This window comes from Dufourea novaeangliae, unplaced genomic scaffold (genome assembly GCF_001272555.1).
Source record: "Dufourea novaeangliae isolate 0120121106 unplaced genomic scaffold, ASM127255v1 scaffold109, whole genome shotgun sequence".
Classification (NCBI taxonomy): Eukaryota; Metazoa; Arthropoda; class Insecta; order Hymenoptera; family Halictidae; genus Dufourea; species Dufourea novaeangliae.
The window spans coordinates 1-60,504 of NW_015373997.1; the positions used below are offsets into that span (position 1 = coordinate 1).

The following is a 60,504-nucleotide window of genomic DNA, read 5'->3' on the forward strand; positions in this document are numbered from 1 at the left end:
ATGTGGCTGCTATTTTTTACTTATTTAGCGCCCTATTGTGGCTGCTATTTTTTACTTGTTTAGAGCCCTATTGTGGCTGCTATTTTTTACCTATTTAGCGCCCTATTGTGGCTTCTATTTTTTACTTGTTTAGCGCCCTATTGTGGTTGCTATTTTTTTTACTTGTGTAGCGCCCTATTGTGGCTACTATTTTTTACTTGTTTAGCGCCCTATTGTGACTGCTATTTTTTACTTGTTTAGCGCCCTATTGTGGCTGCTATTTTTTACTTGTTCAGCGCCCTATTGTGGCTGCTATTTTTTTTACTTGTGTAGCGCCCTATTGTGGCTGCTATTTTTTACTTGTTTAGCGCCCTATTGTGGCTGCTATTTTTTACTTGTTTAGCGCCCTATTGTGGCTGCTATTTTTTACTTGTTTAGCGCCCTATTGTGGCTGCTATTTTTTACTTGTTTACTTGTTCTGTATATAATCTTTTCGCAGCACCACAGACGAGGCATAACTGATAAGAAAAACCATGCTCGAAGATTCGTATTTTGTAGAGGAAATGTTAAGGAATGTGGCTATATTTCTGTTCAAATTTTCAACTTGTCGAGGGATACGTTGGAGCGAGGGGCGTTCCTAGTGATCAATTAACGGACACTCAATTATTGGGCTTCTACTGTAATTCACGAATTCACCGTTCTCATAACGTAGAGGGCAGCAAAAAATCTCTGACTGTTTGCACGATCGGTATTTTAGAACATGAGACACAAAGTCCCATAAGATGATAAGTCTATTTTCTATCTCGTCTGTGGTAGGAGATCCTTCTCTCACGTCATTTTTTCCCCTAGCAGCAGCTGAGTTTTCATGACCTGATAACTTTTCGTAATTGAAGCTTGCCTCAATGAACAACAGTTAGTGTGGATTTTTCTGTTCTAGCGACAAATAAATATTAAGCGTATGCAGGTGCGTAAAGATCGTTGTAGTACCATCTTACAATAGGAACAGGATACTAATTGGATAATGGCTTCAGCATTGTTCCGTAGATGGTGCCACAGGTATTAGGGTGGTACCATCATCTTATAGTGAAACTGCGGTACTAATTAATTAGCTGTTTGCAAATTTTACCGCAGATGGCCCCAGTAAAATATTTGACGGCATTTATCATTGCGTGTTAAAAATTTCATTATTATCTAATTAAAGTCATAATGAAAGCAGTGGACTTACATAACAATGGTGAAAGTACATTATGCACCATCGCATATCACGACAGAGTGCAAACGGCCTACACGTTCTAAGATGCAAGAACAGGTGTAAAATCAAGGAAAACGAATATATGAAGATAAAGATTAAAAGTACATCTTTATAAATAGCTAGTATGCTTCAAAATTGTATTTAGTACTTTGTTTAGAAAAAAATTGTGAGGTTTGTTTAATTTTTGAACCGAATTACAGAGTAACCTTCTTAAAAGTGATCTTTTTGTTCTGGTTACACTAAAAGTTGCAACTATATGAAGTATAAAGCTAAAACTACTTTACCTCGTAATTTTAGTTTTTTGTAACTGACAAATATACGAACTATGTACGTATACATATGTATACTTCGTACACAGAACAATGCCAAACCTAGATACACACAAGAAATCGATCATTTAAATGATTTTCATTTGCGTGTGCCTTTAAGCCTATAATTTGCACGTATACGTGGTTTCCAAGGGGAAGGTCCTTGGCCTTAGAGGCGCGAGGGCGTCGAACATTCGTGAATGAATTTCCCTTCGGCAATGACGTCACTGGTTGCCATCAGCCCACCGGGTTCGTCCGTGAGAAAAGCCGCGATCTATCAAGAAGCGCTTGCGCCTTTCGGAGCGAGCCCTGTGCGGCGCTTTCGGGCTTTCCAGAGGAGACTCGGTGGAGGCTCCGGTGCCTTTTCGATCACAGCTCGAGTTTCACTCCGGCGAGACGAGATGCGACCGTGGCACCCGTTCGCGGACCACTTCTTCAGGAAAGTAAAGCGACCATGAGACCGTGAGAACGTTCAAGGAAAGTGAACGTCGCAACAATACGCGGCCGAATCTATCCCGATATATCCTAGTGCGTGGCGGATGTATCGTGATCGAAATTACGAGTAACGTGCGACGGTATTTAAGGGGATACAAAGAGGGTGTCGAACAAGAAAAAGAAGATTCTCGGAGGTTTGGGTTGTGCTTCGATCTGGTGGCTGTTCATGTGGGCGCATTTGACGTGCACGAGGGTACGCTTTCCCTTCGATTGATCGATAACCGTGAATTAGGTCGTCCACGAGTCGCGCCCCGAACAGTGGAAACATACGCATAGAAACCGTCGAGGGCGAAGAGATTCAATTGACTGGTTTGTTCGAGACGGGCACACCGGCCGACGTTGTGCGACGATCATACATGCGTTTGAGCGACGTCGTCGTATATGATGAAATTACAGCTGCTTGTAATCGAAACGGATTACTGCTGGAGAAAAGCGTTGCTTAGGTAAGCTAGCAACATTTTCACCAAGCCGCTTATGCCTTTTACCACTTGTCTGCGATGTTAAGCTTGTTTGCCGATATTCCGTTTAGATGTTAATCCCTTTCGATAGGGTCGGATCAATCCCGAGGTAATCGTGTCATGTTCTTATTTCAGTGGTTTGTGACGCAAATCGTAGACAACAGATAAAAGCACCCAAGTCGCTGAACTATTCGATTACTGGCAACGTATCTGTTAACCCTCATTCTATAGACAAATAGTTTATATATTAATTTATACGTTTACTGTATAGTTATTATTGTTGCTATAAATGTTAGAACGCTTCTGTAGATCAATGATAATAGTTTCTTTAGGAGAAGTACTGAATTTTAAAACGGAGTTTTATATGTAAGAATTTATGTGTTTCAATAGATTCCTTTGAAACGCTTGAATATACCGCCAGAAATACATACATATATACATGCCGATAAAGTTGTCGCTTAACGACCGTCGGTAATACAATTCGTTTAAATGCGACGATCGCCGCTGCGCGCGTATTGCTTCGTCGAATCGGATGGTCTGTGCGAGAAGAAAACGCGGCGATGATTCAGAACGCGTCGGGTTTCTCGGCCTGTCTCTCACGGTTTTCTCGTCTGCGGTCCTCCGGCTGACGCCATCTTCGGTCGTCTTTTTTTGTTTAAGTGTCAACTTTCTGGAACAATATACGCAGGAATACAGTATACAGTGGATCGTGGGGAAAACGTTATGTGTGCGGGTAGTACGCGCGATGGACGAACACTGAACGAACGTCGGGATTGAAATGACAAAGTGAAAACGCGATATGAGTTTGCGTCGTAGATCTAGCCTGCATCCCTGAAAGATTGCGAGCCAAGAAAAAAAGAAGTCGTTAGCCGTCCGAGTGTCCATGTAAAAGTCATTCAGTAGAACTCTTCCCCCCTTTGAAGTATTGTTGGTTAGTTTATGTGTTGTTTGTTAAATGTGTTTTTTTTTGTTTACTATCTTTGCCTTGTTGCACACTCGTGGAACGCATTGTCCCTGACGGTTTAAAGTCGGGCCCTCCACGTTTTGTTGGTTATGTTTCCGTTACGTTCGTCTGCCGTAAATCGCACGCTTCTCTAGCACGTACCGAGTAGTGAGAGACTTAAAGGTTACAGTAGTGCGTGTATGTAGCGAGTAAAATGCACAAGTTAAGATTGCCTGTCAAGGTCGAATTGCCCAGTGCTTTAACAAGGTATGGTGGATATTTGATCTAAATAGAGGTATCGACATTGTTGATCCTTCTATTCGTCTTTTCTGCCAGCGATATTCTTCCGCTGACCGTTACGCTGCTCGTATCCAGATTGTAAACAATCGTGCAGTGACGATGGAACATAGAGAAAACCAGTTCGTTCCTTTTGCGTGTTACAACTGCATGACACGATTTTGTTTCGAATACGCAGTTTGTTCTATTTTCGTCTCCTGCGGTACGTTAAAATAGATAGAGTAATTGTACGTTTTAAATAGAAATACGGCATTATCGCTGTACGATTGTAACAATCTGTAATTTGACGTCACGTGCTTTTAATGCAGAGCATTGCTATTGTTACACACTCATTTGAATTTATTAACATATGTTTTTAACCCCCGATGCAAAAAGGAGGGGTGTTATAAGTTTGATGACTATTTTGAAAGATTAACGATACGAAAGATAAAGTCACTAGATTTTGAGATGTATATTATGCATGGTTTCCTATATCGCGTATGTTAAAGTTAGTCGTCAAGTATGTTTCTCGGGCGATATAATGTATTCATGTATTAGAGTTAACTGAATTGAAGATCTTAACACCGCATTCCTATTATTCCATCTGTCTTGGCTGATAGAGACAAGTTTGTAATTTTCAATGATATAATCTGATCGCGCCTTTGATGTAATGGTATCGGAGTTAATCTTATCTCTAAGTTAAACCAACTACAGTTTTTATTTCCGTGATGACACGAAATATTTTTTTACGTACAAAAGATGTTTCAGAATTCATTTGCATTATTCATTATTGTCGGTAGAAGCTAATATTGGAGGGAATTGTTTGTACTCTTCACACCCTAAAATTTGTACTGAGTTTTATGGAAAAAAGTCACTTGATCGTGTTATAGATCTTCCTTACGATATTAAGTGACTTTAGTAAGTTATTCTACTGAACGAGCGACAACAATAATCTTGCTAATAATATGCATGAAGCATCAAGCTTTTTGCTCAAGGAAAGAAGAGATAATTTTTAACAAATACATACTGTTGTAAGCATTGATTATCAATAATGACGTGGCAACGTGTGTAGTTACACACAGAATACGCCCGGACGAACAGCTGATGATTTGATTATCTTTCTGAGACGTCTTGTTCGAAAACCGATGATTGGTCGTTGACCGCCATAAAGCTAATTCAGCCAATCGATTTGAATTGTATTATTGACACTATCGTAAATGAAATACGAGAGAAAACAAGCCGAGAAAGAAATGTATAAACAGTGTGTACATTTGCAGCCAGTCCGACAATGAGATTTTGCCAAACTGATATTTCAGACTGGTTTGAAGCCTTTTTGCGTTAAAGTATAAATTACATATAAGCAGATCTTGTTGCCGTTCTATCCTATAGGTCTTCATCTTGGAAAGAATTAAAAGAAAAAACTTTCGAGATTATACATTTTTATGTGTTCATAACAATGGCATCAGCCGAACGAGTTAAAACGTATGTTAGCCGTTCCGAAGCCAAACTAATCAAGTCCAAGCTAAATAACAATTATGTGGCTCATTATGCAACAGATACATACTACACCAACATCTAAAACATTGAAAAAGAATAGGAATGTACCAAAGTTACGAAGTTCTTAAAAAATGAAATTTATTAGCCTGACTTCTGGCCGGCTTATATCTGCAATGCAAAGGTCGTAGAGTTCAAGTCCTTGCGTTACACACATACTTTCTCTTGCGTCATGAATATTTTCTTCCAATGAAACTATTGAGATTCTAAGCTAAAGGAACATCTTAAAAATCCCAAGGTTTGTCCGTGTACAAAAAAGTACCTATGTATGCACCACATTCACACTGTTATTGTAGGAAAGGTTTCGTCCAAAATCTGTGATCGCGCGACCGCGGTGTACCCGCGACAATTCCGTTATTGTGACGACGTTCGGCCTGAGCGAATGCTTGTTCTTCTCTATTAATTGAGCTGCCGTCGTTGAGACGTTCACGCCGCCATTCTTATGGAAAGCAGCTGACCTTGGCAGTCATAAAGCCTAATGCGAGTTGCAGGGCCTTACACGTCTCTGTCTTAACGCTCCTACCCATCCCAGTTACTCGTTTCTCGCGATACGTCGAACCTTTCGAGTTACAGTTTCGCCGCGGGCTTCGTCGGGCTAGGCACCAGGCGCTCTCACGCGGTCCCTCGCGTTTTGAAAACGGAGTCGCATAAAACGCGATCTGCGATTATTGTTTCACGTGAGTTCAAGATCTGACTAGAGTGCATTTATAGCAACGCAGTAAAATAATTTACAATTAATAACAATTTGAACGCGCGGCATATTTTGTGACATGTCGGGGACACAACGTTCAGGGGCGAATTGTGCCTAAACGGTGGCAATGAAAAGAAGTCATGGGAACGTCCATCTTAGCTGACCGAGTTGTAGAAATTTATTACTATCCTGGTGCAAACTGTGTGTAAAAAGTGGAGTGCAACGCGATTGAATACGGTTCACTTACAAATTAACCGAGTTGTTCTCTCAACACTGTCGTTACCTTCATTATTTTGTTGTAAACGCGAGGTTTAAACAAGGACATTGACTATACGCGATGTGTGTCATGTCAAGTAAATCATGCTTCGCTGTCATATTATTCCGTTTTGTTTTTTGCTATTGAAACTTTGACAAAACATCATGGAACTTCGTTCTTCCGGAAGTGAAAATCACACCCCATCCACAGTGGAATCGTGTATCCATATTTGCATGCCTGATTCTTCCGGCATTTCGGAATGCTCATGTACTTTAACTCGATTAAATTCCTAGGGTATACCCGTGTGAATAATAATCGGTTCAAGTTGTGTGGAAAACATCTGTGCCGGTGAATCACAAAGTAAAATAATACACCAAGTCGGTTTACATTCGTTCCTGCTATAAGTAAACGCCGGTACAACCACGTAAAGTTCGTATAGGTACATGATACGGCTTCCGGTAATAAGAGTTCATCGACATGCTCAATGAACCAGGTATTCAGTGTCCCAACATACTCGAAAACATTGATATTCCTGTAAATGCAAAGTCGTACGGTTACAACCCTTTTGCACGGCTAACGATTTTTCTCTAATTCAGCCATTACGGGGTGGGGGCGTGTTCGTCGCGATGGAAATTTGATGGAAAATGATGGGAATTTCACCGAAGCCCCGACATTGTCGTGTGCCGCCCGTTCTACGGAGCCCTAGTGATCGATCGTTTCGCGGTCGTCGTCGTCTGCTGCGAAGGGCGACGAGGTGTATACATATACGACCGAGATCTCCCCCTGAACCACCTGTGTGTGCCATCGAGTACACGCTAGCGAGCTAGCGCGCGCGCAGACATTTCCTCGCTGTTCTCTTGGAGTACACGTGCACCGGAGTGCTGAGAACACAGCGCGGGCTATTCGACTCGACTCCACCAGCCACTCACCTACGTTACGCTTTCGCGGTGGTATTTTTGGCGTCGTACCTCTCACGAGACCTTGCACGGTCGATTCGACCTCCTGCTTGATCAGTGTAAATCAAAATCGTGCCGGGTGGAGATACTCGAGTCTGGATCGCGCGTAAAATGGACCGGTCCTAAAAGCCTCTGGTCCGCGGATCACCAAGTAGTCCCCCCCTCCCCCATTAGTGTTAATCCCAGTGTCGAACATTCCCTTGACCATGTCATCGATATGCACTTCCGGATGCCGAGTATTTAGCGAAACCTTCGAACGTGATGGAGACGCAATTGCGCTACCGTGCATAAGTGTTTGGGTATTTTGTGGCGTCTGATCCGGGGAACCTTTTTCATCAGAATGTCGATATCTAATATGATTAACGTTCGATATTATCGTCATAATCGTAGAACCGAGACATGTTATTCTGTGGTTTGATGTGGTCCTTTTTTCTGTTTTATCTGATACCTACTCATCTTGGAGGAGTATTTTTTAATAGTCATATCCTTATTGCTGTTACTCCGATAGGGTATATTCCGTTCTTATAAAGTTTTAGTATAGTTTCTGGTGTCGTTTTACGCCTACTTCGTAAGCGTTTCGATGTTATGAGCATCAACACCTATGGTTTTCCTCTAATTCGATAGCTGCATATTGCATTAAAGAGTTCGAGATATTTGCTTTGGTGGCAGTTCGCCGTTCTTCTGTTAACGTTATAATTAGACTGCCGCTTTTATGCGTATATAGTAGAGGTAAATGTTTCAGGGACGATGATGTGAAATTTTTAGCAAATCTTTATGGTCTGCGGTCTGTTTATAATAGAAACACGTTTTTATAGTGCCTAGCCATATTCTTCTACACAGAACTATGATGAGATCCATTAATCCAATACAATGCAAGAAACTATTTGCATCCATTTTGTCCCATATGTTTTGGTAGTTAATATAAACTTATTAAGATCATTGGGAAAAGACATGTTTCATTTATCCCAAGACTCGAAACAAAAGCAAATATGACACAAAGACACATGACGTCATTCATCTCGACCATTTTAGAGAATCAGCCTTCATTTAATTTCGATTATTGCTTTTTTATTCATCCCAACCAATGTTAAATATCATTTTTGTCATTCTGTACTGGCTGTATCAGATAGAAATAATAGAGGTAGTTACATCAAAGTCGTTTATTTGCGACATATTTCACGTTTCCTCGAGTTGTAAGTGTCCAAACACTTATAAACGGTAGTGCACACTATTCGGCCAGGTTTTTCGACGGTCGTACCTTTCACGAGACCTTGCACAGCCGATTTGAGCTACTAAAACCTTATACTGTCGGGACATTCACTATCGGAATCCGGATCACGTTCAGGATTGATTTGTTCTCTGTCGTTCATGACGTGGATTTAGAACTCATTGATACACTCTCTGATAACTCTCTGAAAATCAAACGCATTAAGCGGCGCCAGCCAATTCGAGTCAAATCATGGCACCCAAGTGTGATTGAGTAATTACGATTGCGAATTTGAATGCCTCCTCTTCGCCACTTTATTTCCTTTGTTTCCCTCGGATATTGACGATTCTATATTCGTTGTACCGATAACTTGCTCAGGCATTCCCACTGCGTTCACCCGTCAATGGAATTCTCGAGCTCGGCCGAAAATCTTGCGCTCCTCGTTTTCCAAACTTTTCCTCATCATCGACAACAGCTTAACCCTTTAACGACCGTAAGCGTACCCAATACGTTACATATTTTATCTGCCATTTTTGCCACTACTATTTGAAATATTCATTCTTTCCTAGGTTGCTTAGGAAAAGTAATAATTTTTACTTTATTACGGTTAAAATTTTTCGTTATTAACAAATAGTCTATTTATAACTGTTTCATTGAAAAACGGCGATATCTACGCGAGAAGCTTAAGACTCTGGGTTAGGTAACTATAAGAAAGAAAAAGAAAAGTCAGTAGGTTAACTCGTATAAAATAAAAAAAAATTTGCACAATTTTTTCTCGCGATAATTGACATCGTTTCAAGAATTAACAGCGGAATTGAGAGGAAATTATAGTCGATTATAAACGTCTGTCGGCAGCCATATTGGTTCGAACAACTATCTGGTGCAACTTCATCATTTTCGTTCGTTTAAAAATCATCGACTACATTTTACACGCCAATCGTTGTTGTTTTAATTGCAATTCTTTTTTCCCATCGTACCGTTTAATCTCCGTTGTGCATATCGAGGCGCGTTTGCAGGACGACCGCGGTACTGATTTCCGTAATATGGTCGTGCTGCTCTTTACCGGTCGCATACCATAGGTGCACCGTCTCTCTTGCTCCCTCTTTTCTTGACTTCGCGGTCGATTCGGTCTCTCTTTCCGTCTTCCTCCTTTTCCCTTGCCTACTTACCACCGAGCTCTGGCGGGCCCGTAGTATTTACGTTGCGCGCGAACATGATGCCGGTGCAAACTGTTATCTTGCTGGACGTGTAAGTAGACAATATACTGGTGGACAGATTTTACCTTTATGCTTACCCATTTCTCTCTCTCTCTCTCTCTCTCTACTGTCTTGTGTCGCGACCAGTGCATCTGTGCCGGGTTTTTTTAACGTATTCACCGTTTGGCCGCGTTTCAGGTGACTTTCCGTTCGCGCCATAATGGATTATTTCACATCGAAATCTCGGTCACCCGTGAATGATAAAGGTGCGATGGGAAGGGTCAGTGTCGGTCATCGGTGCCCGTCGTAATGAATGAATGACTGTGAATGACGATTACTGACGGTGAATGCCCACTTAAAAAAAATCGCGAATCAACGAACGACGATTCAGCGAACGCAGTGGGTGAAAATACAAAAAAAAAACAGTCAGGTATTGAATGGATCGATTTCAAAGTTTCCTGTTGCCAATTGTTGTAATTGGTCGTTATTTTTGTCTTCGAAAGAGACCGATATTGCTTTTTGTGCTCATCCGGGTCCTCTGTTCTCAAGTACTCACGGTCGAAGAATTTTCTGAGGAAAAGAAGAAATCTATGTCAAATAACTATTGCAATTCTACTAATTGCACATACATTCTTCGTCATTTTCTAATTGGTCACACTTTCTAACCTTTTTTGTTTTGAGTTATAAATGCTCGAAACTACATTAGTTCTGAACTAATTCAATTATATAATAAGTCCAAAAAAGGATAATTACCATTATGTTAATCGAAATTTGAAAAGTTCAGAGGTACATTTAGAGAAGGAGACGGTGCTCCGAAAGTCAGTATATATTTTTTTTTATGGTTACACGAATTCAATTCGGTCAGGATAATAATAAAACGTGATCGGTTGCTTCAGCAGGCTCCAAGATTTACTATAAACTTAGAAACAGGTCCGGTTTTTTTCTCCGAAACTTTGACGCGCTTTTTCACATTTTCGATCCATTCGTGTGGGTCGGTTCATTTTTCTAGGCGCTTTCGCGAGGAGTGTTTACTCAGCGACCGCTTACGTAAGCGAGCAATTATTTTCTGTTTACGGCCGAGCATGTGTGTGCTTCTTGGAGGTTTCCCGTGTTTAAAACAAAAATATATATATACACATACATACATATCGTCATGGACAAACGAGGCAGCGCGGGGAAGTGTTGCAATTTATCGGTGAAGTGTGACCGAGTGCCGGTTCAGTTCACTTTCCGTTGTTCGTGGCAAGGTTTTTTTTCTCCACTGTGAACAGCGAACTTCTTCATTGTTCGTAACAATTAATTCCGTGGGTGGTGCTCAACGTGGAATGTTTACAATGAGGTGCGTTCTTGTTATATCCCGATCGGAAATCGTATTTTACCGGTGTTTGTGTATCACATGCCGCCAAAAGTAAAATTATGCAGACATAATGAAGTATTCCGTTGAGTCAGCACGGAACAACAGTAGCCCGGTTTGATTCGGTGGCTCGAGGTATTTCAACGAAACCTTTCCGACGTATATGCGGGTAATTTTTTATACGGATAAAAAAACATTAGGCCAAACTAGTTGAAGTTCATAAAATATAAAGTAATGAAAAGTAATTCATATTGTGAATTGACGTCTCTTTCTGTAGTCTTTCCAAAGTACAGAAAATCGAATATTAATACGAAAAATATATAGTTTGTCTTTATCAACAAGGTATATAATTTCATAATTTGATTTTGACAGATGTTTTGTAAACCACTAATATGCGTAGTCAGTGCTTTGTTTTATTTCGGAGATGTATGCCATCTTTGAAGACATTACGCCACCAAAATCCTGACATCCTAATCAAATTTCTGATAACTTCGCTATTTCATGCAACTCCGAAAATTGAATTTCGAAGATCCATGTTTAAACTGCTAAATTTTAAGACGAATTAACATGAAATAACTAAATTCTTTTAAATCGACACAGTGATGCGAATTATCGAAATGTTCGACTAATCTCTCAAGGTGTTTTTAATCTCGAGGCCGCGTGTAAACGTAATCGACTGGTACATATTTTTTTCCGCCTTGTTTGCCCCGGTCTTTAATACAATTCCGCGCGTTGGAAATTATTAGCATCGATTTGTTTGTCCCGGTCGGGCGTAATTGGCCGCGTCCTCGGCGACGGCCCTTCCATTTGTCAGAAAGTAATTTCTCCAACAATGCTGCTCACTCGAAACCCACGTCTGTAGAGCGTGAAAGCGAATCGATACCATCGTTTGACGGAACAATTGCGCGGGGAAATAGTTCGGATCATCATTTATGGACGAGGGAACGGACTAATGGGCGGGAAGTCGTTTTGACGTTAAATAGTATGCAAATATTTAGACGTTGCGTTATCACATGCCAGCACGACGAGTGACCCACTTTTTGGGTTGACGAACATATCGAATTTTTTTTTTTTTGCGTCAGAATACATCCATCTCCGTTGAAGTTCCCGCTGACTTTTAAATTTTCTATTGAATATTGTGTACTGTGATTTTCAGACAAAACGAATTTAAACCTGTGAACAACAGAATGATTCGTGATATTTCCTTTTTTCTTAATATTACATTTAAATCATTTATGTATCTAGTTCGATAAAAAAACTGTTTTATTAGCCCAGGAAGATTTAGTTTACACTTACCTAAAAAGAAGATAAAAACTCAGTAGATCATGAGTATCTGAACAGATCATGAGACCATCAGCATCTTTAATAACGAATTTAATTTAACATATCCAATGATCAATTAATTCTTGGATTATCTTGCCCCAATACGTTTTCCATTATTTCTATTAAAAAAAGGTATATATATATATACATCAGATGCACCGTTGTGCCAGTTACAAAGACTTCCTAATCGAATAATGTCCCTCTGCAAACCGTTCAATTTCTTCTCCACGACTTTCTTCTAATTGCAATCAGAACAAAGGCGTGACTTGGCCCAGTTACACGTGGGACCGTTCTGTAAACATGTGGGGGTGCGTGGTCAGCGGCAAACAAGTGTCACGATAGTCGGAACCAGTCTCGTGGATGCGGTCCGCGTGTTTATCGACGATTATCGGTCAGCAATTTACGTTTCGTTGAACCCTGCCATAAAGACCAAGTCCAATTCGATTCCATTGCCTGGCGTGATCACATATATCGCCACGCATAGACAAGCGGTCACGTGATTGCGACCGTTGATAACGATAGGGGACAGTCGGGGTGGCACGCAATATCTTGATATGTCGGGATCGATTACGGCTTTTTATATACATCGAAGATATCGTGACCGATTGGACACGAGTTCACACTTTGGAACTCCGAAAATTGCGATTTTTTTTTAATCTCGCAGGTTTGTAGGGGACCTCGATAAAAGCATCGGGAAATTTTTCGTTTTTATTGATACAATTTGGTTCTTCAGGGTGAAACTATCCCTTGGAGGTTAATGTGTGTTTTCCTATTTTTCTGTATACATATATTGAAGGTTACAGTAGGCACCAAAAAACTCTATAAAACTGTGTAATGAAATTATTAAAAATTTGTGTTTATTTCTTTATTTAATTAAAAACAAATTTTTAATAATTTGATTGCATAGTTTTTTAGAGCATAAGAAGGATTCAATTTTCATTGTAACAGTTTTTTGATATCTACTATAATTTTCAATATACAATAGGAAAATGGGAAAACATTAACCTTCAAGACATTGTTTCACCCTGAAGAACCGAATATCAGCAAAAACGAAACATTTCCTGATGCTTCTATTGAGGTCCCCCACAAACCTCCGGAGTTTTAAAAAAAAATTGGAATTTTCGGGGTAGGTACCAAAGTTCTACCCTTGTTGGTCTTACAATTAGGGCGAGTTCTAACGATTCGTGGCGCGAGATTTGAAAGTTGTCGCCGGCAGCGGTTCGGGAAAAGACCGTTTGCCGTGTCTGGCGATCAAAGACCGGTGCGTCAGTTGTTTTAGGTGGAGCTTATATGAATCAGTTACAAGAAAAGAGGAAATGACTCACGGCACAGCAGGGTTGCTTATCCGTGACGTAAGTGCTGCTCCTGTAACGGCCGTATTTTGCGCGCGCGCGCCAGTATCGTCACGATATGACGTCTTCGACGTCCGTTTCGGAATGTGAGTTGGAGGCGGCTCGTATTCTGCGATCCGTTGTAGAATCATAGGTTTTGGGAAACATATTTGATTCGGACGAAACAGTCCTTGTGAGCTAGATCGATGATTTCTAATGTCTTATGTTCATTAGATCGAATGCCCGAGAATGGCACCAATGATTGGGAATGGCGAATTTTGGACATTGTCGAAAATTTAAATTTGTGTAAAATTCATGTACGAAATCATTTATTCGATTCAATCACGGTTGATTGAGAGGGAATTCTCGATGTGGTATTCTGTATATCGATGAAGTCTATTGCCATCGGAATTTTAATTCTATAGTATTAGAAATTGGCTAGGGTCGCCCTCAAGTCATCTTGAAATGTAGTCTCTTAATAGAAGGTGATCGTGTGAATTGGGATACTTCTCTTGCTCCAATCGACACGTTCGATCTATTGTCGCCAGGATTCTAAATCGTATGCACTTTAACGGTTTATGAAATAGGAATTTCAACATTCAAAGCCTGGAAATAGAAATTATTTAGAATTATGCACAAAACATATTATATTCTTTTATTTATTCCCTTCGAATACTTTCAATCTTGACAAAATTATCATACTAAAACATCTGGATGTTCGATATTCGACGGCAATCGGCCACGATCGGTTGAATCGCATGATTTTCGCGAAAACATGAACAGTCAGACAATTGGCATCAGTCGTTTCGTCAAGGTCACCCTGTACACGACATCGTTTAGTCTGATTTAATAAGATCCGATTAATTCCTCGGGAATGCCTTCACGATGACCTGTATTCAAATCGTCTCCAATCGCAGCTCGAAAAAAGAAAAAATAAAAGTTCCAACAACCAAGCGAACTGTACTAGCTGAGGCGAATGTTTCGGTGCGCGTGCACTCGGCCTCACGATTATTGCACAACTATAAGAATCTCTGACTCCTTCTTGTCTCCAGCAATTGGTTATCCTAGTTTCTCGAGTCGGTCTGATATCACGGGGGTCGTGCGGCCTGATCAATAACGTCTTAGAGGCTATCTGCGTTCTATCTTATCGATTTCCGGAGACGAACAGTGGTCCTTTTTCCCGAAAAGCTGGCCAAAATTCATAACATAATTGGATTTTCATAAAAGTCGGTATTCTCACATTTTTGGGATTGTTGAATTCGAATATCTTGTCAAAATGCAAAATATACAAAATTTTTTGTTTTCGATTTTCATGAAAAATTCAGCATTTCTACGTTTACTATGTCATGTATGAAGTTCAAGTATGTTGTTGAAAATGGTAATCAGCAAAGTAAGAATTATAAATGTTGTTCGAAATAAAAAATTACTCATCCCGTTATATGTATAGGAAAAAGTTGTTCAAAATGTCGAGTGTTACAACATATCCAAAAATTATTGAAATCGGAGGGTAGGCAGCTTTTCTACAGTTTGACCAATTTATTTTGGCCAGCTTTCCGGGAAAAAGGACCACTATTAGCCGGAGGCATCTTGGGCGAATTTCACGATGACACGTCCTCTTGTCAACCCGTGTTTCGTCGATGATCATCCGGCCGATGATAATAAATAACCGTCGGCCACGCGGAGGCGTAAACGTAACCGGTATATTAACTTGACGTAACAACGAACGCTCCGATGATCGTTCAGATAACCGATATTGTCGCTCGTTAATAGCCGACCTATCGAAGCAATTCATGTAATTCGAACGACGCAGAAACGTGTTCCTTTCTGGCGCTTTATACCGTGTTCGTTGTCGTCGGGGTTCGCGATTGTAAATTATTTTACCTAATGAGGTTTCCATGAAAATTTGCGGGTAATTGTAAACTATTCGCTGAAAGAGAGACGTAGTATTTTTTTAATGGAGCCTTACCTCGATAGAAGTAAATCTTTAGATTATATTTTTAGATTATAGAATAAATCTTTAGAAGAACTTCCCCGTTGTCCCTTCATTTTTAAGAGCTTTATGATTTTTCGAATCTATTTCTTTCCTCATTTTTTAGCACGATCAAGTTTGAAATTGAACACTGTATTAAGCCTCGGACAGCGGACTGTGAAATACTCTCGGCACCTTGGACTCTGGGTCAATTGCGACCCAAAGTATTATTATTGTTTTATCTATGTCCGAAAGAATTCTCAACTTTGTCAAAAAGATTTCTTAACTTAATTTTTTATTCCGAACAGTCAATGCTAAGATGATTTTCGAAAATTATTTTGTTCTAAAAAGTAGAAGTGTACGTAAAATGATCTAAGGTAAGAATATACATAAACTGCGACCAAACAGAGTCATTGCACCGTTGCGAAAGAAATATTCGCGGAACTAATTCTCTGCAATTTGCGTTCCTTTGATCGTGCGCGGTTCTCGCACATTTTCCGGATGTTAATGATAAGTTCGATCGCGTTTTAAGAGTTCCTGGTACGAAATTGATGGTTTCGCACGCCTTTCCCCCGTGTATCGCCATCGGTCGTGTTTTTCTCGTTTCAAGACCTACTTTAAACACATGCTCGGAGTGTAAAATTGATGGTGTTGCTGTCTGATATAGCTTGAAAGAAAATATATCACACTTGTAATTTTGCCAATTTTTATCGATCGTGTACGGGACAAAATGTATTTCTTCCGCGGTAATTAATTGTGATTTCGTCGACACAGAATTACCGGAAACATAGCAGTTAATGACAAATTGTTCAAATAACGAGGCATCTTTTTTTAAAGAAAAAAGTCACCAGTTATTCGTACCTACTGAAGAAGGATTCGATTTTCCTATTAGAAAAAACAACCTAGTTTCCAACGTTTTTTGGAAGACATTTGAATTCTCAATTTAAAAAAAATAACGGAAGTAGTTGACCAACAACTGTTAAATCGCAGTGTTCCAATATCATCGCTTGACTTTATCAAAACGAACACTGCACTGTACGTTATACGCTCGGAAATCGTACACCCGATACGTGGAACAACGCGAGCAGCAGCAGCAGTAGCTTTCACCGTGGCATGTCGACTAATTAAAAATCGCTCGCCGTGAAACAATTAGCTTGCGCTTTCGAAAAACCACTCGAAATCTACGAGGGGGACAGAAAGAGCCAGCGGATAAAACGGCGTCGCAACGCCCTTCGATTTGCGGGACGCGCGATTCCATCGATTTCCGATTAAGCTCGTTTATTTCGGTGTGCCTCGTCGCGAGTACATCGCTCGGGCGGATATTAAACGCGAATCGCTCGACAAATATATAATTTCTTCGTGGAATCGAAGAACCCGTGGAATTTTCAGGCCGGATCGCAATAACCACCCGGAACGGAATATCGATATCGGAACTGTTCCGCCGATCCCTGGCGTGGTGGTAAATTATTGACCTCATTGTTTAAGGAAAAGTTCTCACTTATCGGCGGCCACGATGAGAGTTAATTGCTCGAGGACGAAGTTAGGAACCCTTCGGCAAAGTCGAGACCAGTCTGTTTATCGGGCAGAAAGAGCGACGATTATTCGCGATGGGTCGCGATAAATATTCATTCCCCTGCATTGTTACCGTTTTTCTTTCTCGAAACGATTTACTTTCCCATTGTTCGAGTACGTCGCGACGTCACGATGCAACGGCTTCCTGCTGTTTCTTAGACTCTTTGTTGCCACGAACAAAGGTAAAATTTCACTTAATTGGATGCATTGAGTCGTTCGATTGTACGCAGGTTAGTTCATGAGCCGGTTACCACGATGCTTAAATTACCCTGCTCGAGACAATCAGAGCCTAACAGATGATACGATCATCTTGTTGGTGTTATAAATATTGTTGTTCTACCCCTTAACTGGTGAGGTGTGGTCTGAGAAATTCCATGAATATTCTTAGAATATTTTATTTTTATTCGATAGTTACTTAAAGTGATACTTGTTTATTTCGATGTTTTATTACACGGTATTGCAAGGCAACTAGTTGTGCAATGAGTAATAAAATTTGTGTAATAGCAATAAGATTGCCACCTTACCAGTTAAGGGGTAACTGTGGCTTGAAATATACAAAGACATATATGTCACATAGTAAATTATTCAAGACGTAAGTTTAATATTAAGATACACAAAGTATACGATAAAAGAGAGATACAAGTTATCTACAGGAAATGGAGCATCCATTATGAAATAATATCTTATTTGTGGCATTTGTTATTAACGATCTATAATTTAGTTTGTGTTACGATAAACGACACTTGCATTTCGCGATTATGCAGCGTCGCTGTAATATAAATAGTTCATTATCGCGAATGGAATATTAAATTGCTCCAAGCAACAAGGACTGTAATATCGTTGAGCAAACGAATATGTAATTATAAATCTCAATTCATTCAGAATCCACTTTATTCAGCAAGAGCTACTTTGTCATTTTTAATCGTGTAAATTCCAATTTTTATAACGAAATAATACTTCTTTCTGAACGAGTCGACCTTTGGCAAACAATTATTTAATTTCATTAACTGTTTCATTGTATCATTCGATTCCATTACCATATTTAGATGTATTATTCGAATAAAATTCGGCTCCACTCTGGTTTAAATATATTAATAAAAAGAAGAACTTTGTATTCATTTTCCTTCGATACAAGTAGGTATCGATACTATGATGTAATACTAATGTTGATACTTGTTTTCGATACAATAGTGTTGATACCTTGACGGTATCGGTTGATCCTTAGCCTGTACACATTCACATTTATAGTAAACGAATAAAATCACACAGTCGAATCGTTGCTCTGGCGATGAACATGTTGACTTTGGTGCAGCCAGTGCAAGTTCCACGTTGAACGAAGAAGTCAAGCTTACTTCTGAATTCATGGAAACACGTTAGTCACCGTACAATTCAGTCATGGTTTACCACCGATAGCGACTTTATCGTTCCGCGTCCTCCGTCCCTTCGACCAGATAAGCCTTGCTCGATACTATTCGTGCGCTTGGACGCAATTACAGTCGCTCTGAACACCGGTGTGTACAAGTCTCGCGAAAATGCAGGTGACCTGTTGCAAAACCGTTCGAATCACAGCCAGTTCAGAAGATACGGTTTCTTGACCAATTAGGTAATTTTGTCGAATCAGTTATTACCGATGTCGAGGACAACATTCCCACATACAAACCAATGAAGTAAGCATACGCGTGGATTTAGATTTTCGGTGAAAGTACGGAATCATATGACCGTGGCTTTATTATTGATTCGGCAAAAATCGGTCAAAAAACGGTATCTTCTGAACTGGCTGTCACGACAGGTGGAACTGGTGCTCCGATCGTTTCGCGACCGATTCCACGCCGAAGAACCACCGAATCGACTTTTCAACCTGTGTGTTGGTGCTGCCTTATTGGTCTCGATTGAATAATTCGGTGAACGGTCTCCACGTGCTCAAATGGTCTCGAGCGATGGATCCCGATGCGAGTGAGTGCACGATCAGTCGGAGACTGCGTTCAGTTTGGCGTATTTCATACGAAGTGCGACGTTAACGACGGCAGGATAGGCTGATTTTTTGTTCCAAAAGAGGTTTATAATCTAGATGAAGATTTCGTTTATTCGAGGCTTTGTTTTCGAGAAAAATGGAGTTTACAAGATTGTGGTGTACTCGCGAGCTATATATTCAGTATGACTAGATTGAAGCAAATGTGTCGTTTTTTTTATTGTTTCTGTTTATAAGCACTAACGACAGTCAAATGTATAATGTATTAGGTTGTTGCACGTAGAATGGCCATTTTATTATCGGCACTTGATATATTGAACATTATGCGAATTTTATTACACAACGTAAGGTTAAATAGACTTTTATACACGTTTTTCATTGAAATACTAATTTTACGTTCATGTTATATTCATTGCATAGTATATACTGATTTCGAAGATGTATTTACGAAGACATTTTGAGCTGGCATCTGATCGCCAAAACTTGCATGCATCTTTATAAAATTGGTTTAAATGTCTATCTTTAATGCATGAGAGGGAAATGGCCGAATTCGACTGACATTAATTTTTTAATTTAATTACCCTTAGTGTTTGACGTAATTTACTTTATTCATGTGTTAGATAGTACCCTGAAGTGAGTAGAGTGCGCTCTGTAATTTTGCAATAAAAAAAAGAACTATGTAAATAATTTTCATTCATAAAAGTAACGTCAACTATACCTATCAGTAGAATCGGTCATTTCATGTACAACGACATAATATAAACGTACATGTTTAAAGTTGCTTCTTTCGAAAATCAAGCTTTGTACGAATGTGGAGGAATCAGCTTAAATGCATTTTGTACAATCAACGCTGTAGCATCCTGTACAGAGATAGGCTCCGATGAATGAAATCGCTTGCGAAAATAGCCGGTTCTCATGGCACGATGAAAACGAACCGTCGCGATTCAGCAGTTGGCTGCAGCGAGGGTGTATGTGATGTTCTATTAAGTATGTATCGACACTCGAATGGAATTGGAACGAGGAAAGGGCAGGGATCGAGTATATTCCGCGATGTTTGTATAATTTATCGGTTTTGAGGATTCAGGGGTATGTGTACTGGATATTGCAAAACTGATAATGGAGGAGCTTAGATAAGATTAATCTTATTCTATTTGTTTTGACAACTTTTGAGGTACATACTCGAATTTTATCAGTTTCGTGAGTCGATGCTAAGGAGCTAATTCGGTTTGATTAATTTGGGCTGGCTGATGATCAGTCTACAGATGTAAATACAGCCTTTTGTCCTCCACAGGCTTGGTTTTATTCTGTATCTTGTCATGAAGATTAATTTTGAATTTGGAAACCACAAAATTGCCAGTCGATGTGTTAAAGAGTTTAACTTTTTGCAACACGGAGCTTCAAAGAATTGTGTATTTGGGGAAATATGTTGTATTTTATGAATGTAGTACATTCATCAGAGAAAGAATTATGGAATCACCGTTTATTATGGTAGAGACAAGTGTGATAGTTACTTCTTAAAAATGTAATCGTAACGAATTGAAACGAAATGATTACATAAATTTTATTACCACATTGTAATCGCCAACTAGCTATTCGACTGCGTAAACGTTATGCAGTAACCCGAATAAAATTATTAATCGTTAACCATTCTTTTCATAACCGCTATGAATCGTGTGAATCGTGATCGTGCATTTTCCAGGGAATTTCCTTGGATTTCAGTCGAGTTGAAAATCACGCGAATAAAGAATCGAACTGCGTTTCCATCGGAAAGGTTAATTTCTTCGAGGAAAGGTCAAGCAGTTCGCGGAAACCCGCACGAAGCGATCGCGTTGGGCCAATAATTATTTCGTATCAATGGAAAACTTTCTCGATATTCAAGCTACATATTACGGTTCGATCAAGGGAGGAATTATTGCGAGCCGAATTCAGGGAAAATCGACATTTCTGAATAATGAGCGTTTTTATCGGGTATTGAGGTCGAAGAATCGATGCACGAGATTCCCCGAATCGAACTGTAAATATTACGGTGTTCTGATAATAATGCCGTATTGAATTATCCCTGGATTATCATTTCCATTAATCTCTCCCCGAATGGACGCTAGAGCTGTTGTTGCCGTTTTTATTGAATACGTTGAAATAACTGAATTTCTTCTAAATATTGTAAGATCTTTAGAATATTTATCTTCACGAATTTAACGTCTCGAAATGCTGATTTTAAATTTTAAGTAATTCACTCTGTAATAATTATCGTTGTTCAGAGTTAGTCATGCAATTAACACGAACTTTTCAGACCCGAATCGCCAAGGTGAACCGGCTTAATCACCTCGAAAAGTTCGAAATCGTTAGTTACGCTCTGTCAAGCAGATGATAGTTGACCGAGCAGTTTTACATTCCACGTTATCAGGTGTAATTTCATTCAAAATGTACGACGTAGAGACTTCGTAGGCATGTCATCGGATTAGTAAGAGTTCTTGCAAAAACTATTACGTAAACAGATTATTAGCGTACCTGGAAATTATCAGTCACGAATGTTGTCTCTGTCGTTCGAATCCAAGTGTTAAGCCTAAATTTCAAACAGCTGTAAAATGAACAATTTAAAAAAATTTCAAAAATCCTTCGAGATATGTATATATATCAGTAAAGATTATAACATATCCAAATTTGAACAAAATCCGTAAGGGTGCTCCAAAAAGTGTCTGATTTCGCGTGGAACGACCCGTCAGCATTCCAGGGCTTTTCTTATCCAGCCACCGGAAATGCCCAATTTACGACACCCTTAACTTAAGGGCCCTAAATGGTCGACCACTGTCCCTTCGTCAAGTCGACTACAGCTAAACGACCGTCAGAAAACATCTTGAGAAACGTTGAAAATCTCAAGTTTCTCACAGAACCGGTGTAGTTATCTTTTGAATTGATCAACCCTACGACTATCAATCTCACCGTTTCCATATATGTATCTACATATCGTGCCAACATCGAGATAAAATGGCTTCCCGCGATGAAAGGCTTCCACAGACGGTTCGCGGCACGATAACCACGCGACCGGGTATTAGGGTTAAGCCTCGCCCCGCGAAATCGCGCGATCCACGGCCGGCAAATTGCACGCAAAATAGCTCAACGAAATTCCTTCGATCCCTGAGTAAACACAATTTCGTTGATCCGTTTACGCGACGACGTGGCCGCTTTTAACCCGTCATGGCGGACGTCTGGTCTAAGGACACGTCGGACGGGTATACCGGTGGCTGAAGTGCGGCTAAAATTATGCTTAACGCGGGCTTAATGTTCCGACCACCTCTCACGGGAATTATGGAGCAGAAATAGTCTTACGAAATTGTTATTACTATGGCTCGGTTGAGAATCGGAGTGTATATAGGTCGTGAGCGTTCTCGGAAAATTGAATCCAGAACGATTGAATCGGATACGAAAATTTAGTTGAAAGCATAATTCGGTTATTCGGAAGTTAATGAAAGGTTAAGAATATTTATATATGCTATTAACGTAATTCATGAAGGAGAAAGGTGTCTAAAATGATCCCCTTAGGGCGTAATTTATATAAAAAATACAAATGCTCACTATTTAAATAAAAGTAAAGTAGTTTTTGTAAGTTAGTCTATCTATCTTATCATTGGCTTAAATAAATTTAGCTACCTGATCAATTATATTATTATTCATGTAACTATTAGTGACGTGCAGGGAGAACTATTGTAGAACACATTACGATATAGCACCACTAATAGCCACAGGGCAGCCAGGAATCATTTATTATCCCGAGGGATCGTTTTAGACACATTTCCCCTATTGTTTAACAACCACTGAAATTCTTATACCGAACAGACCGTGCTTGGTCCGAGCGATTCTAAACATCGGTAATACACTACATTCGCTTCGAACATTCCTATACAACATTCACCATTACCACAGTCGTAAATTATTACCCCACTCATAAATTGTTACCCAGCGCCCTCGTCATAATACCGTCGCAGTGTCGATCGAGCAGCCTACGGCTCAAAAATGGCCCCACTTTCCATTGCCCAAGGATCAGTAAAAGTCTTCAGATAGAAATGAATTGTGAAAAGGATCTGCAGTAAATTCCTTTGTAAATATCGGATACCAGGGAAAGCTTCTCACTTTCTTTGCCTGTACATAATCTCTCTTGGAGTTTATATACGAGACCCCGCAGAAAGATTCTTTTGTTAGAGAACGTTGTTTTAACACCGCAGAAATTCGACGAGACTCGAATCGATTACGTGACATAATCGCCACATGTATGTATCGCGAATGGGAACACAGTGACATTTTTTCACGGATCGTTCGGCCAACAGGCAAATACCACATCGCTTAGCAACCATCTTTGCGAGCGGCCTTCGCGGATACCAAGAGCTCGTGAAAGCGAACGCTTCGAGGATAACGATATCGAGATCAATCGTGTCTTGCTCGAGGTTTCTTTGCCACGTGTCTTTCTTTCTCTGTAGGCTGTCGTGAAAGACTCGATTCAACCGGGTCAAAAGGTTCGTCGATCCTCGGGGATTATGACGCCAGGGGTCGTAAAGGTCTCGTTTGGTCCGCTTATCGGTGCCCAGAGGTTAAGACTCGGTGCTACTCATAAAACGACTCCATATAAAGGCCGACGTGACTATTGTTTCTTGAAATTCCTCTTCCTCGTGACTGGAAATTTTACAGGGTAAAAGGAGACTGTTGTTACCGGTCTTAGAATTTCCGAAACGGTTTTATTAGGGTTGTGGCGTTTGAATCAGGGGGGGTTTGAAATGATTTTATGGCTGGAAGGTCCAACACGGTGGAATAATGAATTCCAGTCGATGCAGAAAGTACAGTGATACATGGCTCCTATCCTGACAATGTTTGGCCACCACTGTCATATAGCCTCGTTTTCGAGAAAATCAGGTCTGCACACATACCTACAGGAGATCGTGCCTCCAGCAATGAGTGGAAATTCTCCTGAAAATGTTCTCATTGTTCGCGAAACCGATCGCAGGAAACGCACCCGCGCACATTGGTCGATTGCAGTTCCACGTCTTATCGAGTCCTCGTGAAGTATCAGCAGGCTTAGCGTCGAACGGCCGTGGACTATCTGGCGGGAATTTATCGTCCCCGCGGAATTCATACGGGCGGGCGGTAAACGCCTACGAGGAAGCCCGCCCACGCGTAACTTTTCGGTCTAGGCGTTTTGCACGTCTCGGCCGACAGTGGACGAGGTTACACGGCACTTAAACGGGCGTCGAGATAAATCAGCAATTAACCATGATTCACGTTAATTGTCGCGGCTCGAACGTGGCCCGAGTTAATTAAGCCCGGCCGGTGATCAGATAGCTTGGGCCCTAGGGTCTTTGAATAATTTCCGGGCGAGTTCATCGGGACGGACAATAAGAGCCGTGGCTTCGAGTGGGTCTATTATGGAGCACTGTATGAAAAGGGTAAAAGGAAATTGAATTACCGGGAAACCCTTCTTTTTTTTTTGTCCCTTCTTGGTGCGGTCTTGGTGGTCATTCACTTCCTTGGTGGTGATTGTTGAATGCTTTCGTTGAGGAATCTGAAAATACGGAAATATGTTTTTAAGAGAATCGTGTTTTTTTTTTAGTAACAATATGTTAATTGTATACGCGTTGATTAACGACACGGATTACGTAAAATGCAATGAATGATTAATACATTGATTTATTCGTTATTTAAGACTTCGTTAACATAATTAAGAGACTTGCTGTTGAAGCTGCGTCGAATTTAATGCATGCCATTGCATACGTAACGTGGAATCGGAAAGGATTCGCTATTCGTAATTTCGTGTAACCTTCGCATTCACGGTGTCGGCCACCGGTGACCACCATAGCGCAATTAGAATTCATGATGTAGGTCACCAGTGACCACCACAGCGCGATTGAAATTCAGGGTATCGGCCATCGGCGGCTTCTACGGTGCCATCGGAATTCTCGGTGTCGGTCACCGGTAACCACCAGAGCGCGATTGAAATTCACGGTATCGGCCACCAGCGTCCGGCCCAGCGAAGTCAACGCGTTAACACGATAACCTTTCGCACGCCACGACGATAACTAAAAGTGGAACGTTATAGCGACTGCATCGTTAAGCGTAAACGAAGTCGGCTGCATGCGGTAAGTAGGTACTGCATGTTTCATGGACCTATAAAAACCTAGGACGATTTCAGCCTTGGGCGCAATAAGAAAATTTGTCGGTGGAAGGCGGATCTCGGTTTTCTGACGTAATCAATTTCCGAGTGGATTAAATGGAGAATATTGTCGTGAGGACCATAAGAATTTTAATGGAGGCGCAAAAGAAAGGGCGATTATTATTAGAGAATGTGATGAAATGAACATTTCACTTTGTTGAACACTCGATGCAATAGAGATGATTATGTTTAATCTATAAACGGAATGAAACGTGTGTTTGCTGCAGGAACAGATAAGGAATGCTAATGAAACAGTCGCGTTTAATAAGCGGACTATGGAAATTCTTATAAATTAGCGCTGATTGATTTCCGAATGAAAAAATTTGTTGAACTTCGCGCGGGTATTTTGTTAGTTCGCGATTTGTATGTATGAACATGTTATGTGCATGTTATTATGACTGATCGCACAGTCGATAATTCATTAAATTTTAGAAAATAAGTAACGTCTGAAGGGGATTCTTTCCTCCCAGGAAGAATATCGTTAATATTACTAACAAGAATTACGTAGTGATAATTGTCATATTTACTTACCTTAATGAATATTTTGGCATGCAGCAAGGATAGTAGCACTTTCGTTAACTGTACGTGTCCATAAATAGTTAATCTGTATGCAGATTAGTACGTCCGTAATCCTTCCATCGTATCCTCGTTCAGTTTCCCAGCTGTGCATTTAAATAAGTTAAGCGTTAAAGCGGTGAACTAAGATCGAGCGATAGTTTCGAGAGCGAAGCCAGTACTTATCCAACAAATCAGGCTTCATAATAATATTCTAAATATATTATTATCAGACTGCAGTGTATACAAGTGTTGGCCAACCATTTAGATTCATTTAAGAAAATCAGAGCTTCCATCATCAAACAAATACACTTCAGTACACAAAAATGACTATATCCATGAGGGTAGAGTTCAAAGATTAGAAATTAATCATTGCAAAAAGTGTTACTTATTAAGCAACATTACTAAAAATGAACAACTGATTCGAAGCATTAGACACGATTACCCAAAATTCAGTACCAGTAGAAAGCTTAATCAAATCAAGTATGATTTTCATTCTATTCAAAATCAATTTTAATCCTTAAACAAATAAAACAAGCTCTATTCGATTTTAATTTCCATAAACGAGTCCACCAAACTCCAGTATTCGCATGACCATCCGCCACGATTATAAGCCATGCAGAACTCAGCCCACAGACACATCCTCAAAACCATCCTAACCAAAATCAATCACCGTGACACACTAAACTAAAACGTAACAAATCGCAAGTTCCACGAACCATTCGAGATAATTGAAAAACAAGATAACCCGGCCTCGTTCTCACAGTCGCTCTACGTCTCGATTTGTCCGTATGAAAAACGTGTGCACATTAGGGTCCGTTTCCCACGAAATCCAAGGGACGTTCTCGATCTTCGACGGGATCGTTACGGAATCCCTCGATTTCCATGGAAAAGCCGCGCACGATACGCCGCTTCACTGTACGAGTAAGAGATGTCGCGAGACTGTATCATATCGCGTCTTGTGTTCGCAGGATGGTATTGGACCCCAAGGTCACCAGTCTGCACAGTGATTACGGAAGCTTCGATCGACCATTGGGCGCCGGTGAGGGCCACGAGAGGGACGTCGAGGCGGCGGTTGATGGAAGCAGCAACGGAATGGCACAGTCGAGCGACGTTTACCAGCGGCAGCCGTTATTACCTGGTGCACCGGCGAAAGGGAAGGACAAGTGGTCCGGGGTGGCATCCGGTTCGGACTATTACGTCGACGACGAGGATGAAAAGATCGACGGCCTCGGACGACATCCCGGGCTACCGAATGGCTCCGGAAACGGCGTCGTTAAGCTCGACATACCCGCCCCGCTACGCGAGGAGCCCCGTTTCCCTAAGGAGAAATGGAAAACCTTTCTTGGTGAGTGATTTTTTCTTCGGTCCGATCGATCGCGCCGGAAATAGGGGCGGCATTTCCATTTGTAACAACAGGTTTATTTCCATCAACGGAATCACATATTTTCATTAAAAAAACAACTTATTTTATTTAATACTCATTTTACGATCGCATCGAATTGACGTGTATCCGCAGAGACAGGTATACCACATAGAGAATTTTGAGATTAGAAGGTATTCGAAATGCGTCAAAACGACGCTTCCCGTAAAGATACTGTTAATATCATCAGAAACATCACTGAAACTCGTCAAATTTCTTATTTTACGATTATTGAAATTAGTGCTTTTGTCGGAATTTGAAGTTTAATATAATATGCAATAGTATATTTTGTTGTATTATATGTTATTGCAGTTTAATTTAGTATGGATTCATCATTGGTGGTTCTAGTGTTACGCGTAACAATGAGTAATTTGGAAGCGTTTGATTCCAATGAAGTCATACGATTAAAAGCATTAGTAAAATAAGATTCAACGAAAGCTTGTCCAAATACTTATTCTATGGAGCCAGTGAAGCCTTACATTGTATTTATAATTACAATCTCTTACACGAGTAGAAACTTGCCCATCTGTGAGATGTGTGGCACTTGGGAAAATTAGAAAGGTAACTGAACATGTTCGCTGCGGTAACAGCCTCCGCGTCGACTGCGGTCGCAGGTGTATTCGTTGGAAGTAGAATATGGCAAGAGAGGAGTCTTCGTTGGTAAAAAATGACTGGCGAAACTGCTTGACCGTGATGACAAAGCGTTAAAGTTGATACCGTGTCCAATCAAGAGAAGAGATTAGAAGCTTTTCGGTCTTTGAGTTTTTCGAATGTAGAATTTTAATTTCAAGACTCTTCCCCTATGTTACCGTCTAATTAATATACCGTGTGAGTATTATTCAATGAATGAACATACATTACCACAGAAGAATTTCTCTTTATGTAGTCGAGAGGAATCCGGTTGACTAAAGATACTACAGTTGTCTCACTATACTGCAGCCGAGCGTGTCAGTTTAGTTATCGTCAACCGTGAATACTACGATTACATATCTCTCGTTCTGATAACAATTTCGAAATTGAAGACACGTGCTGAGATTCTTCTATACATAATATATGGACATAATTTCAGGGACGAATGTTAGATTACATTACCGCAATATATTACCATGTTCAAAAGGTTTCAGGAATTTATTATAAACTCATTGTCGCCTTCAAAGTACAGTGATTCCTCGATGAATGCGACACGAGCAATGGCGTTATTCCCACCACTGGGAGGCCCCCCTCGGGAATTAACCAAAACTGAGTAATCAGAAGCTAATTAGAGGCTCGGCTTCGGGTAAAGAACAAATTTATGGGAGGCTGAATACCTTTCCGTTCATCGAGACATTCTGTAGTTCCTAGTGGACGCAATGCACCTACGCCAGCGTTTGATCCAGCTTTCAAAGCACTTCTGGAATTCGATTTTTGGTGTAGACATCAGCTAAAAATGGTCTCAAGGATAATTCTTTGGGAAACTCTTATTTTTTTCTTTACCTTCTTAATAATCGTTATTCTTTCACTACTTAATAATCGTTAACAGTGAATCAACTGGAATGATTTCTGTTGCAGCATTTTTATTTATGGTCGTGAATTTTATACTGACCACGGCGTCCCTTGCAATGGTGCATGAAAGAGTCCCGGACAGAAGCACGTACGGACCGCTGCCGGATGTGGTGTTGGACAACGTCGCCGCACAGGACTGGGCCCTTAACGTGTCGGAAGTTCTGATTATGATAATGTCCAACTCAGCCATGGTTTTTATTATTTTTCATAAGCATAGGTACGGGTTATCCGCAACTGCAATCAAACCTTGGAGTATGCGTTTAACTGCATTAGACGTGCCAATGAATGATCCTTTTCTTTTAATAAGGTTACGGAATAGTTTACCATTGAAATTTTGAATTTTGTTCGGTGAAGTTTGCGTTAGATTTTAATACAGTGACAGTGGATATCGTGCACTTAGTATACGTGCTGAACTTAGTAAACAGCAGAGAATTTTTCATTGGCATCTAATAACAGCAGTGTAGAAGTGTCACGTCACTGAATTCAAGTATAGAATTTTACAGACGTAGAATTGAAAATTTAAAGTCATATGATCAAATGACCCATTAATATGAAACATCCTTATAAGTAGAAAATAGTATTAGGTGTATTAGTAATTGTCAACTTCAGTAAACATCATTTCTAAATTTATATCCTTTCGAGTCATATTCACTTAATATTGTGGACTCGAAGAATACAAGTGATAGATTATTATAAAATGGTTAATTAATGCGAAGTAAAGTTCATCGATCCCCACTATCAGTCGTAAACAGAGTGAATCACAGAAGCGCTTATTCCAATATCGTAAACTGTCGTAGAAAGTTATTGTTATTCTTACCACTGTGTATCCTTTCGTTCCGTTTCAGATTTATCGTTGTTAGGCGGGTGTTTCTTTTGATGGGGCTGTTGTACATGATGAGGAGTATCACGATGTACGTGACGGTACTACCGGTAGCCAGTAAAACGTACTTCTGCAGCCCAAAAGCGAACAACACGAGCCCGCTTCTCGTCACGAAGAGGGTTCTGCAGCTCATCTCCGGCTTCGGCTTGTCCATAAACGGCAAGCACACTTACTGCGGGGATTACATTTACAGCGGTCACACGGTTGTGCTTGTACTTAGTTACCTGATTATCAAGGAGTGTACGTTAAATTTACCGATTGTAATACATTGTACATACATTGAAACATGAAACGGTGGAGGAAAACTAATTAGAAATTTAAAAAATGTAGATTCTCCTAGAAGATGTCAACCGATTCATTGGTTGGCGTGGATAGCTGTTCTCGTTGGGGTAGTAATGGTCCTGATGGCTCACGGACATTATACCGTGGACGTTCTCATAGCATACTACGTAACCACACGCTTATGGTATATCTATCATACCTTGGCTAATAATTCGCATCTTAAGGTAAGTGAACGCGTTGACTTGGAAAAATCCATTGCCCCGTAGAATTTATTTTTCTATGGTCAAAGATATTTCCTGCTATGATGAATCGGACAGTATTAGGTTGGTGCAAAAGATTCGTCGTATTTGCACAGTATTTGACAATAATAAGAATATGACTTTATTATGATTATTTCAACGTAAAAGAATAATAATTAGAGAATGTACAGAGCAAGAGAGAGGGACAATATATATAGTAGTAACATTGTTAAGTATTGGTTATGTGCTGTCTCGAAACCTGATCCTAATAAAAATAGGTAAATGAAATTAGTCAGATACAGGTGATTCTTTCATGAGAGACCGTCGTCACACACGTATACCGTCGAACTCTGAAATATGTATGATTCTTATTTTTTTTGTTGTGTATCTTACAAGATTTTTTACAGTATTCATTGCTGCAAGAGATGCATTCTGTGAGAGAATTTTATTTTTAGAATAAGAATGTCAAATCAAGTGACATAATATTTTGTATCGTTGTCAAGTGGACGAAATAATATAAGACCGACAAATATTTGGCACCGACCTAACGGAATCGCTGTATTAAAGCAATAATTCCCGTGTTTCCAGCAATACGAACCAAACAACTTTCTGGCCCGGCTCTGGTGGTTCCCTATTTTCAAATATTTCGAGAAAAATGTGGGCGGCACCGTGCCACGACAATACGACTGGCCTTTACCCTGGCCTCGACGATTCCTTGCCAAGCACCCCAACCGGGACAGTTAATGTCCGTCGTGATCGCGCGACACAGGCTGTCGAACAACAACGGAGTTACTTTTGTTGTATTTGTATATATATAAACATATATGTATACGTAAATAGGCTTACACTGTGGAGATAAAAGCTTTATTAGAAAAGTGGGTACAGAGAGATGCGACCGAGCTCTCGTCAAGCCTCCAATGCCCGAGGACTCGACCAGAAGTTTCTTCTGCAGTGTTCACTTTCTCAAGAGACTTTACGACACGAGCGAAACAGACGACGAAATGAAAGAAACAATTACGACCGAAGAAAAAGAAAAATCAACCGGTTCGAACGATGCTTGTGTACCAGTCATGTTCGTTATCGTCCAATCGCGAAACCTATTTTTCCTTGATTTTGATACGACTTATACATAATGTAAGGGATTAGATAACTCGAATAGTACCGACGTTAGTTCTCACCAGATGAATTCACCTTAGATGAAGGAGGTATCCGAGAGTTACTGGTCAGATTAGTGTATAAACAAAAAAGAAAAAACAAGAAGCAAACAAACGTAAACGCGTAGATATCTCTATTTTCAGATACTCCGACAACGTGAAGATACTTAGGATTAACCGCTGAATCGAGCGTGTATAAACACTCGCGCGAACTGTACTAATTGTTAAATATGTAGGATTCGAGACGCAAGATAGCGGATTCATTTTTGTAAACTTTCGAACAACGACACAATTGGAAAATCAGGCGTCGCTGCGATACGAACACCGCACCGCAACTTTCTTTCAGACCTGGACGTACACTGTCTGACCTCTAACAGAAAAATCACGTTGCAAGTGATATGACTATACATTTTGTAATATACAAAAAATATTTTTATTCGAAATTCAATTATAAAATAATTCTGAAATGTATGTGTATATATATAGATATGTATATCTTTTGCTCGAACATTGATTTTGCGCGGATCAGATAATTTTTTCTTTGAATAATCACTTTGAGACAATTCAATGTCGTCCAGGTCTGCTTCGTATGCCGCGAGATCTTCCTCTGGCTGCTATTTTTCAGCGCGTTATTAATCTCAATCAACTTCCAAACATCAAGACGATGTAGTTCTTTGTGATTACTTGGAAAAGAAATGAAAAGGTAAACAAGAAAACAGCGGCATGCCTTATTCCGATGAAAGTCAACCGAATGCGTATGAGATTGGTCAATTACGGTTCGTTTTCTCTCTAGTTTTGTATATCTCCGTGTGTAGACTCCCCTTCACCACCCTCGAAATTGGTGTGTTCCTTATCCACGCGGATTCGTCAGACGGATTGGCTCACGCGTAGTTTCTCGAGCGATCGCGCAATTTCGTGGGACCAAGCAGAACAGTCGAAAACGAAACATAGAAAAAAGTATAACTGTAGACATGTGATTGAAAGTAAAATCGGTTCTCGACGAACGGAACCCGTAGCGACAATAGACGCACCATGTATTGGATTCTTCAGAAAAACACGAACGACTTCGGACACTGCGTCCGATACACGACCGGTGGTCTCTGGTCTTTTAGATGATGGTTTTTTTAAAACGACTGTAATGTGTTCTATTGGAAAAAGGCTTACAGAGAATCTCTTCACCCGTGACGACGTGTCGCGCTACTTTTAACCGTTCTATTGTGATAAACAAGTTATATACGCGCACTGTGAAATTCGTGATTCCTCGGAATAAGGACATCTTTGCATTCTATATACACACCAGATGTTGTCACGCGTACACACGGAAGACGGAGACGCGAACCGGGCGAAGAAAAGTACCGCGGTTCGAGTACATACATTGATCCTGGCTTAAATAATGTCTGACTCTGCCAATTGTTCAAATACAAAATCGAAAAATCTAAGAGGAAATAGTTTACAGATGATGCAGGAGTAATGTTAGAGACCTCGACATCGTGATTAGTTGTCCCGTCCATAAGTATAATACGAGAACACCATTTGAACATGAAATACAGGGATTTTTCTTTGAAGGTATCTAAAAGCATACCATTTAACGAATAGTAAAAGTTCACTAAGCAATATTTAAACTAGTATCGAACAGTAAAAGTTACTTATGGACGGTAGCCAATTGCATGTCTGTCTAGTGATTTGAATGTGCGTGGTAATTGCTCCATCGCCAGGCACCATGTGTCTACGAGTTGGAATCGTTTCTTCGCACGGTTCACCTTTCCATCGATCTCCACCATCTCGCTATTTCGCAGCATCGATTCATTGCGATTCTTGCCCCGCTCCGATTGTCAGTGAGCGGCGTCCTCCTTCAGTTTCATCGCCATATATTCATCTTCGAGCTACTAGCACAAAATGAACACTTTGGAGGTCTTCGCGTCGGTAGCCGCGCGAAGATCGTTTCAGTGAATCTCAAATCGCGCTCCCCTCTGCCGTGGGGGGGAATATGGATAGAGAACGAGTCCCGGGACGATGAAAATCGGGAAGAAAAAAAAAATAAGAAGAGATGAACGTTTGAACAGAAACAATGGTTTACGAATTATTGCGAAGTCTTACGAATAGTTTAAGCGACGTTAACCAGCGATTTGTTGTCCTCTGCACGCACGGTTTATTATTGTTAACGCTCGTGCAGAATTCCTCCCCCCGTTATTCGTCGTGCGAGTTATCCACGTGTTCGATGGACGCCCGGTTTTCGGCATCCCTCTCGATGTTACTGTAAATAAAAAAAAAATTAAGAACGAGAAGAAACAGAAAAAAATATGGAAAACCGGAAAAAAAATAAACAAAACAAAAAAGAAGAAGGCAGGAGAACACAGACGAGATCGCCACAAGGAACGTGTCAGTGGTCCTCCCCTCCACCCCTGTTTCTCGCTTCCTCAACTTCATTCTCTTTCGAGGTCGAACGAATTAGACGGTCAAACGACGCGATAGAGAGAGAGAGATCAAGAAGACCTTCGAGGGTATACCGAAGGGCGACAGAGCGAGGCGAACGTGATGTCCGTTTGGCCCCATTATTGCATTGCAATTAAGTCTTTTTCCGTCTGTGATGATATTTAGATGAGAACGGTGTCGTCGTTCAACACGATTAATAAACGACCGTAAAATGATCCACTACGATTTGCTCGATCATGGCCACTGATATTTCCTCTTTAACCCTCTATGGATCTGTTTTGAAACGTTCAATCTGTATCGGAATTTGAATAGAATCTTATGATCAGTTCTTCAAACGGAGATAATTGACTGTTCAAGATCGGTCGACACTGTCTCTAGGATGTAGGGTTACCCCGCCGTGTACTTCTTGAATATTGTTTCACGATCGGGGGACAGCGACCTTGAACAGTTCATTCAATTTGATCGTGCTGTAGTGTCTCTAACGATATAACAATATTCATTGTGACACACTGGACTGTAGGGGGTTAACACTCATAGATGCGTGTATCGAATATATTTTACTAAGATTAAATGTGGTTCGTAGGCGGTTCTTAAGTGACGCAAGCATTCGCCGTTTTAATGCGGGTCGTTCGAGTATATTTCTCAATGTGCGTGTAATAGAGACCGTGTTAGCGCATACTATTACTAGACCTGTGGATGTTTATGCGATTTTACATTTCTGTGCCGGGCCGATCTACGAAAAAACTGACGTTATGCAGTTACCCCTCGTCTATCAACGGTTTCATTGCATTCGTACATTTTGTACCGTTTGAACTGTTATATTCGCTTGTAATACTTTACAAAAGTTCCATGTGACTTTTGTTTTAATCTACAATAATTCGTTTCTTTTTCTCAAAAGTCAACCGAAGGATAGAGTATGGATCATCAATGATCCACGGCGTCGTATTGTAGATCGAACTACCGGTAGAACTCCATTTATCCGAACACCGTAAGTTCACCCAAGAGTTCACATAACTACAACAATAGTTCTCCGTATAAATAACCATTTCTCTTACCAGAATTGGCGTCCACACAATGGCCATCTACAGTAGCATAGAAAATAGGAGGCCAACTTCTCGTACTTTGCCTGGAACTTCCGCCAAATATTTTCCAAGAGAGTTCAGGATGAACAGAGTTCTACCGTACGTGAAACTGTACAAAATGTTACCGTTGTCTCTGTACTTGTACTCATAGTTACCACATAGCCAACCGTCGTTTGTCCAACTACTATTTGAGGAAAGATCGTTAAGATTACGGCGCCCGAACGTGTTTGCAATATCGTGGAGCGTGTTGCTCCTCTCTGGTTAGGCGCATGTTAAAGCACTATTGTGTCTTCGTGAACGACATCCGAGACCGTCTGGAGGGGCGACCGTCAAGTATCTGCCAGCGGGATATTAATATTAAAAGAAAAACGCGGCGAACTCGGGCCAAAAAAAAATCCCAGAATTGAACGATGCACGCGTGTTGTGTACCGTGTACACGCGCGTGCACGTACACCGTGAGGAACATTTAATCACACGCACACGACGACGAAGAAGGGAGAATTACGCTTCTTCCGTGAACGGAAGGGCCTGGTAACGTGTAGCAAACGAAACAAAAAAAAAGAATATGTGTTAATCGGGAGACAAAAGGGTAGACGAGACTGGGGTAGTCGAATCGGAAATACCACCCGACCGGTTATGTTTACGGTGATCATTAAAGTGGAAACTAGACTGCGGACAATTATGCATTTATGGCGTACGAAACAGTGTCGAGATACAGTGTAACAGGAAATTGAGAAAAAAAAGTGAGTGGATGTTTTTAACGTATGTTTGAGTGAGTAGACTTTTTTTATTTCTTGAATATTAAGGTCTTCTTTCGTTCGTGTTATTTGTTCGATTAAGTTACAGGATTGTAATTTTGCATGAATATCCGCAGTCTGTGAAACAGCCAAGAACGTGTGAATTATCCAATTCAGTCGCTGTAATTGTAGTCGAAATTCTTGGACTGGTACTCTATGATTCTACTCAGACTTCTGACGTGGTCGAAAATTCTTGAAACTGTGACTTCCGGTGGTCATCAATATCGACTCGTGAGGACTGAAAATTTCGGTGGACTATGTAATCCTAGTTATTCCGATTTCGACACCCTTGTAGGAGACGTCATTGTAATTAAAAAGTGACGGGAGAGAGAAAGAAAACGAAGATGCCGGTAGCACATGCACGCACGTGCGCGCCCGATCGACATACTGTGTATGTGTGTTTATATGTATATACATATACATATTCTATATTTTTACGTGTAGATATTTTTTGGTAACTTGTTACAGTAATCCTATTAGACCAGTTAAGTATATACATATACATATAAATATAAATATATGTTGTAAATACAAGAATAGCTGCAGAGCGAGAGAGAGAGAGTGTGAGTGATCGAGAGAGAGAGAGAGAGAGAGAGAGAGAGAGAGAGAGAGAGAGAGAGGAGAGAGGAGAGAGCTTTTCGTCATCACGTGGATCCTCGTCAAACTGAATCAAATAGAAATTGTGGAGAACGATCTGTTCTATGGGTCTAACGAGATGCATATATATATACAGACTGTTAATAAAAATGTGGGGCATGTTTTCACAGGGTGGATTCAGTCAAGAAGAAGTGACATTTTATTATAAAAATTGGAATTTCTACGTTTAATCAATGAAAACTGGTAAAGTCCTTTTTTTTGTATCTTTTATTCGTTATTCGAAACTCTTTATCTAGATAATAATGAATTTGTCCATCTCTAATATTAATTGGGAATTGGCTGTTCAAGTAGTATGATTCAAGAATTAATAATTCGGAAAGGAAACATCGAACGGAATTTTGTCATTCTTGATTTGCATCTATTATTATATTATTATTTTATTTTTGTTTGCTATGTAGAATCCACTCTGTGAAAATGTGATCCATCTTTTTCTGAACACCATGTATATATATATATATAATAATCAGGTTTGTTCGATGATTCTCGCGGTTAACTGTTTCCTTACGCGCCTGTACGATGCAATTCCTCTGCGTCGACGAACTGGCTGCCACTTGCGTGCAACTTGGTTTCCATTGTCTCTTTTTCCGTAATAATCCTGTACATAGAGCCGAGTCTTCGCGATCAGTTCACCGAGACACGGGTTCATCTGTGTCGGTACATCTGAACCTCCCATGTACACAGAACGAACGAAAGCAAGTTGTATTTGACCCTTTTACTTTATACTTATATTTATAATATTTATTACGTTTTTTCGTACGTTGATGTAATAAAGTTTTAGGTGGACATACTTTGCAACCAGGCCGATTTTACATCTCTTGACCCGACGGCGAACATGACCCCGACTCGAAGAAACAGGAATTGAAATGTGTAGATTTTTTCTTTTTTTCGTATTAACAGTTCGTTCATCGAGACGTTGAGTTTTTAGATTGGTTCGAAGAAAGTCCATGTTCGTTTTAAACTTTTTACTATACTGGGTTTTGGATAATCATGTCTGTTCAAAAGATATATACATGCATAGTATGAAATATATATTTGTCACAACAGAAGTACAATTCACTTTCTTACATTTACTTGACAATACGTGCAGATTAATGTGCACAGGCTATGAATTTAATTACAATTATGCATTATAGCGGGTGTATACATCTAGTTTCTAGCTCCAGTGTTTTAATTAAAGAAATTTCTAATTAATGCTAGTTTTTGATAAATTAATTTATAAAGAAATGTGAATTTGTGCAAGCGTTCACAGACCATAAGAGTGAATTGTACCAATTCGTGACGTCGATCTCTTGATATGCAACAAACGAATATACTCGCGTTTTGTAAAAGTCGTGGATAGTGTTTTACCAACGAGTCGAGTATTGGCTCTGTAATTTTCCGTTGAAAAAGTACAGGAAGATAGTGTGCTCGAGATCAGTTATTTAGCGTCTTTTACCGACAAAAGGGTTTCTTAGAAAGTTCTCGTCTACTATGCGCTTAAATATTTTTCTATGATGTGTATAATGTGTGTCTAATTATAATGTTCGCGGCGGTTCGCCAGGTAAGTCGGATACTATATAATTTTATACTAAGTAACCACGAATGATACTATTGTTCTGTTATTGGGAATACGAAGAAGTGTTCGCGGTATGTCAATGATTGACGCTTGTAATAAAATATAAGAAAATATAAATTAGTGCGTGAAAGTAGAGAAACGTAAAAGTTAAAATACAGTAATGAAACTTCAGCTTAATTACTATTTGATGTTAATTTTTTGTTATCATTTCTACTTGTATTGAAAGGCTTTTAAAATTCATGAATAATTTTCATGTTCGAAAGTTGAATTGAGATTTGACGTTACGATACGATCAATGTATCGATATTAATTTCGACTGTCATTCCATCTGCAATTGACATCTCTCGACAAAGTCAGTTTCCAGACATGAACACGAAAATTTACAAGTGAAAGATCTCCATATATCAGAAATTCTCAAAATACCAAAAACAATGCCCCAAAATTCGTAGTAAAGTCCGTGATCCATAAAAAGTAATCAGGCAAGTATTCATATTTTACTACTGCCTAGTAAGTTAACTTCGTTAAGAGCTGGAGAAAAATTTAATTACTTCGTGTAGAAAAAGAGAATCGTTTTTCGTAATGCAGAAGTGGTTTTTTTTATTCAGAAACATCAGTTTGACATTAAACATTATTCCATTTCGTTCCAAAGGAAGAAAAACTGTTGCGATAACTCAATATATAACACAATGGTACAGATATCGTATAGTTACCTTTTAATTCAGAAAACTTAACCTCATTATTAATCAAAATTGCAACATTGGCATAATTCAGCCCTCCATTCTATGCCCACTTAACACGTACATATACCGTGTCGATTCTGATAAATTAACAAAAATATCTCACGTGCACAAGAACACGATTAAAACAAATCTATCTTACAATGACAACCGAAGATGAAAGATGGCTGCAGCTACCGGAAAGAAGGTGGACGTTAAAAATGGCCAAAAGGACCAAAGCGAAAACCAAGGAACAGCCGGCGAGGGTGACGCTCCCACAAAAAAACCTGTTGCTGCTCGACCTGTCGGCAAAAGATGGCACAAATTCCGCGCTCTGACACCAAATACAGCGATCCTCCGTGGCTCGTACGCGATGACTGATCCTCATTTTAAATATCGAAGTCGTGGTCGCCAAGCCGCCCCAGCATCAGTGGTGGCCATTGTTTACGGTCGTCTCTTCGAGCCCAAAGAATGGACCAAAGAGTACGTGGACCAAGTATTGGAGAACGGCGACAAAGTGTATCGTACGAGCGCAATGAAGAACCACGTGAAAGACGACGAATACATGAAGGCCAGATTGATACATCCAGAATTCTACATATCGAATTATAAGATCTTGGTCTGTGTCGAGGAGACTGGTATTTATGGTAACCTCTTCAGCGAGACGGTGGGCTGTCCAGATTTCGCTGACGGTCTGAGGAAGTTCTTCCAAAGCAGCGACTCCGGAATAATAACCGCACAGGGGACGTCGATGGCAATGTGGCGACATCCGGACGTTGGCTTCGTCTACTTCGACCCTGCACCCTGTGACGAAGATGGCGTCCATAATCCTGCGGGTGTGGCCTGCGTCATGAGGTTCAAGTGTATGAACGACCTGAGGGACCATTTTTTAAAGAGTATGGACCAACGATACGATTCTCGGTACTGCATCGACAAAGTCACCGTTCTTCGAGTCAGCGAGGTCGGTCGAGGGTACGTCGATCGTAATCCAAGTAGCAGTCGGCTGGCAGTCGACAAAAGCGTTCTACGGGCCATCAATCCTGTGGACATCGACGAGAACAAAATGGACTGCACGAAACCGGTTCCCAAAGGGGACAAGGTGAAGACCACCACCACCGCGAAGATCCACCGGGAACCGTTGTCGATCACCATTTCGAACTACAGTATCGACAAGAAATTCGCCACCGATCCTCTGGTGGATCAGAACCAATTCGACACCGGTTACAGTTACGAGAACATGCACGTGAACGTACCGTCGACGTTCAGAGAGCTGCCCGGCTACATGGCGCTCCTCCACGGGCTGACACACGAGGGCAGCGAGGTGTACAAAGGCAAGGGGGCGCAGAACGTGGCGAACTGCGTGATGGCAATCGCGATGAAGAAGGTTCATCCGGTGAAAACGTGGCTGAGACCGAAACTCGACGAGATATTGTCCCTCGGCGATACTCTGTACGCAGATGTGAAGTCCGAGAAGCCGATGATGAAGTCGATGACCGCGTCCGATCTGTTCGACGTGAAGATCCAGGTGGAGGACCGAAAGTTGGTGATCGACGTGGATCTGATTACGGTCACAGGTACCGTCAGCTCGAAGATCCCCACGGTGCTGAACCTGAAACAGGCTCTGGAGGAGTTCTTTCTGGTGAACACGGAAGGCGTTATCGAGTCGTCCTCGATGTCCGTGGCCATCTGGAGCCAGGACGATTGTTACTACATGTTCGATCCCCGTCAATGTGACCTGAACGGTCTACGAATTCGCGAAGAGAAGGGTAAAGGTAAAAACGAGGAAGAGAAAAAGAAAGGGAACTGCTGCGTGATGAGATTCCCGAAGACAGAGCCTCTCGCGACACTGTTTTGGAAGGACCTCGAGCAGTCCAAGAAGAACGATCGATTCACTATCAGACACATTACCATCTTGGATGACGTTCCTGGGACCAGGCCATGGTACGATTTCCAGCCGGGAACAGCCGGGGAGACTTGGGTTCTCCAGGGGACCATTTCGAACGAGGAAGAAGAATTCGAGGATGAAAGTCGAGGGAATCAGGGATTGGCTATGCCAGTGGTAGCTTTGATCGCTGCGAAAGAGACGCAACCCACGAAGTGGACAAGCGAGACGATCGATACGGTGATTCACGAAGGAGACGCTTACTATAACTGGTGTAATCCGGCGACGGATATCGACGAGGAGGAGCAGAAGTATTTCTTCGTGCCAAATCTCAAGAAGAATCTGTACTATAAGAACAGGAAGGTGAAGATCGATGTAGAAGAAGGGACGGTCATCGGGAAATTATCAGCGGCTGATAACAGCGATATTCTAAACATGGAGAAAGCCTTGGCGAACTTCTTTACGGACCATCAGTACGGTATCGTCGATGTGAAGAACATAAGCGTGGCTGTGTGGAAGATGGAAGAGGACGTGAAAGAAAAAGAAGAAATAGTGCAGCAAACCGTCTACTACTGTTTCGATCCTAATCCAAGAAACAACCGAGGTCTGTCAGAGTTGGACGAGGAAGAGTCACTCGGCACGGCCTGCGTGATCAAGACCCTGAGCATTCCTGTTCTGGCTAAGTTGATCCAGGCAAACGCGGAGAAAGAGGAGGAGGAGATCACCGATGAATTTGCTATACACGATATGAAGAGCATCCAGATCGGTAACGAGATGACTGAAGAGGAGATCGAGGCGGACAAGCTGATCCCCGTGAAGCCAGATCTTCACAATTATATAAGTACCGGTGAAAATGGCGCCATTCTGATGGGAAGTTTCAATCAGGCCAACGAAGTGATGTTCAAGCGTCAAACCAGGGATAAACAGCAAGCAGCCAGCGCGTTAGCGACTCTGGCCATGACGAAATTGTACAATCCTCATCTCTGGTACAGAGAAGTGGTCGATGATATCCTGAAAATTGGCGACAAGATCGCCCAGGAGAATTTAGAGAATCTTCCAGAGGATACAATGGAAGAGGAGGAGACACCTAGGAACTACCTTCTTCCCGATGAAATTACCGAAGAGTTCACCGTCGGGGTGAATAAAATGTACGTCGAACTGGAAGCAGAAAATGCCACTGGTAGGATGGGGGAGTTGGAGGGCGTGTTGGAGAACTTCTTTGAGACGAATGTGATGGGTATATTCAGGCAGGAGAATATAATAATGCCCATATGGAGAGAAGCGGACGTGTACTTTACTATGGATCCTAAAGGAAGGGACTCTAGAGGCGAACCCCGTGAAAAGGATGGCGCAGCCGTTGTAATGTGGTTCACAGACGTTCCTTCATTGATAGCGGCGATCCAACAGGTCGCCACTGGTGATGATTTCGTCATAGATTCCGTTACCCTGAGTAACGCCTACGAAACCAGAGTAGCCGAAGAAGAACGGCCGACCAAGCCAACCTCTGGAGAGGATCCTTGGTACCACTTCCCCAAGATGACCGAAGGTGTCTGGCACATCAGCGGCACGGTTAAGATGGACGACAACCGGTTCCAAGAGGACAATCGAAACAAACAGACCGCAGCTATAGCAGTGATGGCCATCGTCTTCGCAAAAGTCTACGAGCCTCGATACTGGACACAAGCAGTTCTCGACGAGGTAATCGTTACAGGTGACAAGCTACACTCGAAGTGCGTTGAAAGGTTAGGTGAAGGTGCGATACCCAGGATTAACGAAATCATGACCGAATTCTTCCTCTCAACCCGCCGTATCAATCTAACGATTAAAGACTGCGTCGAAGCTGGTAGCCTGACAGCCAAACCGCCCAAGGTCCAAGGTCTTAAGGACGGAATAGATAAGTTCTTTTCCAGATACAGTTCCGGCGCACTGACCGTGAGCGGAAACAGGAACATCTCGATATGGAAGTTCGATAATTTTTATTACACTCTGATACCCGATTGGGTGGGCCCTACGGGGGATGTGTCGTCGCTTGCTCCTAAGGTCTTGAGGGTGGCCAATATGGAGATCTTGGTGGGATATTTGATAGACTTCCTGGGAACTGAAAGCGACTACGAGATGATCGTCATAAAGGTAGTAAATTGGAACAAATTTCCTCCGTGGAAATTCGATCCCAGCGCGGCTGTTCGCCCTTCGAATCTACCGCCTTTGAATGCGTACAGAAGAGTCCAAGGTGAGGCCAGAGCTATCCTCCGTGGCAGCTACCATCAGGGAGACGAGATATTCCCCGAGTCATTCAGAAACAAGCAGACTGCCGCCAACTGCGTCGTCGCTATTGGCATGTCCGTGGTGAAGAACCCGATCACATGGACGAAGAAAACTATGGACGAGGTTCTCGTGATCGGAGCTAACGTGCATCGGCTTACCGAGAAGGCTAAACCGACGATAGTGAGGATCAAGCCCAAGGACATCATCAGAGTGTTTTATGTGGGAGTTAATATCCTGACCGCGGATATAGAAGCTAAAACAGTGACGGGTATAGTGGCCATACCGCCCCCTCAGCCCGAAGACAAGAAGAAGAAGAAGAAAAGAGGTGGTGGAAGAAGGGCCAAGGGAGGCAGAAGATCGAAAAAGGCTAGAGGACCAACCAGAGTCCGACCACCACCGCCTCCACCGATTCTATTGGAGAAAGGTATCCAGAAGTTCTTCGAGAACAATCGAGCAGGAGTCGTGGTCACCGATCGCGGGGCTGTGGCCATCTGGAAGGACATGGGGATCTACTTCATGTACGATCCTAGAGCGCGTAGCGATCAGGGTTTACCTGACTTCTATGGAACCTCCTGCGTCATGTGGTTCGCGTGTATAGAGCCAATGTACCAGGTTCTGTTCGCCAATATCGATGACCAGGAAAAGTATGGACGCTACCAGATCTGCAGAGTAATTATCAAGACTGCTAATATCGAGCCTCTGCCTTGTCCAGCTGGGTTCAGACCTTACTTCGACTGTGTTTCACCGCCTATTCCGGTGACTCATGGCAACAGGAATACCACGCTGGACGTGGAGACTGTGACCGAGTATAATTTCGTGGACGAAGAGCTCAGTGTGCTCCGTGGTACTCTGCATATGAACCATCGAACCTGGAGCACCATTAGCAGAAGCTACCAGAGCACCGCCATTGCAGCTGTCGCCATTGTCGTCGGTCTGCTTCACGTCCCTTCGACCTGGACACCCGAGCTTGTCGACGCTATATTGAAATACGGCGATCTGTTGCATCTGGACAGTGTACGCGCAGCTCGGCCTGGATCCAGAAACCTATCGCCCAGCGAACTCCTTACTGTGTTCATCGTAGGCGACTTCAGAGCTACCATTCACGTCCATAACCACACCACAGCAGGTCTCCTTCACACCTTCGATTTGTCCGAGTCTTTGGCCATGTTCTTCAGGTCCAATTGCGCGGGGATACTTCACACAACGAACATGGCGGTCGCTGTGATGCAACACTACGGGAAGTTCTATCTGTTCGATCCTTGCGCGAGGGACGACCAAGGGAGACCGAACTTCGACGGAGCGGCTTGCGTGATGAAGTGCGAGAGCATCATGAAGATGGCCAAGGTGTTCGTGGCCAATAGTAACTTGAAAACCCCGAATGTTTACACATTGAACGCGGTGAACGTGTTGAGCTTGTTCTTCTTCTCGGACGCCAAGACCGGCTGTCCGCCGAAGTGTGAACAATAAACGTGAATCATGTTTCTTCGACGATATTTAAAAATGTATCGTGGTGTACTCAAGTTCCAGTGATTATAATGTGTTTCCATTGTAGCGACGTGGTGTCGGTCGAAAATAAAACGGTACGTCTTTAAAAGAATCGTTCACCGTTCATCTTACGCGTCTTTCGTTCCCTCCAACTCGGGCGGATTCTCATAGGGCCCCTGGGCCAGGTGAAATGAATCGAGACGCGGTCGACAACATTCTCAAATTGCTAATTTTATTTATAGGTTTCTTTATGACACAAATCACTTTTAGCATCTACATGAGTAGGAGATACAGGCTATACGAGAATGAATTTGATACAGATCACTTATTTAGCGTAAATACAATGTATCTTCAATTACACGCTATAAACTAGATACTTAGAAAACACTGTACAACGCAGCTGAAAACTGTCGGTGATACTTTACAATATTTTACAAGCACTCCCTTTGATGCGAGACGCGCCTGGTCCCGCGGCTGGCGTCGAAAACGTGTACCCCACACCGAATATGGGAACGGTCCCGTTTTCGGGATCAGCCGCGGAGAGGCTTTTGTTTTTTCCCCTCGAGCGATTCGATGACGTCTAGCGCGGTCTCTAGGCCGTGTTTACCGGGCTCTCGGGAGCTGTTCCACGACGAACACCCTGTTGGTTAGCTTACACACCTCCCCAGTGTTCCGTTCCGACCCATTCAGAGAACGGATAATTATTAAATTCGCGAAATCGTGAGAACAGCTTCCTCGTCCGCTTGGTGGGGACCACACAACGGACCACACCTTCGTGACGTCGTCTTATTCCTCGCGAAAAGTGAACTAATTACCGAGTTTCGCGGGGCAGAGTCAGGGGGCGTATCTAGCTAAATTGAGAAAAAATCATCGGTGACAATGTCGAGGATCCCTTAGAATTGATTGTGCAGCAATGATGTACAGCAAGGACTCTTGTTTATCCGAACTTTGTTGAGTATCATTTGTATGGACTTGTGTTGTTTTTATAGATTGAAATATACATTTTCTTACATTCGGTCAAAAAAAGGTCCGCTTATTGTCGTTGACCTATTTTTTACGTCCCTGTTACTGACCTTTCGAAACTAGATGATCGAAAAGCAATGTCTTTTTCCGGTTCAATTACTTAGCGAATCTTTCTATAGAAGTTTGCGTTACGAGATCGATGATTTTTAAAATACTGATCTTTCAATCGAAGTCAGTGTAGTCTTGAATTAACAATATGAAATTTTTATATACGAGGTTACATTTGGCATTGAATTATAGTTGAATGTAATAACAAACCAGTAACAGGTAAAATATATTGTACTTGTCACGTAACTTTAACATTTCGATCATTATATTATGTGTTACTTTAAATAACGCAAGGAGAAACTTGGTCAGTAACAGAAACGTGATCACTATCAGTGGTAGTCACCCTACACGCGACAAAAGCGAACGAATGTCACCCACGCGTTAGATAAAAGAAAAAAAATATCGACACACTAAATGCTTCTCACGGTAAACATATTAAACGTAACATAAAAAGTATATAACGATAGAAAAAACCGCAAGTTTGCCCACAGTCGAAGGTAATATCACTTCTTCGGACATAATCCAGGGATCCCATAAAATTCTCTAAACGAGTGTACCATATGCGTGTCGATACTTTTTTCTTCTTAATCTCTGTAATATAATGTCGTATAAAGAAGGAAGAATAATTAACGAGCTGTTTTTCCATGCCTGCTCGAATAAACCGAGTCCCTTCGCTGCGCACTTAAAATTCCAACGAAACACGCTCGTAGAGATTATCCGTAGAAACGCGCAGAAGCCCGTTTCGAGCCGACTTCCGGTCGTTTCCATCGCCACACTTCATTGCTATGGTACGCTCGACGCCGAACGTCCAGCGAAGAAATGCGTTTAAATGCATCCGGCGTGCACCACCGATGATGCACCACCCCCTTTGCGATCTCTGCCCCCGCGACCCGGCCTCCCCGGTACACAACAACAGTCGTCGTCCCATCCACGCACCCGGTCGCCACACGAACGCACGCATGCACACACACACACATACACACATGGAATACACTCGGAATAATACATCGCACGGCTTTAAGAGTCTTTTTCTTTGTGGCTTAACGTCTGTCAGTGCTATCCGATAGTCCTCTATTTTTCTCGCGCGCTCTTGTTCCCGTGAACCCCGCTGGTCGTCTTTGCCCGTACTTGCTCGTTTTACTGCCTTGGGGCTTCTCGATCGATTCCTCACCATTTATCGTGTCATTGTTCCTACAGTTCGTTTAATTTTCCGACCAGACTCGCGGCTACCGATTCCTGATAATCATTTTTGCGGTGGGCTTGAAAAGAATATCGGAAGTGAACTCGAGAGAATTGTGTTTCGGGGGACAATCGTGATCCAGGCTGCTTGGTTTTAGGGGTGGTCCTTAGGTGTCGATTACGTTGGGATTCGAGATGATTTTTAGGCTTTGGAATGAATAATGGTTTGATTTTGAATGATAGGATGATATTTGATGAAATGTGCAAATTCATGTGTGTTTGTGAGATGATTTATGATCTTTGAAACGATCATTGGGTTGGTTAAGAAAATGGTTTGATTTTAGGTATAGGATAATAATTGATAAAATATTCAAGCTCAAGAGTATACGGTCTATTCCTGTTTGGATCAGTAATGAGTAGGTCTAACTAGATCTGAAGTGATTTCCAAAAGTTCGGGTAAACACAAGGTGTAACAAAGTTCGGTCTCGGCCAGGTCCAATTAGGCCAGTCAGGTGTTGGAACGTTTATCATGGATTTGTTTGGATCTAATTGCACATGTAACGACTTCTAACATTCTAAATTAATACTGAATTTCATTCGAACATATTAGGGTTAGGCCCAACTTAAGTCTACGTTAGATCTGTTTCAGGTCGAGATACTTTCATATAATACTTTGCCCATCGAGTTTGCACCTTCCGGTTCTAAATCCTCGTATCGTCGAGCCAGTGCATATCTGTTAGAATATTACAGGAACAATTCATGATCCGAACATTCTCTGATTGTCAGGAATCTCAGAAAGTCAGGTCCTCGATCGAGAAGCAACTAATCAAAAAAAAAAAAAGAAAAAAAAACTAAAGGAGAGAAGAAGCAAAAACGCGGTCAAAATAAAATCGAGCGACGAGGCGCGTTCGCGAGCACCGCACGCCCTGACAGAACGAACTCGAAACAAATCGTTAATTGTAAAAAATATGTATTATCAATAATATTGGCATGATGTCGTTATGGCACGTTCAGTTTACTGTTTCATTGACGCGTTTACAGGTTTATCTTACGTTCTCGCTATACAAACATCGTGGGATTAGTTCAGTCGAGTGGGGGGGATAGAGGGGGATTGAAGATCGCGAATAAACATAGAAAACAGAAAGAAAATATTGAAAAACAGGGGATAACGCTTCGCTAAAAATTGTTTCTTCTTGTCTTTGCTCTCTGTCACACGCACACACATACACACGCTCGCTTTCATCCTCTTGCTTTCCATCTCGCGCGGCATTAACACTCTCATTTTTTTCGTCCACGTTCGGTAATTCTCTTTCCCATCGTCGTCGTCGTCGTCGTCGTCGTCGTCATTATCATTATCATCAAACTCCTCCATTGCACTTTCCCATTCGACGCAACAAATGCACCTTAGAACGTATTTACTTTATGTACAAAAAAGCTGCTCCCTAATGCAAAACGCATGAAAACAAATTTTCTTTTCCCGTCTAGGTTTCTCTATTGCCTGAGTCCCTTTTTGTCTTTTTGTTCATTTTCTCACGTTTGTTCCTGTCGGTTGATTGATCAACGAGATGTTGACAGGTGCGGAGAGGGAGCTGTTGGCGGGATTTGGATTGCACGCAGGATTTCATGCAACAGACAGAATATTTAACTAATATACGACGAACACGCTGCGCATGATATTTCTCGTTTAACAATTGGAGTTGCGCGCCGCGACGGGTAACAGGCCGCCCGTGAAATAACTTAGCGATCGACGATCACGGTTCGATCGTGTATTAACGATTAACATGATCGAGTTCTACGTGGAAAATTAAAGACGTTCTAAAAAGTTGGTCAATACGCTCGAGGCTGAAGAATTAAAATTAAAACGAAGCTCGAAACATTTCGAATACATTTCAACGACGTAAAGAAACAAAAAGAACAAAGGTTTCGAGATTAAAAAAGTCTAAACAATGTTACACGGTGATCAGCCCTGTTGCTGTGCGCTATAAAAGCAATCGTTTGTCTTTTACCGATTAGAATGTAAAAGATAAAAATAAGATTTAAAAAAAAAAGTCATCGCTGGGACATACAGTCTTCGATTCGTTCGCACGTTTATTCCATAGTAACAAGGTTTCAAAATAGAGAAAATCAAATGCACAATAAAAAGAAAGAAAATGAATCAGCGCACGATTCCGACGAACTTTACCGTTTTCATCTGCCCGCTGTAATAACAACAAATAGTATTGCCGCTTCCGTAAAATTTGTAAAAAAAAATACTGTCGAGACGAGCGACGAGTAATAAAAAAGAATTAACCATAAAACAAAATTATAATCGGATAAAGAGAGAGGTGAGGAAACGAAGCAAGCGTCACCAGACGGAACTCGGATATTCCTCCACTTCCGGTCGAAGAACTGGAAATTATATCGCAGAATTGAAATCTGAGAGTTCCAACACGCCTAGATAATCCTTGATACGTTTCCAACTTTTACAATTTTCAAAAATCGCTTGAGATCGCTGATTAGACTGCGAATGTTTATGCAAAAACATGATAGAATAAAGAAACCATTAAAATCTCGTGGTCAACATGCCTCCTGTTTTGTACGCTACAAATTAAAATCTCGTATTCATAATGCTGCTGTATTATACGCCACACAAAATAAAATCTTTAAGGGAAACTAAATGTCAGTTTAATTCTCATAGAATATAAAGTACTCTTTAAAAGCGTGATTTATTATTGCATGAACATCCGTAGTCTATTAAATGATTCCACCTCGCTACTCGCTACACGCTTCGCACGCGCATCTTTTTATAGCAAACGTGTCTCTTCGCTGATGGTTCCAGAAATGGGCAGAATTTTCTTTGAATAAATTTCATCGAATCTTCCTTATAACAATTATATATAAACAAACAGTTTATTCGAGTTGAATTATCCCGTCGAACAATTCCCAAACAAACTTCGCACACATTCAAAACGAAATATAGTTACTTTATCAATCACAATTCTTTCGATTCGAACGAATAACGCATAAAAAGGTGTTTTATCGTTTACTCAAAGCTCTTCTACCCATTTCCGTGAATAACGAAATTTTCTCGGTTCTATTTAACGAAGGAAAATTTAAAAAGGACAAAGTTTAAATAAAACCCATCATGCTCTTCGGTCCCCCGGGAACAAAATAGCAGCGGGAAGATCGGGGGGAAAAGAAAAACCGTTGTCGTCGCTCGCGTTCGCCGACGCTCGATAAATAATGCAAACGTGTCTCTCCTTTTCTCGATCGTGAACGATCACGGCGAAGACGAGGATCGATCGAACGCGACCTCCCCGGACACACGATTTCTAAAATGGAAGCTCTCGACCGCGCGTGTTTGACACTCAGAAACGGTCTATTTCGCCGTGGTTTATTGTCTTCGATCGCTCGAAAGCGCGAGCGGTGCGCGTTCGTTTCGATTCATTGCCTGATCGTCTTCTCGGTCATCGATTTGATTTCGAAACTCGCCGATAATAAAATTATAACAGAAAAGAAAAATGAAAATTGTCGAAATGTACCTTTCAGATGGCTGACAATGAAAAATGATCGTTCACGACAGAAGTGGCTTCGATCTCGAGTTTGGACAGATTATTCCTGAGATTTCACGTAAATAGCTCGTTTATTATATTATGCAATGGAGATCCACGGATCGGGACGCTTAATGGATCGCACGAATAAATCCTATGATTGCGTTTTCATGTATTTATCCGACGATCGCGTTACGGTAGCCGAAGGTCGAATAATTAAAATTGGTCGTTCAAGATCAACCGACTTCTGTGTCGTTCCACCGTGATTTTTTATTCGTAAGTGACGTGTGGTTGGAAACGAGCTTGATCCACCAATTAATTTTGTTCTCGGCTGTGATCATCGAACACAGGAAAGGGAAGGAATCGTACCAAGAACGTACGAGGATTAGGGGAGTGTAACGGCGAAGGTGAGACAGTAGTCGGGAATTTTCTTCGACGAGGGGCGACCTAAAACTTACGACTTTCTTTTTAAAAAAAAATGGATATCTTACACGCTAATTAATCGCACAGTGTATAGACTTTTAAAAAAATAACAAATTACATACAGAAGATAGGTATCTTGACGCCGTGAGGTCGAATAAATGAATGACAATAAAAAGTCTCGGTCTACGACTCATCATCAACTTCGATCCTCCTTCTCTCTCTCTTTTTCATTCTCGCTCGTTCACCTTCTTTCGTACACCTTCTTTCACCCTTTTTCTTGCATACACAGTCATACATTCGTTCTCTCTTTCGCATGTTTTCTGCTCGTGTTACCGTTAGCTTATACGTCTGCGGTATAATTACTTTATAGAATATAGTACCTGGCACAGGAACATGACCTCTCAGTCATTGGCATCACAACGTAACAAGGACTACAAGCTGTGTCACGCGCACCATATCTCGTCGCATCCTAACGTTTTCTCTCCCATTAGAGCTTTCTCTCACCAACCGTTTCACGCAGACCATATCCACACACACTGCGCTCGTGCGCATTCTCTTTCAGCCTCCCCTAACGTATACACACGCACACACACACGCACACATAAATCTTCTTCGAGCGGGTGACTACAGCCAGACACTTGGTCCTGAGTATTTCTCATCTTCATTTTGTTCGTGGTTTTTTTTTGTTTCTCTGTTCTTGTCGGTTTGTTCAATATTCGTTCGTTCGTTACACACGTGAACGTCCGTATATATCCGCCCTCAGAGCCCTGACTGCGACTGGGCCCCGTTGGGCGTTAAATCCCCGGCGAACGAGCGCGGCCGAGAGGCTGGACACGATTGATTACTCTCGCGACTTTAATCTTCGGTCGAGTATCCCGAGCCCCAAGTCTGATCTCGACTCGATCCAAGTATCATTGGAGAACCCATGACTCCGTACCGATCTATCGGTTCAGGTTCCACCTCTATATCCTTCAGAAGACCGTATTATCATCCTCCAAAAGACTCGAAGTCGTGGCTAGCTCTTGGATCGTTCTTGCCTCCCCCCAACAGACTGGTCTTCACCGAAGACTGTCTGTTGTTCTTCTCGGCCTTTTCCCGGATTCCACGACGATCCAAACGAAGAATAGCAACCAGCACGCTGTTTTCTTCGTTCCCCAAGTCTCCATCGTCGTCGTCGCCGTCGCTGTGGCGTCCACCACCACCACCACCGCACTTCCCGTCTGTACACGTACACGGACCCCGCGGATGACACGGTGTGTTGCAACAGTCTTGTCACGTGGGTCCGGCCGGGGCTACGTAACACTGATCGCCGGATTGGACGTGCCCGACGGCGCCTGCACCACTTCACTCTTTATACACTGTCCGGTCAGTTGGTTCACGCTAAGGGGATTGTTGATGTCGTGGGGATTCGTGCCGACCGGGTTACGGTGCGGCGGCGGTTGGGCCGGTTGATTGTTGTGCGTCTGCCCGGTTTGGTTGTTCGTGATGGGCGGTGGCGGCACTGGTGGCGTCAGGGGGCACGGACACGGGCTGGCCAGGCTCGAGGGCGACGGTAACACCAGCGACGGGCTGGCCAGACTAGACAACGCGGACAAACCCCCGGGACTGCTAAGGGACTCGTCGTCCTCGGGAGTACCTGCCTCCCCAACGCTGCCCAGGTTGTCCTCCGAGTGATCGTCCTCGCCTTCGCCGTCAGCTTCGCCGTCCCCGTCTCCTCCCTCCCCCATGTATCTGATACATTTCTTCTTACGTCTGCGAACAAGCGACAACGAATTAGTGTGTGGCTCCGGGGAGCAGTTTTGGTGGGTTGTTACGGGGGTTCGGATGGAACGTTGACCATCAACGTTGACGAACCGATGATCTCGTGAGAATCAAACGGTCAGTGCTCTTTATGGGAGTTTTGAGATTATGTTCCCGATAATCGAAGTTGCGAATTCTTCGATCGATAGAATGGGGGACCAACGTTCCATCCGTCGAGTAAGGTACATTCAGAATTATTACCAACTAAAAGAACATGCTTTCACTCATAGTCGTTACAGGTCTGGTCGCGCAGAACTGTTTGCCTCGAAACTTTTATTTTGGCGAGATTTCTGTTCGGATGTCTATGAAAGTATTGCAGTTGGTGATTTTTTTAACACAGGCGAGAGCTTCTGACTATTCAAGGCGGAGTCCTTCCCGTCGTAGATAGAACCACGCCTACGCGCAGCCCTTTTGAATGGAGCTGTAATTTTCGTTTTCGAAATTCTATTTGCGAGAATCAAGATAAATCACGAGGAATAATTCTATAATAATAATAATAGCTAATTGGTGTACTGCAAGTGCAATGTTGAATGTTTAACTAGAAACAAGTGTTTTTTGTAATAAAGAAAGAATCGATATTGTGACCGATTAGGTCCAAACTTTTCGAGATTTCGTTAAGAAGCGAAGACAGTATACCTAACAAGATTCAGGCTAAGGAGGCAACCTTTAAACGGCCGATTTCGTTTCCCGTCGACTCTTCTGAGTTACTTCTGCGCGACCAGCGTCGGTTTTACTTATTCGACACGGATATCACTCGCTGCAAATGCCATGCTCAAAACGTTCAGACGTAACAAGCAAATAACTGTGTATAATAAACGTATACGTGGATAACGAAAGTCTCAACAAAAACAATTGAAATATATGCCGGGGGACAAGGTGGGCTGGATGGGGGGTGGTTGTGGAAGGGGTGGGGGGTTAACGCTCTGTTTTACATCTCCGCAGGCGAGGAACTACGGTTGTCCCGCGTAGCAAAAAATGTAGGCTACTCGTCGCGTTGATAGAGGATCGATCTACCGCGAATCAATCGAAACTATCGATGTTACGTGGAACTTGGATCGTTTCATGGTCAAATTTGTCGCCAATTGTGTTCCTTCTCGTCTCGTCGGAGGGGAAAAGAAAACAAAAAAAAAAAGACCAGAACCGGGGCGAAAAATTAAAACACGAGACCAGATAGAGACACGCGAAAGACTCACGCTTCGTGGATCGTTTCCTCGCTTTTGATCGCGGTGAAGAAAAAAGAAAAAAAGAAAATAAAGGAAAGCTACTGCAAAGTTCCCGAAAAGTGAGCCCGACCGACCTCGTAGTGGTAAACTGCATCGCAGTCGAGACATTTATCGCTCTGCCATTGGCTCTCATTATTCATCTCTTAGCCAGTTGAGTTAGTCTGTCATTTTTTTTTTTTGCGTCAATGTGAGACAGTTATACGGTTTCTTGGACGGGACACCTCGACTTTTGAGTCTCGCGGGTCGATTCAAGCGTTAGATTGTACTTCCGCAGTAATCCGATCGAAGTTGATTCGCGTTGATCTCCAATCGCTGCTAGACTAGAATCTCTCGATCGTCGATGAATAACTGATTTCGTTGGAGTATCCGTATAATTTTACGATGTTTCATGGACTTCAGAGTGAATCGATAGAAACGTTTGCTACCATAGGCCATAAAAAGGCTTTCCCCACCACAATTTCATCCCTCAGAGGGCGTGGCCAACTAAGTATGGTGTAGTCTAAAAGTGGGGGTAGAGGGCCTTGAAGAGCCTACAGATTCTATGTTTACTACAGATCTGCTATTTTAGTAAGAAAATTCATAGTTCAACAATAACAATCAAGCAGTAAATTAAAGTATAACGAATCCAAAAGATCTAACTTCCAAACTTGCATGTTATTTACTTGGTCACGATGTATGTATTTAACTAGAACTATCGTTAAAATGAACTGAAGAATAAAACGGAAGGATTAATAAACGATTAACAACGGTGTCACTAATAAAAAAAGGACAATTTTGTTGACTATTCGGTAGTACACATCACGAAGAAACGGTTCAACTGAGACTATATGAAATCGTTTCCGGTAATATCGATTTTGTCCAGCGATTGGAGCAACGCGAATCAAGAGATTTCTCCAGGCCTCTACGAAGCGCAGGGAAGTCCAATTTCAATGAAAAAAAAAAAAAAAGAAACTGGAAAATGTCCGCCGACGACTGAGAGCATCATCGCGACTCGGCCTTGGCCGAGGCGCTACTTCCGGTTTCGGTTTTTCGAAGGTCTCGCGGTCGATCTGACGACTACGCGCGACTATTGTATGCAACACGTTACGACAATAATCAAAAGTCAAACCAGAGTGAAAGTCAAAAACGAACGTCAAACGTATGGAATATAGACAACAAAAAATTGTAAAGAAAAGAAAAAACATAATACCATGGTATGTCCACGTCACTAAACAAGGTATAAAACACATCCGGTTACAACACATAATATAGTCGTCGTGAACCGTGACGAGCTGCCATGCCATCAAATCAAGAGTCACAAAGTATTATATATAGATTAATCGTATCAATACTTGTCTATCGTATGCGAAAACGTTCCGAACCGAGGCAAGTAAACGCAAATTAAAAAAGGAAAAAAAAACTAAAAACAGAAAGAACAAGTAAATCTTGGTTACACGTTAAGTAGTATAAAAGACGTACGTATAAAAGAGACATGTATATATATTTATATATACATATATATCATATGTATTACAGACCAGCCATGCTAAGGGCAACACTGAGTAAAGTCCAACTAAACGAGGGTAAATCAAAGAACAATAATAAGCTGCAAAGAGCCACAACAATGAGAAACAATGCGAGCATTAGGGAGTCGCTGGGCCGCTCTCTATGCCACCCCCGGCTCGTGCCATCGTCCTGAGTTATCCTTTTGATCGGATTGATCGTCGATCTTCAAAAAATATAAAAATCAAAATCTACAACACATATATATATATATATATCACTTAGCATTCACAGGTTTCTTTTTTAACACACATATTATATGTTTCTGCGCGTGTTCTCTGTTGACGTTACTCTATTCTTCGTTTTGTTTATTTTGTATATTCAGGGCCAACGAGCAGAGTTGGTTTGACGATAGCGAGGGCCAGCGATCCCGTAGGTTTAAGTCGGGACTGACCACTGTTTAAGAAGAAGTGTTGCAGTAGAAGGGAGGCGATAGGCTTGACTAGAGATTAACATAAGTGGGTTCTTGCTGAGGCGAGGAGGCATTGGAGGCAGTGTTGGTGTTTGGGGGTGCAGTCACTGCCCCTACCGTCCCTCCACCGCCTCCAGCCCCGACCCCTGCCCCCGCGCTACTTCCCACACCGTGATGGATTATGCTCGCGTGGATGCCCATCCCCGCTCCATGCTCCACTGGGCTGCCAAAACCAACCACCAGCCATTAAAGGGGCGCTTGTCGCATCGACGTTATCACTTTAATCCCACCTTAATCCCACACCGTATCGTCGTCACCCACACGCATCGCGACCGTGTCCCCGGGACCTTGTCCTTTCAACCCCTTCATTCCACACGATCTTTTTGTCCTTAACACCAAGGTTCGACTATCGTTCCTGATATCGAGGCACCAAGTAACTGATATTTCATCGGGTTCCATCGTGTTTGCGGAAGTTTGACCGAGTTTGACTGAGTTTGACCGAGTTTGACTGAGTTTGACCGAGTTTGACTGAGTTTGACCGAGTTTGACTGAGTTTGACCGAGTTTGATTGAGTTTGACCGAGTTTGATAATTGGGTTCGATTTGGTTTGACGACTGTCTTTTCACGTTTGAATTAGGCTTCATTTACGCTGAGAGGATTCTAAGGATAGTCAACTGTATTCCTGGTGTCTTGTATCGAACGATGTCGGTCCTGGTGTGAAATGCAGTTGGTCCGCGTTTAGAGAAAGCTGAACGGCAAGTGACCGGACGCGTCAACGATCTTTCCGCTCTCTGGTATATCAGAAAATATGTCTCCCAAATGTCCGCATCTATGCGAGTCTGGACTCTGCTAACCTTTTCGCACGCCGCTGTTTCGAAGGCACTTAAAGAATTGATCTAGTTTATCCTAGATTGTACTATCATGTATTGTGATGCTGACTCTTGAACAGGGGAGACAAACTACGGGAACGAGCAAGTATTCCTGACAGTGGGAAATATGTAAAATTTGAAAGAGAAGTTATATATTATTGTACACTTGATTGAAAGAAATGATTTGTGTTGAACCGTAGAGGTTCTTACTATATCTAAAAACTAAGAGAAACCATCGAAAACCTGATATTTCTTTATTTTGTAACATTTCACACGGTTTGTCCCAAAAATCTTCGAATATACATTAAATTAGAAATGTTACAAAGAAATGTACTGTGTCTAATGAGTCTACTTACTACTTTGGCTTCGTGAGTCATCAATATGTGCAATTTAACAGTCTCAACATTTGGTACATCTCTGTTATCTACAGCTATTTTCTCTACCCCAAATCAAACAGAAAAAGGAATAAAGACAGCGCAGTATAATTTAGTAGTCTCATCGCCATCTTGAAAATGCAGTATCAAATCTATTTCCACCCATCGTACAATCATTCTGAGCCGGTGTACTTTTTCAGAAGCGAATCACTATCAATAATTTACAGCAAGTCTTCAATATTTCACAAAAAACTGCAGTCTGAATACTGTTTTGGGACAAGTCGTGTGTAATTTTTAGAACTTTCTCGAACATCTAAATGTCTCTTTTTCTCTCTGCACCGTGTCTCACCGATTAATTATCGATCTCGCCCCGTCGTGGAAAATAATTTCACCGTGGTTGGGATTCGTTCTCGCCCCTTTAATGAGGTCCATGTGATTCACAAACCCAGGAGTCGGGGCGTTTCGGGCGGACTGTGCGGCAAAACGTTCACTGAACTCAACACCGATTTTATAGAGGCACTAAAACAGAACACGGGTACGACGACGCCGTCGCGGCAAAAGAAAAAACACTACAGCGTGGTATCTAGTGAGAGATATTTACAAGCAAAGTACAGCGGATGTCAACGATTGGACTGGTCCAACCGAAACGGGGGTGGCAAAATAGGATCCACCCCCCCGTTTCTTCTTACGGTTCCCCTATTTAATCGGTTAAATTCTGCACTTTTGGAAGACACATTTTCTGACGGTGCACATCGTTCTGTCGTGAATCCTTGCAATCTTTAACATTATCGATATATCCCCGAATTCCGTGGGTTCCAGGTCGAATTTACTGTCGTCGATGGTTATCGAAATATCACGAATCATGGGCTAGTCTCGAGCAAGTTCCACGATAACATGTGGATGACGGAACGGAGTAAGAAAGACGATTACAATAAAAGAAGTGGCGATTCCACTGCGAGAGAGTGACTATATTCGTGCCCGGGTTGCAAGTATCTTACTTCGAGACGTGAGACGACCCGATTTTACCGTCGGTACACGTATTTTACATCTTGATCCGGCTGCTTGGCCTGCTCGAGCACCTTTCCGCTTATGGGGTAAACATCGACATACAAGATACAATTGTGATAATTCTATGAGATTTCATCGTCTTCGTCTATAGATCTTCGGAAAGTCATCGTTATAGTCTTCTATTGCTCTTCCAATAACTAGCTTCGAGGCGTTTATAGAATTGATATTTGATTTTCAAATTTATATGGAGACTCGAAGATGCTCGACCAGGTCAGCTGACTCGTTAAAATGGTCGACCATCATTCACCACATATAAAGTAAACTTCTTCTAGTGAAACTACATGACTGACATGTGAGACTTCTAGTCCTTCTCAACACTTCTCAAGATCGAATACGTATATACACGCGACCCGGAACAGCGTGCTCAGCTTGTCGACAAGACGGTATGTAATTTTCCTCTCAAAAAGCAACGGAGTCGTAACCATCTACACGATGCACACGTACCTGCATGGCTTGCACCATTGGCTTTGCTGGTCTAATCCGTACCTGGCGCGGCACTTCTTCATGTTGTTACCTAGAAAACGTGAAACGTGCGTCGATTAGCCGGCTGGTAAACGGTTGACTTCTCGTTGAGAATAGGGGCAGAGGCGAGTACACATTCATAAGATCGTCGAATTTCGCGGCCGTTTTGTCGGACGGATGACAGTGACTGACAATAACGTTCGACTTTCACAATAAATAATATCCAACGCTTTTAAATTGTAAAAACTTTGTGTTCGATCGATTTGATCCTTTTCTGAATGTTTCATGTTAAATAGAAGGTAATCCTCTATAATCTAACTGAATTATATAATTAGATTGGCGATTTGAATTAAGAAATAAAATTTAGAATACAAAATTCTGAATAAATCATTCTGCTTGAGCCATATGTTGGCGACGTTGTTGGAGAAAATTAACGAAGATCCTAGTGTATATTTTATTTAATGAATTCTTCACTTGATAAATAATTTAATTCCCATTTGGATAGATAAAAGGATTTATGAGAATAGATATGAAAGTTTTAAATTCAATGTTATAATGTGACTCTGAGGCTACCTAAACATGCAAGTATTATTTGCAACTAAGCAATAAATGCTCACTAATAATCATTTAATTGTTCATTACAGATACGTTATTGTATATTCGTTGAACGTAACAAGAGCATCAGTTTATAGAGGATCGAACGAACTCGCCCGTTTTGGAAGAGTGCAATGTTCATCTGATGGCCAACAGTGCCGAGATAATGGAACGAATCCAACGTTTGTCAACTAGTCATGCGTGTAACAGAACGATCGCGACCGATTGAGCTTGATCTGATTAACGTCGAGCGGTGATTTTTCCGTTTAACGGCCGTTGCTCGCTGATTACCCCACACCGTCTACCAGAAACTTTATTTCAAAACTGTCGAAGAATATCTTTCGAGAACGAATTAATAATTTCACCACGATAAGAATATAATGTCCACTAACTTTTTTTTTCGTTTCTCAAGCTCAAACGATCCCGAAATCTGACGATATATATAATATATATATATATATATATCTGAATAGCGGGACCTTCACGGAAAACATTGTTGTTACTCGAGTGACTTATCGATCGAACTATTAATATCGAATCAACGTATATCCGCTCAACAATCGAATTTCTCCGAAGGAATCGTCAAGAATCGGAAGTCTTTCGAGAAGGTTCCCACGCATCGACGAATAAAAAAAAAATAATTAAAGGAAATAGAAATACTCTGTCAAGCTGAGTAATAAAACGGCATGCAGCGTAAAAACGTTAAAACGGCGTATAAAAAACACGATCAAAGATCATAGGTATCTACTCATTAAATGTCGTGAATCTGTATTGAAACGCAAGCCTCTAGATATGAAAACTATCGAAGACGAATGTGAACGAAAGAAAAAAAAAGAAAAATAAAAGTGAAAATGTCAAAAAAAAAAAAGACAGAATGGAAGAAAAAAAGAAGAAGGCCCGAGAACGACTCGTACATGTGGGGGTGGGTAAGGGAAGAGGGCCTGGTTTGAGCATAACAGAGTGCTGGGTGATTGTAAAGAATCGAATTTAGAGAGAGAGAAAAAAAGACAAAAACAGAGTAACAAACAAAATAAGAAAAAAACGGAGGCTTGTGTATCGAATGAAAAAAAAAACGCCATCATTAAAAATCCGGAGGGGGGATCGAGTAAGATTAGAAAGTGAAAAACAATTATCAATGGGGTTGGGGGGTTGAAACAGGCAACGTTGAAACGATCAAAGGTGGTGGTGGAGGCGGGAATAGCGGGTGTGAGCGGAAAACATAATGAAACCAACCAGCGTATCGTAGAAAGACAGAAGGAGAAAAATGAAAGGGGATGAAAGTAAAAGTAAGTGACATAGAGCCGAGGTAAAACAGAGAACAGGTAGGAGCGATAGACAGATAGACATATAATAGAGTAGTAGGCTGGAGGTTGAAAAAAAGAGAACAGAACAAAGAATGTGACTGAGTGAAAATTAAAAAACGCTCAGGATTGTCTGATTGCGGAGTAAGGTCCCTGTAAAAATGCAAGATGGCCAGCGTCCCCAAAGTTGTATACGTAATTAATAATTAATAAATGCTTGTGTATCATGTGCGTGTTCGTGTAATATAATACTGAATATTTTATGCGCGCCTCGTGTGTTTTCCACGTGATGCTTCCCGTTATATACATATACTCAGTTCATATATATATAATGGAAAAATCTGTCCCGAAGAAAAACGCATCGGACACGCACGTGCGCGCGCGTACGTGCACGCCCGCGTCACATTTACAGTATTTTTCTTTT

The 60,504-nt window shown here is 41.6% G+C and overlaps 3 protein-coding genes and 1 long non-coding RNA gene across 5 annotated transcripts in view; 2 read left to right on the forward strand and 2 right to left on the reverse strand.

Moving 5' to 3' along the window:
* The first annotated feature begins 3,056 nt into the window (after positions 1 to 3,056).
* Positions 3,057 to 31,690, forward strand: LOC107187999 (phosphatidylcholine:ceramide cholinephosphotransferase 2). 2 transcript variants are annotated; one of them, XM_015576214.1, is made up of 6 exons: positions 3,057 to 3,423; positions 26,812 to 27,188; positions 28,812 to 29,022; positions 29,651 to 29,925; positions 30,016 to 30,191; positions 30,795 to 31,690. In XM_015576214.1, exons 2-6 carry the CDS (start codon positions 26,813 to 26,815, stop codon positions 30,948 to 30,950), a joined length of 1,194 nt encoding a protein of 397 aa, XP_015431700.1. In that variant the 5' UTR covers positions 3,057 to 3,423; position 26,812; the 3' UTR covers positions 30,951 to 31,690. The 2 variants fall into 2 exon arrangements, with proteins under 2 accessions (XP_015431700.1, XP_015431699.1); XM_015576213.1 differs by having other exon boundaries at positions 3,057 to 3,377.
* On the reverse strand, positions 24,499 to 26,733 carry LOC107188000. Its single transcript, XR_001516217.1, has 3 exons — positions 26,560 to 26,733; positions 25,817 to 25,947; positions 24,499 to 24,637 (listed from the first exon to the last, which is right to left on the reverse strand). It is a non-coding gene; the product is annotated as an uncharacterized LOC107188000 (long non-coding RNA).
* A 7,094-nt stretch (positions 31,691 to 38,784) lies between the features above and the next one.
* Positions 38,785 to 44,214, forward strand: LOC107187947. The gene has a single exon (XM_015576156.1). The coding sequence runs from the start codon at positions 38,785 to 38,787 to the stop codon at positions 44,212 to 44,214; it is 5,430 nt and encodes a 1,809-aa protein (XP_015431642.1).
* A 7,262-nt stretch (positions 44,215 to 51,476) lies between these two features.
* The window catches only part of LOC107188065 (protein pangolin, isoforms A/H/I/S), a 34,273-nt gene continuing 25,245 nt past the window's right edge, over positions 51,477 to 60,504 (reverse strand). The window contains exons 9-10 of the mRNA XM_015576305.1: positions 58,168 to 58,237; positions 51,477 to 52,187 (exon numbers count right to left, since the gene is read on the reverse strand). Of these exons, the coding sequence (XP_015431791.1) occupies positions 51,728 to 52,187; positions 58,168 to 58,237 (530 nt within the window). The 3' untranslated portion in view covers positions 51,477 to 51,727. The remainder of the gene's footprint in view (positions 52,188 to 58,167; positions 58,238 to 60,504) is intronic.

What these genes read in the sequence shown, in the direction of transcription:
- LOC107187999 (XM_015576213.1), top strand. An exon ending in GAAATGGAAAACCTTTCTTG is followed by an intron (nt 27,189 to 28,811) that starts GTGAGTGATTTT and finishes TTTCTGTTGCAG; the next exon opens with CATTTTTATTTATGGTCGTG. An exon ending in TTACCTGATTATCAAGGAGT is followed by an intron (nt 29,926 to 30,015) that starts GTACGTTAAATT and finishes TAAAAAATGTAG; the next exon opens with ATTCTCCTAGAAGATGTCAA.
- LOC107187947 (XM_015576156.1), top strand. Translation starts at nt 38,785, where the DNA reads ATGGCTGCAGCTACCGGAAAGAAGGTGGACGTTAAAAATGGCCAAAAG.